Source organism: Phragmites australis, chromosome 17, assembly GCF_958298935.1.
Source record: "Phragmites australis chromosome 17, lpPhrAust1.1, whole genome shotgun sequence".
Taxonomy (NCBI): Eukaryota; Viridiplantae; Streptophyta; class Magnoliopsida; order Poales; family Poaceae; genus Phragmites; species Phragmites australis.
The window spans coordinates 21,497,313-21,567,184 of record NC_084937.1 but is presented as its reverse complement, the minus strand read 5'-3'; the positions used below and the strand labels follow the sequence as shown (position 1 = coordinate 21,567,184).

Below are 69,872 nucleotides of genomic sequence, written 5' to 3'. Positions count from 1 at the left end.
AGAAGAAAGTCAAAGAGATACTCATGTGAATGGACAGAAAATATAACACTCCCCCGCAGTTGAGATGGGATCTTGCCGAACGTTGAGACTGGAGCGGAACTCTTGGAAGACCGAAGTGGGCAGCTCTTTGGTGAAGATGTCAGCGTACTGAGAGGACGTCGCGACATGCATAACACGGACGTCATCGAGGCCGATGCATTCACGAACAAAGTGCATGTCAATATCTACATGCTTGGTACGCTGATGCTGGATCGGGTTGCTGGAGAGATAGACCGCGCTGATGTTGTCACAATAAACAACAGTGGCACGCTGAAGTGAACTGTGGAGCTCCATGAGCAACTGGCGCAGCCAACTAGCCTCCGCAATACCATTGGCGACAGCGTGGTACTTAGCCTTAGCGCTGGACCGGGATATTGTATTCTGCCATTTGGACGACCAAGAGATAAGATTGTCTTCGAGGGAGGGCTTGTAGAGACACTTAAGATCGCTTTGGGAGTAGATCTAAGTGGCCTCCGCACTGAGAGACGTATGTTCCAAACAGTCAAGGCTTAATTGGGATAGGTTGTCACGTGTACCCCTCATACAATTTGATCGGTTGCTTGAACCGCATGATATCATGTTGTGTGGGTAAAGAAGTACCCCTGTAGGGTGTAAAATCAATTTGAATTACCATGCTCTCAGTCATGAACACGTTTAATATCTATCTGCATCAATCGTAGAGTTTTGATGTTGGGTGATGTGTGGTATGTTGGGAAGTCAATCGTGTATGTTGGGGACTTTCATGGTTGCTAGCCTTAGAGAGAGGCATTGTGTAGCAGAGCCGATCGGCGGTGGTAGCAGGCGCAAGGTTGGGGTGGCGAGGCGACGAGGACGCCGTTGGTAGCGGGTGGTGGAGGACTGTTGTATGGACGGTGCCAGGGCAGGGGAGGCAAGTCGATGGTTCTGGTGGAGCCAGGTTAGCGCAATGGGGTGACGGGCACGTATCCAGCGGTGGGGACGCAGCTGGATGCAGCTGTAGGCAGGCAGGAGGCAAGAGAGAGGGGCTAGTGGTGGCGTGTTGATGCAAGGCAGTCTCTAGGAAGCCGATCGATTTATGAATACGGTGCGGACCAAATTATGTGGTTATGGACATAGACCGAAAAGTGTCATGTTTTAAGGCGTCTATAAAACAGCATCACTCTTTTTCTAAGGAATGTTGGCAACTTCATTTCCTTTGTGGAAGCTATACAGTTTCTCTCTCTGCAACTCTGCATGCCTAGACATCTAAAAAGAAAGAAGTAAAGAAAAAGGAACTCTGCGCCCCTAGCTGTGTGGCTCCGGTGCAAACACAACGCCTCTGACTTGTTTCATGGTCCATCTTCGATCGATTCCTTGGGTACAGGTTCCTGAAACGCTAGCTGCATGGGCCACAGGCAGAGTTTACAAATGCGTTTGATCTCCGAAAACCGGCTCCTGGCGATTACCACGAAAACCGCAGTAACTGTACAGTAATTCGATGGAATTTGATAGAAACCGATCGAATTTTATCAAATTTTTAATTTTTTTGAATTTTAAATTTGAACTTAACCGAAAGCCGGTCGATTTATGAATACGGTGCGAACCAAATCGACCGGTAACCGTGACAACCAAGCGGTATCGACGATTTTGTGAACCCTAGATGCAGGAAGCTAGATTCACAAAGGAATAACGGTCCTGGACCAAGCTCGTCATCTGTATACACACGTGCTACGTAAAACGTAAAGGCAGTAAGAATCAACGGAGATCGAATACGTGCATCTACCTTTTTTTCTGTAACATTTGAATCGTAATACCTATCTCCGTCCTGCTGCAAACACGCCGGCCGGGAAGAGCAAGTACTCCAAGTCCAAGGAGCTGGTGCGCGTTTCACCGCTCCACGACGATCCAGACCAGACCGGTTCAAGTGGCACCCGTCCTCCAGTAAAGAAAAACAGTCAGCAACGCCTTAGAAGTTAGAACCACTTTTATTTACAAGATAATGGAATTAAAATTCCGGTCGCCGCGCACAAGGATACACACCAGCATATGCTTGTTTAGCACAAAGCTGAAGGAAATATAATTAACAAGCCTCAAACGCACAGGACAGCAGTGAGTGAAAGCTGCAATCTTACAAGACCTAGCATTTCCTTCGTCACAACAACAATTTCCATTTTCGTTTACAAAAAACAACAATTTCCATGAGTAGGATATGCTTTTACAAATCGCAACTGCCTGTAGTCTGATCGTATCACTAAAAGTCCTTTTTAACAACTGCATCTAAAGGATACAATGAAAGGTAATTCCATTCAGTCATGAAGACATATAACCTAGACGCCCCAAGCATACTCCTGTTGTTTCTAAATCACACAACGCCTTCAAAAACTATTGAAACCTATCGGCTAGCTTCAGCATGCTGTTGGAAAATTATATGCTGAATCTGTGAGACCCTACATGAACGATCAAAACCTTCTTGTGCTGAAAGCCTGTCGTGTAAATCAATAGGAAGCGCCTTAATTTGGCACATCTGCACCATTTGCGGCAACTGATGTAGATAAAGGTTGGCCTTGAATGCTTGGCGTGAGACATTTGGTGGAAGCACAGCATTCAGATATGTCGATGCCAGAAACCTCCATTGCGTTACAGACCCACTTTGGAACATCGCCCTTTGGGAACTGTCATATGATTGAAGTGTAGACCAGTAAGACAGTATCAAGAAATAGCATAATGGAACAGAGTTATGGTTTTATTCAGAAACATAAAAGTAGGCAGCAGCAGCTTGTAAGCTGAGCTGTTTTGATTTCACCTATAAGAGCAGGATTTATGTGTACTTCTCTGAGAATACGACTGACATAATGTGCACGAGAGGAGAGAAAAGAACAGAGAATGAGACAAACCTGCACTCTCAAGAATCCCCGAACGAATCTATAATACAACAGATATCTCATTATTTACTAATGCAAGTTTTCACTAACAAACAATAAATTTGGGTTTGATGAGATAGAGTACTCTGGAAATCGTCCTTCAAGAATTGACATGTGGAGGTCTCTACTTAACTGCGATAGATAGATAAATAATCAAGTGATAGTGCTTAGAAGTTAAAATAAAGAAGAGATTGGCAAAAGGATCCAATAAAGAAGAGATTGGTAAAAAGATCCATTATCATACCCGCATCATATATGATAAATTGTGATATGACAATAGTTGAGAGCCCATAGCATCTTTCGTGACCAGACAATGCAAGTAAGCACGTGTATACTTTTTGCAGACCTGGCAAGATGGTCATGTTATAGAACACCAACAAAAATTATTGTCAGATTATTTTATCACTTTGTTCCTGGTGCTGTTAAAGCCTTACCATACATGAACATGTAGGATCAATTGGTCGTTCATCAGTTGCCATTGCATTTTGTTTCAACTTCAGGACACCCTAAGGAGAAAAAAGGAGATACATAAGAAAAGTTAACATTGCATTGAAGCCAAAGGGGGAGAAAAACAAGAGAGCCTGCTCAGAAAAGAGGTCATATTTTGAAGCTACCTCAAAATAATAAAAAAAGGATAAAAATGTGGAAATCAACAAGGTTCCTATATCTCATTTGATATATCTATGCAATTCAACCTAGAGTGTGTTCCTGCTCATAATTTGTCTACCTCAGGCACAAGTGCAGTCCCAAAACGAGCAGTCCGTGTTGGATAAACACAGTCATACATGTCGGCACCCAAAGCACTGCATACTACAATATCAAGTGGATAGCCAACACCCTGCATATTAGCATAACAGTGAAGTTAACCAAACTAAAGCATCTGTAAGTGCTACATGCTTGAAACTAGATCAAATCATATGCGGACAGCAGTATATTTGGCTTAACACAACCACTTCGAGAAATTCAAACTACTACCATGACATATCGTGGTTTATTTTCAGGCAATCCAGCAGTGCATTGGGCAACAACACGCCAAAACGAGTCCTTATCTTCACCACCAGCAAGGCCACCAATTGCATATCTAGCAACAAAAGGATAAAAAAAAGTCAGCCACTGGGCAGCCGACTTAATAGCACGGAGCGATAGACGCAAGTAAAACAAATAACACATCTAAAACAGGGACCATTTTTAATAAGATAGATGCTGACAATAGTAGAAAAACCAAAATCAAAAAAAGTTGGCTGTGTGCAATAGAATTCTAAACAAATATGTTCCTAAGTGCAAATATCATAGAAAGAAATGTGTGCCCGTCAAACTCATCAATTCTGTGAAATTTTAGTTCATGACATACCCAGGAAGATTCCGTGCAACCAAGCCCCTCACACAGAGATCTCTGGAATTAGGGGAAAATATTGCACAGTAAGTTATCAATTTAATTGATGATCTGAAAAAAAAAAGACATGTACTACATATAATAAGCTAAATGAACTCACCTAAGAACTGGATCCAATCCTCCTTGCACAATCCCAAATAAGTTCTGGACATCCGGTTTCTTGTGAGCTACATTTGAACGTTGAACAAAACCCACACACCCTTAATAAACCATTCTTAGCACTGATGATACATTATTATCAGCTTCAAATGTTCTTTTGGTAAGATAACTAAATTGTATAGGATATATAAAGCCAGTAAGTGAAATGAAGTTAAATTCTAAATTGACTGTCACTAAATGTCATATAACTCCATTGTTTGGTCAGCTGGATTAATAATCATACCAGCTATGCACCTGTCAATCCAACGAAGGGTACGGTACATAGCTTCTTCTATCCTTGGGCCAGTAATTGTGGTCTTCACGACATCATCAAGAGCCATAATTATATCAGCTCCAATATTGTTCTGCATTCATGTTCCATAAGTATGAAGGGGGCACCGGCACACACATGTTAAGGTACATAACTGGGATTTTGTAATAGAAATAACTAACTCTATGATGAGTTGAAAGCTGCCTAGAAAAGGCCACACCTGAATATGGATAGATTCCTCAGGTGTCAAGAGCATGGGCTTCCCATCAACAGGTGACTACAGATTGACCATGAAAGAAAAACAAAATCAGACAAGGTACAAAAAGGAAAGTGGTTTGCAGCACTAATAAAATTTATCCAGAGACAGAATCAAATTGACAAATGCAACATGGTATGCAAGAGTAATTCCCTTCCACAAATGAGGCAAAAGATAACATCAAAAATGGTAAATGATGATATGATACTGAAGAAGGATGATATTTGACATATATGCTACATAATGAAACAGATAAATAAACATTTGTCGAAATACAATATCAGCTAATTTTAGTGTTCCATCAATCTCGAGGACAACGTAGGAGCTTTGTAATCATCGTATTCTTCATAGAATTGAAGTTTACACAGTGGAAAAGAGGAACACAAAGGAAAACAAAATACCTGTATTCTCAGAAATAAATCTTTATATCTTAAGCTGCTTTCAACTAACCACACATCTTAACAACCATGCAACAAGCTGAACCTATCTCCTGATGTTTCATGTTTGTGATGATAAATATGGATAATGTTTCTCGACAAATAAAAAGCATAGTGCTAGGCTAAAAACTGCAGTATGTCCTCATACAGAGTAATTAAATTCGCCTACAAGATACACAAGACTGATCAATGTTGCACAAATCACGCCAAAAAACTAAGAACATAATTTAGTGCGACCTTAATAGAGAACAAGAGCATCACATAATAAGTGGCTACAAGAATCTACCTGAAATGTAACTCCTTCCTCGGTAATATCAGCCAAATGCAGTAAAGAAACCTAGAAAAATGTTTTTCAAACACTTAGCAACACAGTAGCAAATCCTACATTATAAAATGGACCAAACAATTGAAATAAAAAAATAGGAGTTCATATTCCATATGAAAAATGAATGTTAATGTTTTTGAGACAGGCTTCAACAAGTGTCATATATATGTGATGCAAATATCAAGCTAAGAAGTCCACAGCTTAGTTCTACATGTTCAAATGGTCCATAACGATATTTGATGTGTTAAGAAAACAAAGATTTGGAGCAACCATTTGGAAACCACCAGAGTCAGTCAGCAATGCCCTTTTCCAATTCATAAATTTGTGAAGGCCGCCCAATTCATCAATAAGTTGAGAACCTGGACGAAGTTCAAGGTGGTAGGTATTTCCAAGTATAATCTGGCAACCTATCTCCTCTAACTGGTCAGTAGTCAGGGCTTTTATTGTACCTGAATAAAAAAAGTACAACAAACCAAACACAGATGGTGAGATACCAGAAATGTGCGCATAATTCTACAAAGTTCAAGGCTTCAAGGACATCCAAAATCTCTTAACCACAATAAACAATCTGAATGAAAAGGAAGATACTTTGGGAGCTATGCTGATTCAGAGATTGGAAGAGAAGAAGAAAAGAAAAGGCATAATATTGTTCCTGGAAAAGAATTGATGTACAGGCAATATTCATTAACTGTCAAGTCATTATTCCCTTTTGTGATGATTCAGAGATTGCAAAAGAAGGAAGATACTTCAGTAACTCATGGTCAAATTCAGTATTCTCTTAGGTCAAAAGCATACATAAGAGGTACTTCAATGCAAAAGACAAGGTTGTTAAGATATCCATTAGCAAGGGACATGGATATATCCCAAGGTTATCTAGACACCAGGTCCAACATGTAGAAGTCATAAATACATAAAGTTTGACTAATTATTTCAGATCATCCATAGCATAAATCCACATAACCATGCATTACAAGGAAAAACTAATGGCACACCAGACTTGCATATAAAAAATGGTAAAAATAACAAAAAAATGTTGTACCTTGAGTTCCAACAGGCATAAAAAGTGGTGTTTGACAAGTAAAGTGGGGAAGAGTTAACCGAGCTGCACGGGCACGGTTGAATCTTCCTAATACCTTCAAGCACAAACAAGAAATATTATCACCTCAGATTCCAATCATTATGTTTAATGCTCTATTTGAGCTCAACTATTTAAGATTTTATAATTTGAGTTCCACAATTGTGAGATCGCAGTTCAAGCAGGTTCAATCAGCCATCATTTTACCCAACGGAGATGATGAGTTGGACAGGAGCAGCAAAATGAGCTCACAGTGACGCCAGCTAATCAGGGCCATGCCACTCTGACAGCATCTGCCATGTGGCGCTCGCATGTGGCCCACTTCTCTGACTTTCCAATTATATCCTTCCTATTACATGGCCACTATAACTTCACCTTTGTGAAGAATAACACAGAAATTAAGAACTACACAAAGAATACTGAAAGATTCTACCTTTAAATTATTCCCATGACACAGTATATGCATCAACCATATAAACAGGAAAAAAAACAATTTGTGTCTCAAAAAAGAAAAGGTAAAGAAGTTTTGTAGCTAAGAAAAACACGTGCCTAGCATAAGAGGCTAAGACAGCACTGGTCAACTCCCACTATTTGGACTACTCAAGGTCCCGTGCAATCTTACAGGCAAACATTATTAGCTTAACTGCGAATCTGTAGTTGCAGAAGCTAGTGCTCCAAATGAACATTTATTAGGATCAGATATTCGACCCAACTGCTTGTCAACAGAGGTTAAAACAAAGGTTATCCGCTTCCACACCACGAACTTCGACAAGCAGTTTAGGGGCAAGCCCGCAACAATGGAAACAGCCATGTTTGCTTCTCATCTCAGCGAATCGAACACCAAAAAAAAAAAAAAAAAAAAAAAAAATAGCACCTTTAGTAAAGAATCGACTCACCTCGAACCGAAGCGCCATGGAGAAACACAGCTTCAACCACCAAATCGAAACCTGGATTGATACCCCCGTCACCCCCCAAAGCAAATCGCCAATTCCAGAAACAAAAGAATGGATTTGAGGTCTCACAGAAAAGCTGAACAAAACGGAAAAAGGCGTAAGAGAAGCTTGGCATCCTTACCAGCAAAAAAGAAGAAATCAATCCTAGTACCCGCTCCGAGCCAGTCAAGGGATTGGCGAGGACGGCAGCGGCGGCGAGGAGAGGCTGGCGTTCGGCGCGGACGGCAGTGGAGGTGATGGGTCGGCCGAGGGTTTAGGGTTCAGGCACTCGGTTGGATTGAATCAAGTTGTACGAGGGCGGCCCGAGGGCATTTTGGGGATACAGTTCAAAATACGGCATACGTACCTCGATCTCATCCAAAGTAAAGATGTCCAAATAATCTCACGACACTGTAGTCACGGCTTAGGCACAGCACGATCCAAGTTGAGACGGGTCGGGTCGACACGGCACGAGGTTATGGGTCATGCCTAGGCCGAGCGCGCGACACAGCGTGCCGGCACGGCACGACCCGACTGAGTCGGGCCAGCACGAGCACGACCTTGCTAGGCACGATCCGACCCGGTACGTATGGATTCGGCTATTTTCTATTTTTTATATTTTTTATTTGTAGCTATTTTTTAATCTGTAGCTATTTTTTATCATATTTTTACCTATTTTCTATATATTTTTTAATTTTGTAACTATTTTTTATTTTATCGGCCCGATAGGGCATCCGTGTGCCGTTGGGCTGCCTGTGCCTATTGTACCGTCGGGTCGGCCGGGCCGCAATCGTGCCTGGGCCAGCCTGGTACTGCACGGTGACCGACGGGCTGTGTCGTGGGCCGAGGAAGAGGCACGCGGGCCGACACGGAACGACCCGTTACAGTAGTCGGGCTGTTCGGGTCGTGCCGAGCCGGGCCTATACCGGTCCAACTCGAGTGGCTCATTTGGTCATCTCTATTCTGAAGCTTCTCTTCCCTTCCTGTGCAGAAAGATAACACAGAGGCAGAGCCGTAGCGAGGCAGCAGGCCTGTCGAGTTCTGATACGCCGTGCGTGGCCCTTTGTCGCTGCCTGCCCACCCCAACGCGCTCACGACCACCGCTGGAGACGGCAGCTCCGTTGTAGCGCCGTGGAGGAGGAGGATCATATTTTAGCAGCGATGGGTAGGGTTTCAAAGGGAGAGGAATCTGGAGGAGACGATAGCGGTGAAAAGATCGATTTGGGCGTACAAGCTCGATCTGGTGCGCAAACAAACTCGATTTTGTTGCAAGGAGGTCAGCAATGGATGTCGTGGATAAAATAAGTTGGTATAATTTAATCAACTAACTAATTATTTTAATCTAATTAGTTAGTTAATTAAGCTAAGGTAAAATAGATCTACATATTAATCCATATCAATCCTAATCGATTTGGACGGAATACATATCTTCATAAAAAAATAATTTTGTACTTCCTCCGTTAAAGAATGTAAAGCATTTTTTATTTTGAAAAAGCCAAACTGTATAAATTTTAACCGATAATTAATCAAATTATATACATGTTTAGTATATGAGTTTGTTTCAATAGATTTATATTTCAAATTATTTTAAATATGATATTGATTTTATAGCAATTTACGTCATATTATAAAGAAAATTAATGGTGAAAGTTTATTTTTGATGATTTTTTTTAAAAACAAAATAGTCTTACATTTTTAGAACAGTTGGAGTATTGTTTATCATGCAAATTTTACAAAGCTACAACTATTTACACTTAACTATCATAAAACTATAATTTTTAGAACGAAATGTAGTTTTGTATTATTAGGGCCATAAATACGTATAGTTTTATAAAACTCGTTCTAAAAATTATAGTTTCGTGATAGTTGGGCGTAAATAATTGTAGTTTTGTGAAATTTACCCTGTTTTATATGAGAGTTTAGTGTGTGTTTGATAGTTCAGAATTGGAATATTGGAAATAGTCTTTGGGTCCGTTCAAAAAAGAAATAGTCTTACTCTTTCGATTTCAGTTTTTGCACGCAAGATCATCTAAATTTGCTAGGTCTTTCAATTAAAAAAAAAAAACGCATTTCTTACTGTGCAGTCAATTGAAATCGAGGTCGATTTCAGTTGACCCTTAGTTCGCATGAGTTTTAGGGACGGGGGCTTTGAAGTTCGGGACTTCGGGGGCATTCATCTTTGTCGGTCATAGAAAGGGTCATGCGAGGTAGGCTAGATCTGCGGTGGTGGCGGACACAAGGGCGGAGCAGTGAGACGGTGGGACATCATCGGCTGGAGGCTACGAAAGACGATTGGTGCCAGCGCTGAGACGGGGTGTCACATTCATCTCGATTAGCATGGCGGGAGCAGCAGAGACAAACTCGGCGACGGAGAAGCCGCTGTGGATGTGAAGAAGTGGGTGGTAGGATGGGGCATCACAATCAACTTGTGCACTGGAGAATAGAGAAGCAGACGGGTTGGAGGAAGAAGAAACACGTGTGACCGTCGGATGCATATCGTAAGATGCTCAATTAGTGCAACCCTTAAAAAATTCTATGTTGCTTTAAGAAGTTTTATTTATCCGACTTAGGGCTTTCATGATAATCGGCATCTCTTATCAATTCTGTTATGATATATGGTGTGGGGTTTTAAGATAATTAGGGTTTGTTTGTTTTTGCTTTAGATTGTGAAATGATTTTTTTTTATTAATTATGGATTGTAGGATTTCGTAGTACAACGTGGATTATGAATTGTGAAAATCAGCTTTTTAGGTTATGATGTTTGGTTTTTTTCGCTTTTGGGCAACCTATGGACCTTGAAACGTGATTATGATTCATTTGATTGCTTTGATTCACTGCTATTATTGGTTGGTGTCGTAAATCTAACAAGTGGCAGATGGAGGCAACGATGCAGAAGTAGGCAGTGGTAAATTGGCATTGATTCAAGAGCTGTGTTTGGAAAACGATTCAAAGACAGTGGTAGCCAAATAATTCTGCTAATATTTCATGGAATTATGGGTTTACATTTTAAGAAAACAACTAAAGAAAGTATTAAGTTGTATGTACCGATCAATTCATCTAAAAGGCTAAGTTGATAGGAAAAGATGGGCAATTCACTTACACTTTAACACTCCTCTCACGTGGATGCTCACTCAGGCTTCGTACGTGGAAATATGAGTCAGCTGTAATTTTTGGTTTAATTACGTCTGGCAGAACTTGAAATCAAGATTTCTAGCCCTGATACCATATTGAACCACATGTACCGATTAATCCATCTAAAAATCTAAGCTAATAAAGAAAAATGAACAATTCACTTTTACTTATACTTCGACAGAAAGTATTTTACACATCTACCTTTGTTGGGCTTGTTTTTTGTCATTGCGTCTTCATCGACACGAGTGCATGTTTTTAGTCTAGGTAACCGTTGGTTGTTGCAGACATGATCAACTTCAGAATGTCTGCCTTTGTGGCTACAGGAGACTGAGGCATTGTGCATGTGTATTGAGCTATATGCATCAACCAGTTCAACTAAAAGTCTAAGTTGATAGGAAAAAATTAACAATTCACTTATACTTCAACACTCCCCTTCACGTAGAGGCTCTCTCAAGCCTTACACATAGAAATAGGAGTCGGTTATAATTTTTTATTTAATTGCACTCGTCAAGACTCAAACTTGAGACATTCGATTCTGATATCATATTAAGCTACATAAAAATCAATCAATTCACCAAAAATCTAAACTGATAAAGAAAAATAGACAATTTACTTATATTTTAACAATGTGCTGCACTTGATTGATCGGCAAGATGAACAGCATAGGTGTCAAGTGATCACCTAGTCTTAATCCCGTCCCTTCCATGGAGAGACTTGTGGAGCACTCGGGACACTAAGTAAAGACAAACCATTTTGTTTCCAAAAAATGAGGGAAGTTTCTCATCGCCCCCAACCTCTAAAAAGGCCGAAAGCAAGAAGTATGTTCATCGAAGCTAAGACGAATCATCGAATCCTTTTTTTTTTTCACAAAAGGGGCTCACACCCCTAGTCATAAAGGGACTGAGAGGCACCTCCGGCGGGAAGCACTGGGGATCGAACTCAGATCGCTCCTCCGAGAGCTGACCTCAGGAGTCTAAGGGCCTGTTTGGCAGAGCTTCTCCTGATTCAAATTCTCTAAAAAAATTGATTCTCTGAGGAAGTGATTCTGTGGCTGAAAGTGATTCTTAATGATTCTCTAGGATAAACTCTATGAATCAGGAGAATCAGCGTGGTCAGCTCCTCAGGAGAAGCTACTTTTTTCAGCTCCTCAGCTTCTAGTTCATTTCAGTGAATCAGGAGAAGTGATTCACTCAGAGAGCTAAAGCCAAATTTTGCCGTTTGACAGAGCTCCTCCAGATTCAGCTCAGAAGCTGAATCTGGAGCTCTGCCAAACGGGCCCTAAATAGGCTTACCAGCTCCCGTGCAGACTCCAGGGATCGAACCCTGATAGTGGCCAAGGCACCACCGTGTCTTCCCATCGAATCCTTAAGGCGGCAAAATCCAACCATAACAAGTAGCATCGACTGACAAAGCGACGATGCTCTCGAACAACACCTCCGTGCGCAAAATGCGCCAATTCCAACGAAACATCCATCCAGAGCACACGCCTCGCCGTAGATAGTAATCGGCTGCTGCCGGCAGAACTCCGGCTAGCTGGATCCCGGCAAAGCCGCCGACCGTCCACCGCCCGGCAGCCAACCGAGACCTGTCGTCGTCCGCCCAGAACGAGTGGCTGGCACACGGGCAGCGGCGAGCTGCCACGGCCCCACGGTGGCATGTAAAGCGCTCCTGCTCCGGACCGAGCCAGTGACACTGACAGTGAAGCAGTGACCCAGTGACCATTCCATTTCCAGCCACATGTTCTTCACTGCCAGTGTCGAGCCATCTGAGAGCGAGCACACTGACGCTGTGGTCGCTCTGCACTGGCACGACAGAATTGTGCCGGCACACGTGCAGAGCAAGGACGTCCTCAGCGTGCAGCCGCGTACTTGAGCTGAGTCTCGTTAGTAGGCTACTGTCTACGCAGTAGTAAGCCGCGTGCTTGAGCTGAGTCTCCGACGAGTGGCTGCGAATCTTCAGAACTCGAGTGCTGAGACAAGGTTGCAGAAAGCCAGCCTACTAACTGACAGGATTGCTCAGGACCAAGGACCATCCATGTGAACCAATGCAATTACAGATAAAAACACACTGCAATTTAGGAGGTGTTTGTGGATATATATGTGGTTGCTCTTTTTTCTTTTATCAGGAATGAAACAAATGAAATAATCTCTTGCTCGCTCGCTCAGTCGCTCGCTCTACCTCAGGTTACCAAGGTGAAAAAGAAATTACAATCTTAATTCTTCAGTTCTCGCTACCACTGTGAATCTCTGAACATACTAGGCACTGTCTCTCTGTTCTACTGCCTCTTCTTGTTTGTTTCTCACCATTTCTTTCTTCTGCTTTGGTGATCTGATTGTCCTAATTGCAAAACCCAGCTGAATTAAAGAGATCAATTAACGGCCTAATGGCGTGTGAGCTACAGGTCCAGCTCGAAGTGGAACGCCGGCGACGCGTAAGCGGCCAGGTCGCCGAAGAACAGGCTGTCCACGTCGGCGTACACGACGCCGGCGACGTCTTCGCACCCGAAGAAGGTCTGTATATCCTCGGGGAAGCTGCACTGCGGCGAGGCGCCGCCGCCGTCCTTGGCCGCCTCCTGCGCCTGCGGCGGCGGCGGCGGGGACGGCGTCAGCGGCGACGAGGACGACGTGGTGGTGGTGCTCTCGGCTGCCGACGTCCGCTCGATCATCTCCTTGAACTTGGGCGATTGCAGCAGCAGGCTGAGCGCCGACGTCGTCGGGGTGTGGCCCAGCGACGTTCTTGGCGGCAGCAGGAAATGCGCCTCCGCGCCCTGGAGGTGGTCCACCGGCAGCAGCTCCTGCGCCAGGCCGCCCAGCATTGGGTGCGGGTTCTGCGCGGCGGCGGCGGCCGTCCCGTCGGCGCCGGGGCGGAGCCACTTGATGTACCGGCTGAGGTCGAAGTTGGTGACGGCGTTCAGACCCCGGTACTCGATGGCCGCCATGTCATACGCCATCGCCGCTTCCTCCTGCGTCGCTGCCGTGCAAAACGTTCAGGCAACAACCGATCAGCCCAAAAGACGCGATTTTTCGGAGAATCTTTTTATTTTTGCAGTAATTAGTGCGATTCTTCTTGATTCTCTCATTTGTTCCAGACAAGGCTTTAATGAGTGAACAGTAGAAGCCCAGCTATCTTGTAGTATTCTTGGTTAGTTTGAACTTCATATGAATATTGCAAAATTCATCTATGATCCACACCGACGCCCTTTTGTAATACCGGGAATTTTCATAATCGGACCAAAATTGAATTATTTATGTAAAATTTCAGTAAAATCCACATGAAATTCCTGTGTTGCAAACGACTTGCCCGCATGGGATTTTGCACACATGGACCGTATACGCAGATTGAGCAAAGTTATATTTGATGAAAAAGAAATGTGTTTAGCTGATTGTATCTATCTAGACATGTTAAATATAGTTTATGCTTGGTTGATCGAATCTAAAATTGTGTGAAGGGTTGGATGTGATAAGATTATGATTAGTTATATACGTGAGGTATGATTGGTGGACGAATCTGTCAACTTATGGGCTCTCGTATACATGTGGATACGATGCAATGCTTATCCGTCGGCTTAGCCTAAGAGTGAAGCTTGATCTCTCTATCACTCCGAAGTCAAGATAAAAGACTTATATTTGCACTCACTAAACCATATCAAAATAGTGAAAGCATACAACCAAACGAGCTTCCCACCATAAATATATATGTTTGGCATCCACTTAGGATGGGACACGTCCAGACAACCGATCACTCTCTCGGTAGAGGATTAGGTGCACCCACATTTGTGTGTTGTGGTAGCGACGGGACAAGCACACATCCATCGTGTCTTTATCTTTGCTACACCGGAGCAGAGCTCTGCAGCTCCTCTCTGGGACTGTATTTAATTGTGCTAATCTCAGTGTTAATGGACGTGGGCACCAGCAGGGGCACCGTTGGGAGCTGGTGCTGTGCTGCCGTCTACACCTCTGAGGTCACTGCATCTAATCCCCAACCAACTGGAATTTAAGTAGCTGGAAATGACCCAAATGGCTTCGCCTCCTGCCATCGCTTGCCCCAACTGCTTCGATCTAGATCACTCCCAAACTTCATGGCCATGGACTAGTTCGTTATGTGTTTAAATTGTGGGGTCGAAGTCCTAGATCTATTTTCTAAAAAAAGGGAAGGAAAGGGCAGGAGCTGTGCCGAGTCCAAGTTTCGTCCGAAAGAGTATTGCTATGCTTACGGGCAAAAATCTCGTAAACATTTGTTCAGAGTAAATCAGCTGTAGCCAAAGCGCGGCTGGATTTTTAACTTATTGTAAGATTTGTCTATCGCCATTGTTTCTTTTTTCTCCGTGCCATTTGGGACACGGGGATTTGAATTATCCACTGTTTGGCTATGAGCTCGTTGATAAGCTCGAGAGGAGCGAACCAAAGAGTCGGGGGTTTAATCTCTAGCTCTCGCACCATTGCCGACTATGCTTTAAAATGGAGTCAGTTTTCATATAGTCTTCAATAAAGATCAAGATAGCGATAAAAATTAAAGCTCTTTTTTAAAACAATAAAAAAAAATCGTGAGAGAATTCCGCTTTCCAAACAGAGCTTTAGCGCTCCGAACACGTGTCTGGCACTCGCCATTGGTTAGAGTCTAATCCAGGCATTACAATCACAGGGTGCAGGAATTAGTTGGGACTTGGGAATTTATATGTCAAGCAATTTTGCTCCCAATTTAAGTGCAGATTCGTCATTAGGACCACACATACCGCTAGCAGTGTAGGCTGCACTGCATTACACTTGCCCCAACGACTTGCACTTGAAACGACTCAGATTTGGCTTTCAGGCATACTCCATGTACGGAAGAATAATTTATGGCTCAAAAAATAATGCCTTTTACAAGCCCTTATGACCTTCTGCCAATGAATTTCTTATATACTAGTTGTATGATTTCAGCAAAAGTGATTTTCTGCAAGGAATTGAATTTACCGTAGGTGCCGAGGTAGAGATACTTGTTGCCGAAAACACGTCCGATCCTCGCCTCCCATCTCCCATTGTGGTGATGCCTGTAATTTTGTAAATATTTGCGGTAGATGCAAATCGATAAAATGCGTCTATTAATCAGGTTCCGCGATATCTAAAGCTAAAGGTCTCGTTTGGAACTGAGAAATTTCAAAGTCGTGGGGATTACCTCGCGACACCCCGGTATTTCGAGACGCCTCTTGAGAACCCACTGCTTCTCCTGTGGATAGATTTCATGGACCTGATTATTTGGTTAAACATGGATGTGATTTGGTACTGCTAATCCATGTTCATAGGATTAGTATGTTTGGAAATCAATCTGATCGCTGGGTTGGTTCTCAAATTGAAGAGCTGCGTCATCTGAGAGTTACCTCCTCAAGGATCCAATATACTCCTCCCTGGATTGCCCCTCCATTTCTTTCAACCCTTCTTCGTACGCAGACGCCTGCAAGTTATTTACAGATACAGTAAGGCCAAAAAGAGAAGAAGAAGAAAAAAAACTCCCTCCTACAGTGATGCAGTGCTGTCATATGCTTCAAGTGAAAGAAAGGGAAGAAAAAACTATTTCTAAAACTGCAAAAAGTTTCTGCAATTCTGAATCTCTAAAACTGCATGCATGGCCATGACTGAATTCAGCTCAGCTCAAAGGTCACGAGATGCCAAAGAATTAAGCTGAGGAAGCTGTGTGGAATAAGGATAATGCTATGCTACTGTTGCTGCGTGCGACCAATGAATTTTGGCGGTACCGGGAAGTTGAGTATGGTGTCGCGGCCCCAGTACTTCAATGCCGCCAAGTCATACGCCCGCGCCGCTGCCTCCTCGTCGTCGTACGCCCCTGCATGAATTCATTGGAGATAACCACGGTAATTAGCGCACGCTTAAGCCGAGATTAGTTATAATTCTCTTCTTCTTCTTCTTGTTTTTGTTTTGAGAGAGAGAGAGAGGGGGGAGTAGAGAGCTCCTCCTCTCATGCCAAGGCCGTGACTCGAGAGCCTCACCGAGGTAAACTGCATGCACCAACAAAAAGGAGCAGCAAGAACAAGATGGTCAGAAATTCAGAATATATAATCCTCTCTGAATCACTTAACAAATCGATCGAATAAACAAGCAAACGGTTGACTAATTAAGCTTGTCACGGTAAAAAGATTTTAAATCTTAACAAAGCCACGGTAAAAAGATTGAGCGGAGGAGGATTAACTGACTGACCTTGCTTGCCCTTCTTGTTCTGGGACTCGTTCCAGCTGTTCTTGTCCCACAGGTGCGCCTCGAACCGCCCCGTCCACCGGTGCCTGCGAGCGATTCACGGCGTGATCAGTGGGCCGGGGGGGGGGGGGTTGATCGGTTAATCGGCTGGCTGCTCGCCGTGCTTACCGAGTGACGCCACGGTAGACGGAGCTGCGCTGCGAGGGGGACTCCCGTGGCACGCTCTTCCGCGTGCGCTTCGGCTTCGCGAGCGCCGCGACGTCGCCGGCCATGGCGGCTGCGCTGTTGCTGTTGCTGTTGGCGGCGGTGCTGTTCTTGCGGGGCTTCGCCATTGCGCGTCTGAGAGAGAGAGAGAGAGAGAGGTGGGTGGCCAACTACGGTGGCCTAGCAAGGTGGCCGTTTTAAAGATGTGTTGTGATGGGTGATGGGGGCGGCAAAATTAGTTGGTGTTTGGAGAGCAGCGCAGATGTCAAATGAGCAGAGGAGAGGAGGCAGAAAGGAAGGAGAGAGAGAGAGAGGCCGGCGCTCCTTCTCTCTCTTGAATTTTTTGCTCTATCTGATTGGCCGTCTAAGAGCGGCCTCTTGCTGTCCGTAGCGAGACGTGAGCGCCTGAGCGGAGCCGGTTGGCACTGTTCAGCAAAGCTCCACGCCGCACGCAGCGCGTCCCGGTCCGATTTTTTTAATAATATTATTTTATTAAAAAATTGTAAAAATAATAGATAAATTTAAAAATTGTAAAAATAGGTAACTATCGGTACGCGAAATACCGACACAGGACCTATCGGTATTCCGCATACCGACAATCTACGTGGCATTGAGTTTGGGGGGCTTGTCAGCACACGAAATTCCGACAGGTTATGGACCTAGATAAATGGGTGAGCCACGTAAGATGTTCATGCAGCGTATCGTCCTGTCGGTATTACGCGTGTTGACAGGTAATGTGTCATGACCTATTGGCATGCGGAATGCCGATAGGTGCCATGTTAGTTATGTCGGTATTTCATATGCTGACAGACCTTTAATATCTGTCTAGTTGTTGGTTCCTCTTCTGTTCCTCGTCTTTCACGCGCGTGGTCGAGTAGAGAGTGTCGACGACTACACGCGAGAGCGAGACAATGACGGGTAGGAGTGGACCAACGAGCGATGGCTAGGCTTCAATGGCCAGTGACGCGTGGCGGCCTCGACCGGCGGGGAGCAACCCGACGGCGGCGGTGAGGATCATGCATTTTTTTTAAAGAAATAATAGTGAATAGTTACAATGGAATAGGAAAAAATAGTATACAATATTTAGAATAGAGTAGGAAAAATCTAGAATAAAGTAGAAAAATTAGAAAAGTTAGGACAGGAAATTTAGAATAGAGTAGATCTAGTTCAAAAATTTGCAATAGTTAGAAAAAATTAGTATAGTTAGGTAGAAAATTTAGTATAGTTTGAAAAATTAGGTTATAATAGTTTAAGGTAGTTCGACAATGTAGAATATTTAGAAAAGTTTGAATATTTAGATAATTTAGTATTAGAAATGTTTAGGAAAATAGTTAGAGAAATGTCGAGTAGAGTAGATAGTTTATGAGAATAAGGATACGAAATTTAGAGTAGATTAGATATGGTTCAGAATTAGCTGTATATAGAAAATATAGTATAGTTAGTTAAGAAATGTAGAGTAGTTAGAAAAGTTTAAATATTTCGGTAATGTAGAGTTAAAATATGTTATTTAATATGATTTAAAAAAATTATATTATTAGACATACATATTTTTTGTCGATGTAGAAATTGTATATTTGAATTGTTGTGGATTTCTGTAGTATTATATTTAGAATGGAAGAAGAAAAATATGACTCATTTATAATTTAGAATAGAAAAATCTAGATTTGTATAGAATAGATAATTTAACATAGAGCATACATAGTTTGTAATTTTTCAATCATTAGTAGTTTGGAGTCGAATTGTTATGAATACGTGGTACAAATATTTCATAGCTGTAGGATATTTAGAGTAGAAATAGAGTAATTGTTTTTGGTAGCAATATATTTAGAATGATATAGTGTCAATAGAAAGAGTACGTTAGTGATGATATTTGATGGTTATGTAGGATACAAGTGATGAGGTTGATAGAATTTGTGGTCGTAACTATTGTATGTTGATTACAATTATTTAACCTGACGGAGTGTAGTATGGTTGTTGAATCAGGATTATATCAACCGTAGCTGAGTTCAGAGTTTTTTTTATGGCCCTGGATATGTCATGCATTGTGATAGTAGGGTGGATCTGAATACCTTCCAGTATGTGGACACATAATTGTATAGTTCGGGAGAGATTTGGCGGTCCCAAGTGTTAGGTTGGCTGTATAATTTACTGCAACTCAGTCCAATACATCAGCGATTGACGGTGAAGGTTCTGATTCCTAGACGTCGCGAAACCAACTAGCAGTGGGAGCTCTTGGAGGTTACATGTTCAAAGCAATGACAATAATTTATATCATTGAGATTAAGACTGGGTTTTCCCATTGTACCCTTGTAGAAGTGAGCGATGTTGGGTCCACAGAAGCTGGATGTAGCATCATAGAAGTTGTTAGTGAAAATATTGTCCATGAGGAGGTGCAGGAGAGTGTAGTTCCAGAGGTACCCCTGCATACTAGTGCACCAGTTGAGATACAGACTGCAAGAGAAGAACATAACGACGGAGAAGAAAATCAGGCCATGATGCGTGCCGATCAGGGAGAGTAGGACGAGGCATTAGTGGACTAGATGGAGGCAGATAACGACGAGTTTCGCACATTTGTGGACTCGGATGCAGGAATCTAGGAAGAATGGTCGAATTTTACTTTGGAGAAGTTAACGGTGAATGATGGACACGAGTCGGCATAGGAGTATGATTCTATCATGGTGATAAATGGCTAGATGTTTCATGACAAGGTCCATCTGCAGCATGCAGTGAAGAGATGGTGTTTCTCGGAGGTGAGAGAGTTTAAGGTGGTAATTCTAATCCTCCAACATACGACGCCAAATATTTAGCTCAAGGTTGCACTTGGCAAGTTCATGGATTTTTGTCAAGGTGTGACACAGTATGGTTAGCGTCTATTGTTGAGCCACATGCTTGCAACTTGAGCCGACCTCTGTGCATGCACAAGAACATGAGCGCTGATTATGTTGTAAATATGATGTACCTAAATATTATGAAGAAGACTAGTATGTCTCCTTTTGAAGTTATGCATGCTATCAACACCATATTTGGGTAAGAGATTTCATATGACATGGCATGGAGAGCGAAACAAAAGGTGTTAGAGAAGAGTTTTGTCACTTATAAGGACTCATACCATAACTTACATTCACTGCTAGAGGTTATTCAGGGCAGGAACTCGAACACCTACATTGCTATTCATGATTTTGTCAATCAGGATGGAGATCGAGTCCTTCAACGGGCGTTCTGGTCGTTCAATTGTATGATCGAGGCATTCTGACATTGCTAGCTGGTGATATGCATGAACGGGGCATTCCTACTACCCGGACAACCCAGACAGAGTGTTCAGGCAACTCGAGTATCACCAGCACTTTCCCCTGCCATGACGACCGACGAACATCACTCACTTGTAAGTATTTGTTGTTACAGGTTCTACAATATTCACATTTGAAGTTCCGTAATCATAATTTTGTCTTATAGAATGACGCATAAGGGTGAGGGCATCACCTACGATGCAACTTGGAGGGGTAAGTTGCAGGCGTGGGTGGATGAGCGGGTGGACGCGGCTGCACATGTCCATGTCCCCAACGGTCCTTATGACCCTAGGACGAAGGACATGTACTTGCGCTAGTTCCATGAGGTGACGCGGGTTAGGTGCTTCCTATTGCCTCCGGAGTCACCACAGCACAAGCCAAAGGTCACTGACATGTTCGCTACAGAGCTGGCAGTAGCGTACCACGTAATGGTACACGAAGATGTTTCATTGTATTGACTTTCATTCTTATTATTAAATGTGTTCTCCCGGGCATTGCAGGCGAACACGTGTAGGGACGTTGGCATGGAGCTACTAGACTTCATGGACTATTGGGAGTCAGTCCCATCGTGGGTTGACCTGAGCGAGCTAGTGGCTGATCTGCGTCGGTTGGCACGGCGTTGCCTCGATGGGTTTTGATGTGCTTCGTGCCAGAGGGTACCATATGTCGTCGAGCCTACCACACAGACAAGGTCGCCGTCACACACTCGGGATATGCCACCACGCTTCCACATGAATCCAGCCTCATCGTCTTGGCCACCACGGCTGTGGTACAAGCCGACTCCTGGTTTCCGCTCGGGTGCTTCCGTTCTAGGTTCATCACTATCAATGGTATCACTCGAGATTGTATCTTTCAAGTCAACTATTCTGTGATGCACGACATTTGACATAGTTGTATAATGCAACAGTTCCACCCTCTTTCGATGCAGCGCCTGGCTCGTCGCACTTCGTGATGGACGACTAGTTGATGGAGCCGACCGACGAGGAGCGCTCGTCACAGACAGCTGTGGCACCTCCACCGACGCAGCTATCGAGAGCCGATCCTACCACCCCTGCTAACGCTGCACGGCCTCGGCACCCTCCGTGTGACCCCTTTACGTTCTCCATCGACTAAGTGCATCATAGAGCAACTGGTAGATGGAGGGCGGCGGCCGTGTGCATCAAGCGCGCCGGTGGCCATGGCGATGCCCCTTGACTGCGCTATTAGACAATACTTGTACATGTTTATGTTATTTCTATTATGTGATTGGCATGTCATGTAGAATGTTTATATTGGTACTATGTTATCAGCCATAGTTTTATTACCCGTGTTCTTGCTCCATCCTAAAATGTACCATCGTGTAATCTTATCAACTTTCGAACGTATTTGTGTGCTGCTCTACTGCAACTTTCAAAATCAAAACCATGCACATTACGAACCCTACTACTATTATGCGTGGAAACAAAATCCAACGTTACATGACCGGGTACAAAATCCAACGTTGAAATAGTGCAAAAGGCTAAGGCAATACATTGGTATACATTGTTTCTAGTCACACTGACTAAGAATGAGCTGCAGAGACTTTCCTGACTCCCATCATCCTTCTTAACAAAAGTTCCCCAGGGGTTGTGGAGGAGGAGGATGAGCAAACTTTTGGACTACAGCATCATCTCCATGTCGACATGGTGGCCAAAATGAGCAAGGAAGAGCGTTGTTGTTTCCGTAGAAATCTCTACCATAGACGTCTAAATGAGGGTGTGGGGGTGGTGGATCGATAGGGCTATCAAGAGGATGAGGATACACCATCGTCTCGATTCAATACGAGGTCAAGACATGTGTGAGTAGACAATCGATTGGGTTTTTTATATACAAGAAGTGTTGCCAATACTAGATAGATGCGGCAGCACTGAAAAGCCTATTGGCTAAACTGCACCGGCCTATTAGGGATAGCACTGAAAAGTCTATTCGCTTGAATGCACCGGCACATTAGGGGTAACACTAAAAATTGTATTGTTTCTGAAAACATACTCTATAAAAAGGTAACCCCAAGGATGAAAACCTACTCTGAAGACATTGAAGGTGCTTTTGAGTTGAAGAGACTGCCCACTCACATGCCACTGCAGTGCTACGTGATGATGAGCCTCCCAGAGTATCCGGTGCTCTTCATTAATATAAGGCACCATGATCTCGATCATCTACATAACTAACACTAAGCATGACGGATAGAGGTACATGGAGAAGGGCCACACAAGTATTTTAAGGTCCTCCACCAAATGATCCAAGCAGGGACACGTTCTCCAACTGCTTACTGCCAAAAGGTACTGTGATGAAAAGTCAGCACTCCGTATGTAGGATGTCTCCTCTATGCATATGAATCGATACGAAATCAATTATTGGCGATGAAACACAGGCACGTGACCTTATCCTTTCTTCTATAGTATTGCACATCTTTTCCCTCTCTGTTGCAACATCGTTCAAAACATCAAATGCAAACACACACTGCTGCAACCACACCCTGCTACCAGCACAACGCCTCTGTCGTAAGTCAGGCTTTAGGAATGAAGTGACCACACGACATAGCTTTAAGAATAAAATGAAAATGCCCTGCTGCCATCACAACACCTCTATCGTGACTCACACTTTAGACACGAAGTGACCACACGATTTAGCTTGAACCATGAAATAACAACACATCTACCGTGACTCAGCATCAAATACGAAGTGACCACACGACAGTCCTTTAATCATAAATTAAATAACAACACGATCCCCTCTATGGCAACCAGATGTATATAAGGGTAACCAATATATGGCTATTTCATCTCTAACACAATCCAACATACTTCCTTCTATGGCTTTCGGGTCCTGGTTCGGGTCCGAGTCCAACAAGGGTAAAGGCAAGATGGACGCTTACCAGCAATGGTGTGACATCCTTGATAGATTGAAGCATGAGGAAGAAGTGCGAAAGAGAAATGAAGATCCTGAGTAGAAGAAGAGGGATATCGAGCTGGAGATAGAAGCGCATGAGGCACGCAGGCCGCGATGCGATTGCAGTAAAATAGAATGCCAAAAACTGTTCCCACTTGCCACGGTTGCTTGGTACTGATGTGGGGTAAGTGTGCATGACATCCTACCGTGCTACGAATTTCATCTAATTCACCTGCTTACCTCGAACAGTGTAACAAGCCCAGGTACAAGTACGAATGGTATGCGAATGAAGAAGAGTACGCAAACATAAACTACGACTATGAAGGGGCTCAAGTAATGAGGCGTGCAGATGTTGAACAGTCGAAGATGAGGCTACAGAAACTCAATAAAAAGTGATGGGATAAGTACCTCACTACATACGGCAACATGCAGTTTTCTCTATAATGTGTATGCAGCCTACCGGCTGTGTCGGGGCCTATGGCACATGAATTGGCACAAAGGTACGTGTGTAACAAGTCATACCCTCATGGATGCAACTTCTAAGAGATCCGGTGGGAATATCTGGATGAGAAACTTTCATCTTCTTCACCAACCCAGTAGATATTTTTCTTGCACCCGACATTCTATCTTTCCATAAGGCATGATTCATTATGCGATGTAGTACTACATACCATTGTAACTTATTGTAGATTGTGTACGAGTAGGATATGAGTCGGTGCATATTACCTTATGTTCTGTAGTTACAGACATGCAATGAATGCTTACGATGACCCTTATATGTGATGTACTTCACTTTCATCAATGAAATGACCGGGATTTATCATTCTACCAATACTTTTTTTTCTATGCCCAATTCTTTCATAGGATTCCCTACCTTACATGCAGAGACAGTAATAACTCCTTGCTGAACTTTTGCAAAATTAAATGACCACACTAAGCAAAAACTTTTATAGAGAATCTCTGCCAAGCATCAATGCCACAACTTTTCTAGCTTTCACAGGGAATCCTATGCTCCAGCTCCCTATGACCTACTGCAACTCAGTCCATGCACCAGCCCTAGCCACTATAAATAACCCCACTCTCAACCACAGATAGACAACTTCGTACACAAGTATTATAGTTCAGAGTATAAAAGGTTACAACCCATACTGAATATTACAAACCTGGCCGAGAGACCAATAAAACACAATGGAAAACAAAAGCCCAAGCCATAAGCAGCTTAGGGGGCAAACATGACTTCTAAGACTACTATTTATCCCTGCCTTCACCTCCGGCAAAGTCAGTATCGGCTTCCCCATCTGAATGACAGCAATAGTGAGTATGGAAGGTACTCAGTAAACCATATACTACTTCAAGGTGTTTGATAGATGCATAAAGGGGTAAATCAAGGATAAGGCTTTATGGTTTAGTTTTAAGCGTAAAGTAGTTTATGCAGGTATCCAATTGCATAATCTATGATTAACATCAAAATAGTTTAAAGAGTTTAAAACCAGGTAACAAGCTACATTTGGAGTTTCTCGGTCCAAGGAGAGGCTACGTCTCACCCGCAGTCCCTATCATCTCATCTGGTGCACCTCTAGTTCCACACAGCTTCTGATGGATTGAACCAGAAACCTCATCACAAGGATATCTAGTCCACATACTCACTCATCAAAACGCACGCACCCGAAGTCTAGTAAAAAAGGTTATGCCTTCGCATGTCCATGACCGTGGACACAACTATTCGAATAGAATTACACTATACAGAGGTTTTACACTTTACCCACGTGATATGCTTAACCTCCAACCGTTGCAAGCGAAGGAATGAATCATACCAAGACACTTCAATCACCTTTTATACCGAGCTTTTCTACGAGATTTACCCCCAAGCACCAGAGTCCATGTACTGAAGGTCAGTCTCCTTTTTAAGCTTAGGCTAGTACTAGAAACCTCCAAACAGAGGGACAGATGACCACTTGACTGCTCGTTGCTCTCAGCCTCCTAGTATGATGCCCAACTCAGTCCAGTAAAAGCAAGTCAAGTCCTGCCCATTTAGGACGCATGGTTGCATGAGGGTTTCTAAGGCATAGCTGCGAAATGACTCGGTCCTTAAATGGCCAGGACAGGTATCTTCCAGCAATGAATACCACAAATGTAACTCAAGCCCCCAACAACATCCTCGTCCAGAGTACTACTCTACCTGCCCTTGCTAAAGCAGTTTTCACCCATTTTTACACATCTACCACTATATCCCACATGGCATCAAGGATATCTTTAGGCGTACCGTGCATGCCAATATTTGTTGTCGTCATTTCTTTATGGTTGTGGTCCACTCATGCAACGATGATAAAGCCCATGCCCTACGTAATGTTTACCAGCGTATGTAACTTCTGTGCCGGGTACTATGATAATTGTGCTTCACAACTACTATTGTTCAAAAATTTAGATTTTGTATCCTCACAACACTAATTCACTAAAAAAATTACTCACACAATTTTACATCAACTAAATAAAGAAATATCGTAAAAATTACATTGAATAAATATTAGGAAAAAAATGAACCACTCCATGATACTGTTTGGACAACTCTTTGAACAACAAACATTTTTGGTGATTCAACAATTGAGTGCATCATTGCCTCAACCTACGTGTAGCCTTTAGTTGCTATTTTCAAAAAAGTCTAACTTCTTTAATAGGATGCAAATTGAGTTCTGGTTGCACCTCATTAAATACATGATATTCTCTTTATTATTAATAAAAATATTTCATTAAATACATAATATTCTCCTAATTATTAATAAAAATCAATTAAAAGAGATAGATGTCGGCTTGTCGGCAAATAGAGTGTCAACAAGCCTGTCGGCATTCCATTTGCCGACAGGCCTATCGGCTGTCAGCTATCGCGACACCCTTATCGGTGTATACCCGGATGCCTATCGGCACGCGAAATGCTGACATGCTTTTGATCCGCATTCTACGTGCCGACATGCCCCTGGGCCAGGTTGTTGGCATGCGGAATACCAACAAGAGACATGTTGGTATTATTGAATTTTTTAATTTAGCTATTATTTTTTTAATTTTTTAATAAATAATATTATTAAAAAAAATCTTCCAGTCACTAACAGATGTCTCACTGGGGCATGGTGCTGCCAGCCTCATACTTGCCTTGTGCGGTTGTGCTACCTATTTGTTTGACATAGCTCTAGCTTCAAGATCCAAATATGATTTAAAGTTTATAGAATAAAATAAAATGGTTTAAATATATATTTTTAGTCTAAAATAATAAAAATGTGTATTAATTAAAGATCCTTAATCTCCTCATAGCTCTAGCTCTAAATTTTTTTTAGAGTTTGGGATGACCAGTTTCAAGAATTTTTGGAGTTGGAGCTCTGTTCACAACTTTATTTTTAAGAATTTTTAGAGCTTGGGATGACTAGCTTTAAGAATTCTGGTAACTAGAGCTCTATCTATAGCTCTATTTCTAAGAATTTCTAGAGCTTAGAATGGCCAGCTTCAATAATTCTTAGAGCTAAAGTTCTATCAAACAGAACCTAAGAACGAGCTTGCAGCTCAGTGGTTGGGGCACTAATGTATGCCCAGTCCCCCAGGTTCGATCCCTGGGATCGACCCGAGTGTCTCACCGAAAATTTATTCCCCAAAATAATCTCTAGTCTCTCACTGTGACGTGCTCATTTGCCTACGAAGCCTGTGTGCCTTCGTCGATCTCTTCAGGTTCGCATGTGTGCCTTCGTCGATCTCTTTAGGGACACATGATATGTGTATGTTATAGATCTAGTGTACGTCTTAGGGTGTGCGTGTGTAGGATATGATGTGCGTTTGGACGTACGTTCAGATACTACACCTTGTACTCCAGTAGTGAGGTTAAAAAACAAAACCTAACTTGCAGTCGAACTGGAATTGGGCTATGTTAGGAATGAGGAGGTGATTTCACTTAAGGGTGACAACGGGTCAGGCCAGGGTCGGGTGGAGCGAGAACGCACCTGACACAGAAAACCTGACCCAGCCCCAAAATACTTATCAGGTGCAAAATCAACCCTGGCCTTGGTGGGGACCCGAGACCCGACGGCGGTCGGTCGGGGCGCGACGACGATGGTTGGCCGAGGCACGACGACGACGGCCAACCAGGGCGCGACCGTGGGCTGGCACTTGGGTTAGTCGGCTGGCTTCCTTGTTTTGGGGCCTGCAGGGACAAATGCAGTCCCGACCCTAAACCCGATTCGAGTCGGGCCCCTACCCAATAGTTTCATGAGGTTGTTTTCCCATTCAAACCCGCCCTCGCCGAATACAAAACCCACAAGGACCGACTTGACCAGGCAAATTGGCATCCTAGTTTCACTCTCACCCGAGAGCAGCGACAAGGATGAAGCTCAACGATAGTTGTTAGCTTCTTACGTCCTCACCCGACGAGGATTGAGAGCAATCGAAACAATTTATCTGAGAGGAAGGAGATCCTTTTGAGCCGTAGGAACTTTGAGGAAAAATAAACATGAGATTCAACCTCATGCCTTTCTTTTGTGTCCTAATTCTTATGTTTAACATGCATACACCTTGAAACTCTCCGCATTCTTAGTTAATTCTTGTGGGAATTTAGTGCATATGGCATTTTTTTTTTAAAAAAGTTGTGCTCCAAAGGGGCCTTAGAGGACAAACTACATTCAGGATTCTTCCATTTGACCAAACGTTGCCTCAAGTGTCAATACCAGGTGAATGTTGCAGTTTCTAAATCTTAGCCTCATTTTTCATGAAGATAGCCCAATGCAAGCCCCATTCAGTGAAGCTGAGGCGTGATAATTCCAAGATCCATTAGTCGCTAACAACTTTCTCTCTGAAGCAGGAATTTTGGTAGAATCAGAAGAAAACGCGAAGCCACATTAATGGTTAAATTCTTCATAGAGGCAGCTGGAAAAAAAGACTTACAATTGACCTCGACACAAACTGGCGCTGAACCTTCTTGTCGGTCTTTTTATTTTTCCATGCGCTTCACTTCTTTGGAAAACTGCAAACGTTTCGTATATTTGAGGAAGAGAGTTTGACAATAAGCAGATAATGATGCCAGGAAGTGGTTAATCTATAGCCAACACTATAGGAAGAAAGAGTGAATCAGTGTCACATTTGATTGGCCTAGTTTATTCCGTGCTCATCACTGTTTCATCGTCGAATGTCTCCATTTGATGTTATGTGAATCATTCCTAGGCATTTTAGACATCACACTTTCTAATTTTTAGACGTCTAAAAATGACGGGTATCGCTCATGCAACGAAGAACAACGTGTCAGCGGGGGTTAGGGGAGGGGAGGCTTCCTTCTTGACTGGGCTTAGAATAGGAGCTGAGGGAGGGTGGCCGGCCCAACGGAAGCGGTGGGCACAGGGGCGGGGTGGTGGGACACCACCGGCCACGAGCAATAGAGGACAATTGGATGGGACGGTATCAGGGCGGAGGAGCTCCAAAACGGAGAGGTTTACGCGGTAGCGGGCTATGAGCGTGGATTTGGTGCCGAGGCGCCGCCGGAGACAGTGGAGGAGGGTGGGGCGGGGGTAAGCGATGAGACGATTCGCGAGCAAGCACAAACGTCTTGAGGTTGAAATCAATTTATCCACTGTTAAAATTGCATCCGACCATCGAGATCCATCACTGAAAAATCTTAGATTTTGAGATGCCTAAGTATAGCATGGCCCTTTATATATACTAATGTATAATTTGTCACGTCAAACAATTGCATCGCCTTCTCATGCTGTAACTGGTGTTGAGGCCCTTATTGGACCCCATCGCATTTCTTTTGAAGAATATGGGCGGAATTCATGACGGAATTGATCAACCCCCAACAAATTCCGGTCATGATCAACTCCTCCCTTAAAGCCGATACATTCCCAGTTATGGCACCGCAACGGCAACCCGTGATGTCCACAGTGGCACCGATGTGCACATCCATCAGAAACTTACGCCAAAAGGACCCCAGACTTTGAGCTGCTAGTCTGCTTCCTAAATTTGATTTGACAAGAATCTGATGCTGAGTTAAACACTCATCCAGGACCAATGCCACGACCATGACCGCAATGGGCGTGCCGTACTTAGGAAAAGCTGCAGCAGAAGATGATTCTGGGTCGATTCTGATCATTAGTAGAAGAGGAAAAAATGGATATATAAAAATTAAGGAAAAGTCTACTTTACTACTTCAAAGTAGGTTCGGAGTCCGCTTAACCTCTAATTTTTTTAAAAAAAATAAACTTTATTAACTCTTATCATTGTATCAAACTAATACAACCGCATAAGAGTTTATCCTCGATCTCTGAATTACTGAAATACACATAGTCACACGCTAAGGAACACAAAAAGAACTCATAACAACAGTTATTAGTAGGTTTAGATATGAAGTCTAGACTGTCATCCAAACCCGTTTTAGTCTTGTAGATGCTATAGTAAATATCACGCGATGTTCCTGCCGATGTAATATAGACCATGAACGAAACCAATGTGTACAAGTAAAAATAATATGCAAAGTAGACACATATCTCTTCTTGTTAAAGACAATATCGTTCCTGTACAGCGATAGCGCCCAATAAAATGTGGTCACCGCTGCTATTATATAGCTTTTCATAATTTTACTAAGATCCCGAAACCAGTTCCTAAATATGTTTTGGACACTTCACTATTGGTAAATATTTAATTCTACCTGGACGATTAGCCATACGAAACGTGCGAAACATCAATCAAAGAATATGTCTTTAATTATCTCTGATTTATGACAAAAATAACACTTCTAATTTTCAAGATATTGCCTTTTCCTTAGGTTATCCTTTGTTAAGAGAACTTGTTTGTGCAAATACCAAAAAAATATTTTAATTTTTAACGATAGCTTTAATTTCCACATTTTACTCATCTGGATAGGTTTATCACCCCTGTGAAAAGAACTAACTGTAAATTTTTCAATTTAAGTTAAGCTCCTTTTGAACTCATCTCAACCCCCGATAAAATGATGTTGGTTATATAAGCCGTCAATTCATTTCATGCTACTAATTCTGGACCATTGAGATCCTGTGTAAACAAAATATTTATAGAAAATAACTTCATCACCTTAGCTATCGAGTCTTATTTATTTCGCACAATGCTATATAAAGAGAAAAATTGACACCTCAGTGATGAATTATCTAGAAAGTGACCTCTCAAAATCTAATATCGAAACCGTCCTTCTCTGCTATTTAAAAAATCTTTAATGAGTCACACCTAAATCCCACCTGCACCTACCTAAATCCCACGCCCACCTAAATTCTTGCAATATCTGACGGCTCATATCTATTTCACGGTGCCACATCCCTTCCATCCGAAGGCCGCTGCCTCTCCTACCTCCACGACCTGCCATTTTGCCCTCCCACGCCACCTCCCCTCGGATTCGTATCGTCTGACTTTACCGAAGCAAAGTCAGGTGTGCTACAGTAACTTGCAGTTCGTATTTTCCCGTCCGTCGGATCGCGAATGGACGGTAGGATTTCAGTGATACAGTACTGCTACAGTCCCTATTTCAACAGTATTTTTGCTACAGTAACCTCTACAGTATTCCCGCTACAGTGATTAACTGCACTTTACTATTTATATACTCACGAATTACTGTTCCACCCCTGACTTTGCTTCAGCAACGTCAGAGGATTCATGTCCCCTCCCCTCTCCCCCCGCCCTCTGTGTTCTGCCCTTCGGCGCCCCCCTCCAAATCACGGCCATACAGACCACGTGCCACCGCCACCTTCGTCGCGTCTCACCACCGAGCCGTCGTGCGCGCCGCCAAATGGGTCGACCGTGGCCTCGTTTCCAGACGCCAGTGCAAGCTCTACGGGGCAGGTGGGATCCCGATCTCTCTCACGTCGCTCATCTTGTAGAACTCTCTCTCTCTCTCTCTCTCGGAGAACCCTCTCCTCGCAGATACGTGGGTTGCTTGGTTGTAGCAAGCCGGTGCGCTCATCCTCGCGGAACGCGACGCCGCCCGCCTCCCTCTCGCGATCCACTCCGGCGTCGGCGGCTGCTCCTGGTAGGTGCCTACATCCCCCCTGCTACACCCTCTCATCCTCTCAGATCCATCAACCCGCGCCCATGGCAGCGTCCAATAACTGCTCCACCGAAGGCTCTGAGACGTCGTCGGCTTCGCTGCTGACGGAGATGGGACAGTTGGACTTCAGCGATGCGGCATGGGGCAAGCCCGGGAGATGGACTTTAGCTTCATGTTTTCTATCCTTTCCTTTCATAATTTCATTTGTCTTGCCATGTTATCTCTCTATGTGAATGTAGGTATAGCTTTAACTGAATTCTGTAAAACCACATTCGGTGAATATGAACTTGTTTTTGTGTCTTTGAATCTAACATAAAGTTGAAAAATTCAATTTACCCTAGCATGCGTGCTGAATTCAGTCACCCTGATGTGTTGCGATCGTTTTCTCTGCTGGTTCAGATGAGCAAGGAGCGTCAAGAAGCTCCAGAACCAGATCCTTGAGCTGCAGCGCCAGATCGCTGACTGGCCTGGAAGAAGCAGGGCAGCGCATCGTGTTCTGAATCCTTCGCTGCCACTGAAAAACATGCAGTACCAGGTAGTAGCTGCTGCTCTGAATTAATTCTACCAGAATGGTTCAATTGGATGAAGGGCAATGTTTAGAGTTAGGACAATATTACCTGCTGCTCTAGAATCGATTGTTGTGCAACTCTGGAACTTAAAATTTAGACCAGAGGTTAAGCTCTGGAGCTTCTTACAACTAATTTGATACATCGATTACCTTTTCATCACCAATTTTAACCCAAAAGTTCAGCTGTAATATACCGGTGATTCCTCACAGACTCACTAATGTAAAAGACTCGCTATGTTTTACATTTTCTACTGGGTCATGTGGAGTTGGTTCATGATAAATGTGTGAGTCTTAGAATTTAGATAGATCTGTTCTCTTTTGCCTTTTGCAAGAAAAATTTCTTGTTCTATTTATATTTGTTCAAGAAAACTTTAAATGTTATAAATCAGATTTATTCATGGCTTACTATGAATGTTTTACTGAAATGGCAGGATCCTAGTTGTGAACGGCTGAGCGTGCCAGAAACAAGTGAAAGGAGCCTTCAGTTGTCAAGCCATGGTGGAGAGATCGCTAGTGGAGGCGCTGGCCATGGTAGCGTAGGGAGGCACCACAGGACGTTGTCTAGACATGCTCAAGAACGCTGGGCTGCCTATTGCCAAGGTGTTCACTGTCTTCTTCATGGGGTTCCTTATGGCCGTCAAGTACAAATCAACATCCTCTGTCAATAGCCTCCAAGTTAGGACGTGCTCACTGTCTGAATGTTGACTCTGTATGTCAGAATGTAAGCAAAAATTTTGGCCGTGTATCTGTAGAGAATAGAGAAAATAAGACCCATTTTTATTCATCATGTCAGATGGGTTTCAATGTTACACAAACGGGTTTTTGCCCATCTTCAGGCCAGCGGTTGCTTTTATCCTGGCGTTATCCAGTGCTACAGGAGCTTTGCCGACTGCCTCAGGCCGCAACACAGCTCCAGCAGCTATCGCATTTTGGCTTTTTCACTGCTACAGTGTTGCCGATTGGATACAGGAGGAAGCAAATTTGCGGATGGATAGGGTGTCCGTATCACTGTTGACTGCGTATGCACGTAGGTCCGAGGAGAGTAGAAGAGTAATGTAAGATAAGAAATAGGGTAGCTGTTGAAAATAAAAAAATAAGGGATACTGTAATAGTGGTAGGGGATGCTGTAATAGTATTATAGGGGACGAAATTTTAGAGTATCTATTAGGCCATCTCCAGCAGCTACCTTAAATTTTCATCCTCTAAAACACTATTACAGCATCTCTTATTTTTTTCATCTCCAACAGCTACTCTATTTTCTACCTTCTACTCCTCTTTTTCTCTCTCCGGACCCGCTGTCAGCCTTTGTAAACAGTACTGCTACAGTGTTGCTACAGTAACAGACATTGTTTTCTCCCTCCGGGCCCACTGGCAGTCTCTTTTAACACTGTCGCTACAGTACTGCTACAGTGTTACGGGTGCTACAGTAGTTCCGCAAAGTTGCGGGGTCGTTTCTCTCTCTGCAGTACTGTAGCGATAGAGACTCTGCTGGAGATGGCCTTAGAGATGGTCTCACATCATATACGTAATTTTACAGACATGACTACATGCCGTCTGTGATGTGCGTTAAGTACCCATCTATAATGACTTGTTCTGTGATAGTCTATGATATAGAAACAAATGATAATCAGAGGATTAGCAAAAAAAAAAAAAAATACCCTGCTTGTTTTTTTCTCTCTGAGAACTGAAAATGCTCAGGTTAGTTTGCTCACTGAAAGTTGCCAGTGCAGCAGCCATGCACTTGAAGACCTACTCTGTGAACTTTGTCACGGCAAACAAACTTTGTGAATTTGTTACATGCGGCAACTTTTTGCAGACCTAATAACCAACTGGGATAACAAGTTAGGATTGGATACTTATCCTAACCGACCTACTAACCAAACGGGCTAACAACTTTGGATTGGATACTTCTAGGCTAACAACTTTGGATTGGATCCGGCCAGCTTGTTGTGCTAAAAACGAGGTGCGGCACTCTACCAAGAAGTGCTTTCCACCACAAAACGTAGCTCGCCTGGTAAGTGCATTACTTCAGAAGTCCGGTTTGAGATTTAGGTGGATTGTAGCAGCATTTCACACGTCAGCTGCTAACGTGTTCATCCTGAGTGGTAACACCGATGAAACCAATGTCCAACCTAGCAAAACTAGGATTCAAAACCATCATAAGGTGAATAGCAACCCGGGTTAAGGAAGAGAAGAGATTAAGTAAACCAAAAGAATGTTTAGGGAGTTAAGTGAACTCTGGACATACTTTGAGGTAGTAAAGTGGATTTTTTCCAATTAATATTGATTACGAGTACTTCAGCTAGACTGTAGTTATGAGCCTCCTCCATCACCCTGTACTTAAGAGTTTGGATATTGTGAAATAGGGAATCAACTCCTCTGACTTACCGGAGGTAGGTCACTGGGTGAGTACGCATGACTTACCTTCATGAACAGTGACTGCAAACAGTGATTTTGTGAATAGTAATTGTATGAACAGTAATCTCATGACCAGTATTTTACGAACAATAATCCCATAGGAAGCTCTACGAACGGCAAATTGATGGGGGTTACTGTTCACTCATACTCATAACATTGTTCACGTCACTGTTCACCTCTGACTTAGCTCTGGTGCAAGAAAATTTTAGAGAACTTCCACATTTCAAGGTAATAGAAATGTCTAATATCAAATATGCCATAGAAGTCATGATAAATTCGTACAACTTCAATCAATTTTCTTTTGTTTTGCACTGCAACTTCTATCAATTGCAATGACTAACAAACAATAGCTTTGGCTACTTCCATTTGGAGGATTTGCATTGTTTGGATCAAAACAATTCAATCCTGGGTACATTTTTTTTGTCTTAACTTCTGACACCATCACTGCTGCATAGCCAAATGAGCCCAACAGGAAAGATACAAGAGGGATCAATGTATCATCCTTTTCCACAGAATCACTCACCTTTAGTTTTGCCTAAGGTAAGGTTCCCAAACATAAATTTGATGTCATGACACAACAATGCCAAAATAAATAGCCAATACAGAGAACCTCATACACTACCAAACAGTCCAAAATTGTAGTTACAAGTTAATCAGCATGAGCGTAAAGCTTCATTAGAACGAAACTAATTTGGAACAACAAACACACAAACAGTGTTGATTCATTAATGTTGTGAAATGTTGCAATATACCAAGGGCAATATGCACTATTCAACCATCAGAATAGACATTCAAATGACCATCTTGGGATTTACAACTCATTAAGCAAATTGACAAAGTAGGTAAACAAAACCGTCCCTTGGATAAAAGCCATAATTGCTGAGGACAAATAGCTGGCTTGTCCATAGCAATACAACAATATTGCAAGCTTGATGATTTATACCTCACAATTTATCCCTTCCGATCTTTTGGATAACTTCATTTAATTCGATAGAAAAAAAAAACAGTAAGCATAGGGTAGATAGAAACATCGTCTTTTGTGAACTTGGCTCTGATACATAGGTTAAGAGGAAGTGCCAAAGCCAACTAATAATTCTCAGCAAACAGCTATAGAACGGCTTGATTATTAATCAAGGCCGTAAGTCCATGAATGACCATATAAAATTCATATATTAGGAAATGCTGGTGGATCTCGATGTGGTGCCTGAAGGAATTTTGGTATCTCCAAACACAAAAGTACACCGCGTTCATTTAGGTGTACATTGAAAGGCTTTGTTCTCATCAAATTTCAGACTAAACCATTGAGGATTTTCTAAACTTGCAAGCCAGCTCCGTCCAAGGTTCCTAATGGACAAACCGCAGTGTCATATTTGGCTAAAATTTGTTCTGGACAAACAACAATCAAAGTCTACCCCTTCCATATGAGAAAGAAATTGTCAGACACAGCCATGTGCAAATATGGTGCCGGACAATTATCAGAAATGCCTACGAACACTGACATAGAAAAACATTTAGTCAAGTCATTTGTCCATAAGTTGTCAACAAGTACTTTGCAACATGAGTGAGTACAGGCTTGTTTGCTTGATCAACCAAAATTTGCCAATCCCTCTTCCAAATAAAATTTCCTATCATATTATAAATAAATACAATACACAATGATCAAACATGATAAATCTTGCACGCTCAAAAGAAGCTAGAAAGCATAAACCCTTATGGACAGTGTCGGCATACAAACCATTCTTCTTGGGCAGTGTTGGATTTGAGCCATGGAAGCGTTTGTGGTCTTGTGGAAGACTTGGGCTCCGTTGTGGTGTAAGTTTTTCTTGTGGTTTGCTGTGAAAAATTGCTGCTGGATAGCCAACCGATTAGCTCGTCGCGGGCTGCCACATCGTGTGTGCTACCCTCTTTGTGGCCAAGACAACGAAATGGTGCAACACCTACTCACATTTGTGAATCCTCTCGCCAAGTGTGGTTCAGCATTCTTAGCCATGTGCAGAGGTAAAACTAGGTCTCTAAAGACCCGAGTGCACAGTTCCTGCGCCAGCGGCCGCGCTAGGATCCGCAGACGGACCAGGGACGTCACCAATGCCAGCGTTTGTGCTCGCGCCAGTGCCTACACCAGCGGAAGGTGGCACGGAAAGCGGTGGCAGTCGTGGCACGAAGAGGACATCCAAAGTGTCATCCAAGAAGGAGTACGTCTGTCGTGTACCTGACGTTGCTTTGCGAAAGGAAAAGAGCCCTCATCGAAAACAACAAGTTGAGAGATAAAAACTTGGTTAGTTGATAGATCAAGGCATCAATATCCCTTGTGATTTGTCAGGTAGCCAAGGAAGACACAGGCCATGGAGTGAGGAGACAATTTTGGGGTGCGGGTTGAGGATAGATTAGGGTAGCATTTGCAGCCGAAAACACAAAGGTGGGAGTATGAAGGTGGAACACCGAAGAGGCAAAAGTGCAGTGTATGAAATTGAAGTGTGTTTGTGGGATGCAAATTGAGAAAATGTGTTGCGGTATGAAGAGCTTCAGCCCATTAATGAGGAGGCATTGAAGCTTGGAAGAGGAGGGACCGCATGATGTTGTTGAGAGTGTGGATGATGCGTTCGGCCTTCCCATTTTGTGGGGAGGTGTATGGGTAAGACATGCACAAGTGAACACCATGAGCTTGTAGAAAGGAGCGAGCGACATTTTGGTCAAATTCTCGACCATTGTCGCATTGGAGATTTTGAATAGTGACATGGAATTATGTGGCGACATAGGCAAAGAAATGCTTTAGAATAGAGAAAGTTTCTGATTTTTGTTGCAAAGGGAATGTCCATGTAAAATGTGTATAATCATCCAAACAAACCAAGTAATATTTGAAACCCGATACACTAGGGACGAGAGACGTCCTGATGTCACAGTGAACGAGTTCAAAGGCATGCGAGGTTTGTGAGGAGGAAGATACAAATGGAAGGCACGCATGGTGACCCAACTAGCATGCGTGACAAAGATAAATGTGTTGCATGCGTTTATTACACTGAATGCTAGATGAAGAAATTAATCTAGAAAGAGCTTAGCGACCAAGATGTCCAAGGCAACGATGCCACACATCTTCGGACGTAGTAGTGGAGAGGAGGGCGTGAGGCGATGGCAGCAGTGGAAGGTGCAGGGCGTAGAGCGGGCTGGAGCTATTGCACTTGAGAATTTCGATCCGAGTGCGGAGAACCTTGATAGACAAACCGAAAGGGTCAAATTCCATAGAAACATTATTATCTGTGGTGAATTGACGAACAGACATAAGATTTTTAATTAAGCCCGGCAAGACAAGAACGTTTTGCAATCTTAAAGGATTATGAGAAATGGGAAGAAAGGTTTGTCCAGTGGCGACGATGGGAAGGCAGGAACCATCGCCGACAATGACAGATCGAGAGTTGCGAATGGGGTGGGTAGAGGAGAGTATATCAGCATTGGAGGTGAGATGCGCTGAGGCTCCAAAGTCCGAACCACTCAGAACTGGCAGGCTGGTGAAGCTGCATGCTATTCATGGCGTGGATGAGTGACGACATGTCCCAACTTGGTGTCGAGGTGGCAGAACCGAAAGACGATGCTGAGGCAGGAGGTGGAGTACCAAAGAGCGTCGGATGTGACGTGGCCAGGTGCGCCTGTGGGAGACCTGTAGGGCGCGGGCCAAGTAGCCTAGGCAATGCGGTAGGTAGGGGTAGACGCGGCGCAAGCACCTGCCCATGCCACATCATGAACATGCCCGTGTATGGGTTGTACACGGACGCAGGGACGTTGGTGTTGCTCATGGAGCCACCAAATCCAGACGAGCGATTTTTGTTCTTGGACTTGCCGCGCGAACCCTGTGAGGAGGAGTTGGAGCGCGACGGCATGGAACTACTGGGTGGCGACGAGTTGGTGACCTTGTTTAAGGAAGAAGCCGAGGCGCCGGTGGGCTTGGTGGCGGAGCAGAGAGATGTCGAGAGCGCCGATGGCTTGGCATGCGTGGCCTCATCGATGGCTTGGCATGCATGGCCTCATCAAGGATGAGCTGAGATCGGACTGTATGAAAGAGGGTAGCGAATCCGTGGCGTTGATGATCTTGGTGATGATGGAGAAGTTGTCATTGATGCCGCGCAGAATTGTGAGGACGAGGGTGGGCTCGGTGATCTTGTGATCAAGGTCACCAAGGGAGTTGACGATGACTTTCATCCACTAATAATAAGCCATGATGGGTTCATCACCTTGTGGCGTGTTGTGGAACTCGTCCTCGAGGGAGAGGATGCGTGCCTGCTTGTTGTCCTGGTAGAGAGACGCCACATTGTCCCAGATGGTCTTGGCGCTGGCATCCCTAGTTAGGATCATGCCGAGGACCTCGTCAGAGACCGAACCATAGATCCACGAGACAATCATGGCGTCGTTTTGCTCCCAGTCGACCTCCTTGTCCGAAGTCAGCTTGCCATCGACGTGGTTTTGGAGGTTGAACTGCTGGAGGAGAACAGAGAAAAGTTTGCGCCACTTCGCATAGTTGGAAGGGTGGAACTCGAGGTTGAAGGGGACAATGGATTTGATGTTGGTAAGGTTGATGGGGGGAAGGAGCAGCGGAAGGCTTGCCGTCACCCATGGCGAGAGGAGGATGGCGCAACAGAGAAGATGAGCAGCGGCAACAGGTAACCTAGGTCACTGATACCCTAAAAACGTGTAAACACAGGATAGAGATGCACGCAATGATCTGATTGCATTCATGGGGTGTGGTTAAATACACACACATGTACAAGTTGTTACAACAGCTTAACAAGAATTAGTTGGATCTACAACTAATGTACAATAAAACAGGGCTTGGCCTGTTGCCGGATAAGCACCGGGAGGTGCGCTGTATCAGGGAGAGGAGTAGTGTTTAACACTAAGGTTAGACCACTTTCTGATTTGCTGACGCAACTTGCACTTCAGTTGCAGTTTATTTTTGCTATTTTAGACTTAATTTGACAATAAATTTTCCCATGGCATGGCCTGAGGAAATCTGTTTGAAACTTTAATGAATTTACACTATCAGAAAATAGTGAATAAACGATAAGTTCAGAGATAAATATTCTCAGATGTGATAAAGGTAGAATAGAGAATACTTTAAACAAAAAGAATATAACTGCTCCGATTGCACACTGTACTGTAGCATATGAAATTACGAATAAATTAAAACAAAAATGGTAAATATATCATTATGCCATAACAGAAAGATAATAATATTGCTCTGCACACTACCGTATGCACCTTCATCTATTTACGTACAGAAATAAGCAAGAGAAAGAGAAACTTATATCCTATTTTTCTGCATGTAGTGCATTGCTGATTGCACACGAGAGGCTGAATAATGCTGAAAATCTGCAGATGAGAGAGAAAAGGAGAGTAGCACTTCATACTCGCGTCCTTATAAAAAAGATATATTGAACAGTTAATGACATGTCACACTAAGCAAGGAGATGATGCAGTTACAAAAAAGATTCTAATACCAATATTTACATACAGACAGAAGTACATACAATTAACGAGTTTACTGTGGAATAGTAAATTTTACAGTATGGTTGACTTCCTTGGCTCATTTGTCAACAGAAGGCTCTTCAAGCCACCTGGCACGAAACCCAGTCCCTTTGCAATCAGCACAAGCCGCAAAGCCCTGAAATCAAAAGAATAGCTGATGTTAAAATTTAGAGTAAATTTAAAAACCACAAGTTCCATGGTATATGTATCAAATAACTACACATTTAAGTAAGTGTATTGAAAAAATACATATTTAGTGGCACATATTATCAGAGAACTACATATTTAAGCAAGTGTATAAAAAAACTACTACATTTAGCAGCACTCATTATAAATAAAAAATATAGGTTCTCTTTCCCATGTATCAAAAAGCTACATGTTTAAGCAGGTATCAAAAAACTAAATGTGTAGTTTTTTTATACACTCGCTTAAATGTGTAGTTTTTTATACATTATACATATGTCAAAAACACCTGTAGTTTTTTTAAAATTTACTCTAAAATTGAACACATTAATATGTACTATGTAGTCATGTCAAAAGAACTAGTTCATGGAACACTTAGTGCTGCAAGGTAAGAGTGTATTACTGATTTTACATGAAGTTTTATGGATTTAAAAGCAGGATTTAAAAGCATCAGCAGGATTTTGAAATATATGGCAAGGAATAACTTATACAACCTTTCCAGAGCATATCACACATTTTGTATTTTTTGAGGGTACTTCACACAACATGTTGTTGCCAAGGATAAAGAAGCCAGTGCCCGCACACCACTTGCACTCCACATGGCCAGCGGATTGACAAGATGAACAAGAAATTGGTCTTGGTTGCTGCATATCACCACATTGTGAAATTAAGACTGCAGCCAAACTTCAAAGAGCAATTCTGTAAATAACAAGAAATTAACTCTGTTCTCTCACCAACGCCAATATGAAATAACAAGAAACTGGGACCTTTCTGAGGCAGCCCTTTTAGCAAAGCATCCATTTACTTAACTTCTGAATCATGTTATTTTAAGCAATATTCAACATATATTTTGCATTATATCTCTTTTATTAGTTAGAGGTTCCAAGAATTAAAAGCAGACAAATGGAAGAAGTGGCGTTCTTATCTCCAAACTAGATTATTGTCATATACATGAACAAAGCCAACACCATGTTTTTGCCAAACTTTGGAACACTGCTCCTTATTTTGTACAGAATAGACACAAGTAGTTGAACTCAACAATCCACGACTCCACGTGCCCGAACCATGACTTAGGCTATCGATTTTCTTTTACTATTATTACTAATAACTTTTTAACTTTTATATCCTCGATGTTGGTGGTTCTTATCGGGTTTCATTTCTAACCTACCCCAACTTGCTTGGGATTAAATGGCTTTGTTTTTGTTGTTTGTACACACATGCAGTTGAACCAATAAAGTAATACAAAAGCGCTCCTGGCAAATCAAACATGCCATAAATTGAGAATATTTTCTTGTTGGATGCATTATTCAAGATGGACCCATTTGGAAAACAAGCTTATAACTACACCACACACTGAAAATTATATTATCAACACACTCCGCAAGACTATATTAGCTATACCATAATTAGTTGCAATATGGATAAACTAGCTGTACAGCTTTATTTAACTCCTAAAGAACCAAGCTATTGAATGCTCGCAAAAAGAACGTGCAAGCTCAGTAAAAGGGTGGAACAGCTAAAGCCCATTTTGGATGAGGTTCTACGTAGCTTGAAGTTAAATGAACCAGAAGCTCAGGCTCCCTCAAACAAGTTTTTCTTCTAGGGCTTCATAAGGAATCTTAAGCCCTATAAATTCAAAGAAATCGAAGTCCTTCTCCACTAACTAAACTAGCTAAGCTCTGCGAAACAGACCCGTTAAGGATCCATTCGGAACGAAGGAGTTTCAGAAGTCTTTCTAGAAGACATGCATTATAATATCTGATTCATTACCCAACAACCACAATTTCCATTATGTCTGAACACAGGCACTCAAAAAATTCCGTGGGAACTTTCGAACCATAAGTGCCTTCTTCATGTTGACAAAACTATCATAATATGACTCATTTCAATATGTGGAATTTGTCTATCCACTTCTTACACAATTTTTGCAAAGACGTCAACAATTCAACGAATGAAGTATTCGGATGGAGAATTCAACTCCACACATACTATTCCTGGCATCGTCTACCACCAGAACTAGATTGGATGTTTGAATCATCATAGCAACAACGTATTGCTTTCCTCCTATGGACACCTAACTAATTTCTCCCCGACAAGAGTCTCGAATTCAGTACATCAGCGAGAGAATCCACCACAACTTTTCACTTCGGTTACACGTCGATACCCTGACCATGTGTTGCAACCTACACCTAGCACAAAGGGGCCGAATCTAGCCACACCCACGACGGAGTTTTCCTAATACGACTACAACTTCGCACATCGCCTGCCGGACCAATCCGATGAAAAAACCATCACGGAACAGTGAGAGACTCGGGGTGTAGGGAACCTGGGAGATGAGCCAGGCGCGCTCGATGCGCTTGGTGAAGTCGGAGGAGCTCCCCGGCGAGTCGACGGTGGAAGCCATGGGGGCGACGAGCCGGAGCCCTTGTGCCCGCTTGGAAGGACCCGGAAGGGGCTTCCGGAAGCTTCCAGGAGGGGCGGCGCGGCGGTGGGACGAGGGGAAAGCGGCCGCGCGGGCGGCGCAGGCGGTCGTCGGCATCTGCGTGCACCGGACGGTGGGGCTCCGCTTCGGATCGGAGAGGGGGTGGAGAGGAGAGGAGCTGGTGCCGTGGGCCTCCTGTGCACCACGCGCGCGGGGAATGGGCTGAAATCCAGCGGCTGTCGGTCACTGACAGGTGGGCCAAGCATGCCAGTAGGCTACTAAGCAGGTGGTCGTTGCCATGTAAGACCATCTCTAACGGTTTATCTTCGTAAGCTAGAATCTCTTTATGACAGAATTTTCATTTTCTTCAGTATTTTAACGATTTTTCTTCATGTTTCCGTTATGAAGGGATTCTCAAGGTTATTCTTTTCAAAACGAATTCTCTCTCTTTTCCTTTTACGATTCCCTTCGAAGTGAAAATATTAGAGATGAGATAAAATAAAGAAAATAAGAACGAGAAATGAAATCAGAAAGAGAACGAAATGAAGAGAATATGTTCCAATCGATTGAATGGCCATCGGAACATTGAACTCATTTGTCACACGGTACAAACGTGTCTTGCATTAGATTTTTCTTGCTCGTCTCTCTTCTTCATGTGTGGCAGAGGCATGGCAAACTCCTACTGATGCGCACAACAAACATGTCCAACTCATAGAATCACTTTCCGTTGGCTGTACCACACCTCCACGGATTAACAGGAATTCATCTCTTTGCACGTACAGCTTGTAACGAACTTCATTTGGACATTACAACAGCTAGTTTTAGCAATCAACACTTGCACTATTATTGAGAGCGTTGTAGCAATATTTTGCTCCGAGAGACATTCATCTTGGCAGCAATCCCCAATGCTATTAAAAAGTGTCATCTATGAGCAGACAGCATACTACCATTTCTCCTCAAGTAATTTTGGCCTTGGCAGCACATTATTGTTTGCACAACAGAGAAGAATTGTATTTGGCTCGCCAATGAATTGTAGAATTACCATCCCCATGTCCAAAAACTGATAATAGTTTGTTGTATAAGCACCTATAAATTGAAGATAGCTACATTTGTTTTCAACCGCCTTAATAAGTGTCATCTCCAAACATTCACAAACACCACCACACTTCCGTTGCCTTGCCACTGGAATCAACATCAAGAAAGACCTTGGAAACTGATTGTATATCATCGCTCAAGTTCTTGTGAGCAGAGGTGGTGCCCAAGGGTTAAGCTCAGCTAACCTCACTGCTATTGTCACCATGTGTTTCTAGGCATCCACAATTTCAGAAAGCAAAAATAAAGAACCTCGTTGATCTAGAGGTGGCCATGGGAGCTTTCCGATACATCCAAAGCATAAAATTGTAGTGCACCCATCAGTTATGTTGAAGGATAACCATGGCGACGATTGAAACTCAGCACCATCTCCCATGGTCTCCAATGCCATTGGTGGTGGCCATGATTGCCACTCAATCCACTTCCTTGGCGTGGCCATAAAACCACTACATCATAAGGCACACTCTCTGGATTGAAGATGTTTAGGGCAGTACCTACAACACACGCATACGATGCCGAGCGCGAGTCGTGCAGCAAGTGCTCACCGGGAAGCATGACGATGCTAAGCACTATAATGATCATGGATGAAATCGGGACTGCTGTGAAGATGTTGTCGGATGCAGACATGCCAATGTTGCAGTTGGGGAAGGCTCCATGACTCTGGGGCATTTCATCAAACATCTGGTGTGTGCCCAGGTTGACTTGCACTAGAGACGTCAGGTTCAAGGCCGCGGGGCTCCAAATGTTGGCAACGAGTTGTGTAGAGGCTGGCAATGGCATCAGGACGGTGCCTAGAACATTTTATGTAGAACCTCCTCAGTGATGGGGTAGAGAGCTATGAACGGTGATGTTGAGGATGCGATTGGGTGACCTCCAACCGCTTGGGGACATTTCGTCGAAGACGTTATAGACATTGCCCTTGCAGTCACCACCTGTGCACCAATTCGGCCTCTAAGCACACCTGATACTCCTGTGTGTCCTCCGCACCATATCCATGCCTAAATTCCTTGGATCGAATGGCTCTAGTACCATTTTGAGCTACCACCTCCATTCGTTGATTCAGACAGCAACAGTGAGAGCGTGCAAGGCTTCCACCCAATATGAGGGCGGGAGAGAGGCTTGGACTAGCAAAGAGCGAATAATATTATTGGTAGTGCGAATGATGCGCTCGGCTCTATCATTTTGGGGCGAGGTGTAGGGACAGGACATGCGAAGGTGGACTCCGTGGGTGAGAAAGAGCGTGCGGGAGCTAGAGTTATCGAACTCACGACCATTGTCGCATTGAACGCTCTTAATGGAGGCACCAAACTGTGTGGTGACATAGGAGAAGAAATGTGATAGCGTGGTGAAGGTGTCAGATTTAAGACGTAGGGGAAACATCCATAAAAAGTGCGTGCAATCATCTAAAATAACAAGATAATACTTGTAACCTGAGACACTGGGAACAAGAGATGTCCAGAGATCACAATGTATTAAATCAAAGGGTTTAGATGCACGATATGATAAGGTAGCAAAAGGTAGGCGTGTATGGCGACCTAACTGGCATGCATGACATAAGGAATCTAGCTCAACTTTATTACAATGAATGTCACCGTTATTCGCAAGTTTGGAGAAAGCCTCATGGCCAAGGTGACCAAGACGACGGTGCCAAAGGACAGGGGCGGTGCCAGCAGCGAGGGCATGGGGAAGGAAAGCCTTCAGACACAAGGAGTAGAGCGGCCCAGAGCTAACGCACCTGGCGATCACGTTCTTGGAGAGAAGATCCTTCACAGAAACGTCAAAAGGGTCAAACTCGACTGAGCAACGATTGTCAGTAGTAAATTGGCGGACTGAAATTAAGTTCTTAATAAGATCAGGAGAAACTAGAACATCACGTAGGTGAAAAGAGCCGCTGCTAGTGGGAAAAAAAGTGGCACTGGTGGAAGTGACAGGAAGGAAGGAACCGTTGCCAATGATAATATTGGAGGGAGTAAAATAAGAGGGTGGGTGGGTTACGGACAGATTACCGGCGTCCGAAGTCATATGGGAGGTTGCGCCGGAGTCGAGGTACCATTCCGTGCTGGCGGGTGGATTTAGCGTCATCGTATTAAACGATTGAGCCAACATGTTCTGGTCCCAGCCGAGGAATGGAGTCCCGGGGACGCCGAGGGGCGACTGCGTGGCAGGCCAGGCACCGAAGTGCGGCGGAATGCCGCTGGCCTGCGGTTGCATGGTGTGCATGGCGTTGTAGCTTCCAGGCGCGAGCGGTTGCATGCCAGCAGGAGCGGCAGCAGGCTGCATGGCGCCGTGTCCCTCCGCGACAAGAGCCTGCTGTACGTGCCCGGGAGGCTGTGAAGCCGGTCGGGGGCCTAGCAGACCAGAGGCCGGGTGAGGAGCGGAAGGTCCGGACCACAGTTGAATGGATCCGGTCCACGGATTATACACCGTCGGCCAACCCGAGCGTACTGCCGGCCTGCCGGAGGAGTTGGCGCTGGTCGAGTTGCTGCCGACCGAGGGGTTGCTGCCGCCGCTGGAATCACCGCGACGGCGGTTTTTGTTGTTGTTGCCGTGTGAACCACCTGAGTACTGGTTGGGCGCAGAGCCACTTGAAGGCTGTCCGCCACGGCTGGACGAACTCGCAGGGGACGTGCCTGCTACGAAGGCAGATGGTGTAGAAGACTTGTTGGCCATGGTCAGCTCTTCCAACAACAAATCAGAACGAACCTCGATAAACAACGGGAAAGGCTTCTGTCGCTTGAGGAGGGCCGTCATGTAGGAGAATTTTTGGTTGAGGCCGCAAAGAACGTTGAGGACGAGGGTCCGGTCTGGCACGGGTTCACCAAGATCGCCGAGGGCGTCCGCCATGCCCTTCAGTTGGCGACAATAGTCCGTGATGGACAGAGCGCCTTGGACGAAGTTTCGGAACTTGGCGTCGAGGTAGAGAGCACGAGTTTCCTTGTTGCCAAGGAATTGTTGCTCAAGGCCGAGCCAGACGGAGCGCGCCGTGGCCTCGCGGTGCATGACGAGCTCCTGGAGGTCCGACGAAATCGTGCCGTAGAGCCACGACTTCACCGTACAGTCAAGTTGTGACCATGTGTCATCGTCGGGGTTGCTGTCGTCGGAGAGGACGTGGTCGTCGAGGGCGTACTTGCCGAGCGTGTTGAGGAGGAGGTTCGACCACTTGCTATAGTTTGCGGAGTCGACGGGCACCAAGGTCTTGATAGACTGCACAGCAACGGCCTGGGCATGGAGGCCAGTTTGCGCATTGGCGACGGCGAGAGCGCGCATGTCCGCGGCGCGTTGCGCGTCCAAGCGGGTGCGCTCGATCTCGGCCGCCGCGCGTGCGGCGCGTTCTTCCTCCTCGCGCTGCAGGCGGGCATCGTCACCAGGAGCCATGACGGGGGTAGAAGAGGGCCGGCGATCACGGGCGTCCGTGCGGGGAGAAGGCCAGCGACGGCAGCCGCGGTGGTCGGCGAACGGCTATGGTTTGCGGAAGCGGAGAGGCCGCAGAAGCGAACCGTCTCATGATACCATGAGAGCGTGGAAGAATAGGATACTCACACGATTGATTTTCATTAAGCCAAGGATTGGTACATAAATAGATTACATGAGAGATAGAGAAGGCAACAGACTAGGAGCAATCCATGTGATACGCATGCATGCAAGCTAAGTATAGAAAGGATAAATATGGGAATAATCCTAGGTTATTGCCATATCAATCCTGGCTCCTGGAGATGTGGGAGGCCGCTCCTGTGATCACGCGTATGTCCTGGGCATCGCCTGGAGAGCGCCATGTGCGGGAGGCAATCTTCACGTATACACGCTAACAAACAAAACGGGTAGTATTCAAGATACAAGAGAGAGGATTGAAAGTAGGTATAGAGTAAAAATGAGTACAGGAGAATCTCGAGAGGGTTATAGAAGAAGTAGAGAAAAGAAAGACCTAGAGGAAAGGAGTACAGTGGTAGAAGAAGAACCAGGAAGGAGACTTGCTGCCTCACAGATTCTCATAAATGGTTGTTAAATCTTATTATATTTGATTTTGTTTATGCAAAAATTATATGATATCGAGCTTATCTCAGATAGATAACACTCCGTCGGTAATATAGCTATAAATAAATAGTTTTTTTTTAATATTCGTTTATGTCTTATAACGCATTACAAACGATTTTTTTTAATGTTCGTCTATAATACTATTTTAAAAAAATAAAATTTTAAACATAAGAGAAATAAAAAATCTTTTTACACTCAAGCCAAGTCATTATTAGTCACGTGACCCATGGTATTCAATCACATAAGCCATATGATTTTTCGCACGAAATACAGGTATGGTTTGTGCGCATCAAACTACGACCTCCGGTCTCACACTTAGCTTATTTACCATATAACCTATACATCATTACTAATAGCAATATAATGTTTTATCTTTTGACCCTTTTTGTCCAAAGCTTTGAGAAATTATTTGGGCATCTAAATAATTTTAAATGAAAATATTATAAACTGCAAAGTTGTAGATCTTGTTGATAACTATAATTTTTATATAATAATTTTTTTATTTGATGCTATTTGGAAATCCATAAAATATTTATCCTACATACACAAATAATTTTTCTTAATATCCATTTGTGTTTGCACATCATTGACAAATTTTTTTAATACCTGTCTGTGTCTTCATATTACATACGTTTTTTCTTAATATTCGTCTGTATTTTATAACACATCACAAACTATTTTTCTTGATATCCGTATGTGTCTTATGGCATATCAGAGATGAATTTTTTTAATACCCGTTTGTGTCTTATGACACATAAAAACAATTTTTTAATATATATCTATGTCTTATGACACATTACAAACAATTTTTTTTAATATTTGTATGTGTCTTACTACAGACGGTTTCTATCAAAAATCATCTGTAACTTTTAGCACACCAAGATGGCTGATCATTTTACATACACATCTATTTTAGTAATCGTCTTTAGATACTTTGTTAGTAACGGATCATTAAAAAATCATATATAACACATCATGTACTTTTACTGTTTCAATAGTAGCATCGTTTCTGCGTATTATGTTCCCTCCTCCTTAAGCTACCAGCGGAGGAAGCCAAATCCGAAAGTACTTGGAACCACCATCTCCTCCGACCCTCTCTTTTTCCCATGTACATGTATATCACCATGGATTAAAAGAAGAATGACTAAAAGAAACTGCACGGGGAGTTAGCCCAATATTTTCTTTAGAATGCAAATGCTTATCAGGTAACAGATGTTCAAGCAACTAGGCGAGTAATCTAAGATTATCTTCAACTATATTTTCTTTATTTCGTTTTTTTATTCCTTTTCCTTTTTATTTCTTTTATTTTCTCTTATTTTTAATAACTTTCTTTTTAACAGAATTGCGAAATTATAAAAAAGAAGAAGAGAATCTCGTCACAGAGAGAATAACTTTAAAAATCCTTTCGTAACAGAAACCGTAAAAAAATTTATTAAAATACTAAAAAAATAAAAATCTTTTTACGATAAGAATTTAAACCGTGAAGAGAAACCCTGATCATGATGAAGCCACTAGAGCACGGAAAGTACTAGTTGCCAGTCAAACGGTTCTAGATGGTTCAATTAAGCAAACCAAACACGCTTTAGATATTCTCTCCATTTTTATTTACTTATCTCTATTTTACTGTAGCAATTTTATCATCTATTTTTTTTAAAATAGATCTATAAATACCTAAAAATATACGATACTAATAAAATTTGACTCATGATAAATCTAATAATATAAAAGTTTTAAGTACCTATAATATTTTTAGAAAAAACATTTGATCAATTTTGCTATAGTAAAAAACAATGACAAGTAAACGAAAATGGACAAATATCTTACTATTTACAACATTTTAGTGGTTGAACCACTGTGCAAGGCTATTAAAATGAGTCATCCATCGCACGCATATGGTGCAATTTTATACTTCATATTTGTCACATGATAAGAAAATAGCTCTAGGCAAGTAATCTAAATGACAGAGAGTCAAAGAGGATTAGGTTTAAGAGTGGAGATGTGTTCCGCCTTGGATGGAAAGGATGCTAAATCCTAGATAACATAATGACACCATTTTAGCGTTCGATTTGATTGAAGCGATATTAATGTGTCGGAATGCATCATCTCAAAATCTTGAATACTCTTCAAACCTATCATGGAAAATTTGCAATAGCAAATGTCAGAAGATTCTCTTATCCAACAGTTCAAAGTGAGACGAGAAAAGTGATAGACATTCTATGCACGTTCTCCACGAGAACTATCTCAGCCAATTAGTCACATGTAACGTGACTCTTATTTTGCTGGTTTCACATCGATTTTGTTGTTTTACACTTTAGGACCCGTCTTTTCAGTTCCCAGCTGTGTCAGAATCGGCTCGTCTGACAGGTAAGTCACGGGTCAATAGTACCGTGGCTTACCTCTATAAATAATATTTGCAAACAGTGAGTTTACGAATAATAATTGCATAAACAGTAATTCTATGTACAGTATTTTACCAATAGTAATTCCATAGATTACTGTTTAACCAGGCTCGTAGCACTATTTATGACACTGTTTACCTCTGAATTAACTTAGGAGGAACCGGTTCCTAAGCCCCACAGATTCTCTTAGGGACTAAAATTTCGTCGTGAAAATTTTTTCGTTCCCTTCAGCGTTTTAATGATTTTTATTCACGATGGGATTCCTAAGATCATTCTTTTTAGAACGGGATTCTCTCTTTTTTCTTCGCGATTACTCTCAAAAGAAAGTTGTTGGAGATAAAAATAAATAAAGAGAATAGGAACGAGGAAGAAAATCAAAAAGAGAATAAAATTAAAAAAATATAGTAAAGAATGGTCTAAATGCAGAAATTAAAAAGAAAGACCTGGTAGGTCATGAGTCGGAACACCGAGCACACCCATAGCAAATTCACACGGCTTGCCAACTCCAACGGCCACCGACCGGGTGGAACCGAGCCCACCCAACCCAACCCAACCTCGTGAGCAAAACCGAAGGAAGCGCCCCTCCCGTCGGGTGTGTGGCTCACCTTCCCCTCGGCACGCCCCCCCCCCCACCCACCCACCACCACCACCACCACCACCACCCCGCCGCTGCCGCGATGCCCGCGCCAACCGCCGAGCCTGCTCTCCCGGCCGCCTTCCTCTGCGTCCCCTCCCCGCTCCTCTCCCCGCCCCTCGCCACCGTCTCGGCCTCCCCCGGGCCCTCCTCCCACCATGCCTCCCTCCTCTCGCGCCCGCGCGGCGGGCCCCGCGCGCTCTCCGTCGCCATGTCCGTTCCGGGCCCTGCCTCCACCGCCGCCGGCCGGCTCCACCGGATGTGGGGCGAGTTCGCGCGGTTCGTGCGGCTGCACGGGAACCAAATCGCGCCGCTCGGGTTCGCGTCCCTCGGGCTGGGTTTGGGGGGCGGAGGCGGCGGGGGTAGCACCGGCGGGGGAGGCGGGGGAGGGGGCGGTGGGGATGTGGACGCAGTGGCCGAGGAGGAGGCCGCGGCGCGGGCCGAGGCGCCGAAGAAGGTGCTGATCCTGATGAGCGATACGGGCGGCGGGCACCGCGCGTCCGCCGAGGCCATCAAGGCGGCCTTCAGCCAGGAATTCGGCGAAGACTACCAGGTGTGTTTTTCCTCGCTTGTTTGCGCTCTGGATTGGATGATACACTTGTACCTACTGCTTCCTAGGCTCTGTGTAGCATTGTACTACAGTTTTTGCCATTATAAGCTGTAGGAACTTGGTAGGTGCAATTGATTAGTAATTCGATTTTACCGTTGTCTGCTAGTCATTGAATTAGGTTATCCTACCCTAGCCTAGATAGGTCGATATGTTCACAACTGCCAACGTTGAGTAAATCATTCCCAGGATATTGTGTGTGCTCACAACCGCTAACTTTTTCCGATGCTTTAGCATAATGCTGTATCGATGTAGTGCTTTTGGTGAAGAAGAACGCTGACGTGTCAGCTTATGGTAATCATAATGGTTTAGCTTAATTTTAGTGATGTCTTTGCTGTATATAGTAGAATGGGGAGATTTGGCAGTTGGCACCTCTCCACTTGTGGCAAGTGTCATCTTTATTGGTTTATTTAGATAGAATGAATGAGTGACTGCTTTGTGCTAACGATTGATTGCCAACATTAATATTTATTGTAACTAAGGAAATTTGTTACAGGTATTTGTCACAGATTTATGGACCGACCACACGCCATGGCCATTCAACCAACTTCCCAGGAGCTACAGCTTCTTGGTGAAACATGGACCCTTGTGGAAAATGACTTACTATGGTACCGCACCGCGTGTAGTCCATCAGCCACATTTTGCTGCAACATCCACATTCATAGCAAGGTTACTAGTTATATCACCAAAAGTTTTAATTTACATTATGGAACGGTCTTCTTACTTTTCTCTCAGCGTTCATGAATTACTAGGTTTGTACATTTGCACTGCAACTAGGTACACTGTTTGTCATATAATTTTTCTGAATACCTTAGGGGTTACACATCAAGATGCCTTCCTTGTACAGCTGGTGGCACTGAGTAACTGCTACGAGCTACGTAATGTAGATTAGGAAAATTTGTAATATACTATTTTTTGGTATTTCTTGCCCTTCTATGTTTTTTTATTCGAGTGAGTTTTCCACCACAAATGTCCTGGCACATTTTTAGAGTCAAAAGCAAAACTTCTGTTCATGCGCCTGCATTATTTGATCAGTAATTGCCTGATGTGAATGAAGGCTGTTTTTTCAATTAAAAATTTATAATTGAAGAACAATGATAACAACCCAGAACAGCGATAACCACCTTTAATGTTCAAGACTATATTTTTACTCTAGGGCCTAGTTCTGGTACTGCTTGCGATGACTAGTATCAGGTGCCTGTAGGATTCTCAATCCTCCTTGAGAATGCAGACCATGATTGCCTTTGTGTAAGATGTGTTGTACTGTACTTAGCTGTTGCTTATTTTTTATAAGGTAGCTAATCTAGAAATTCCCACTTTCTGCAGAGAGGTTGCAAAAGGTCTAATGAAGTACCAACCAGATGTAATTATCAGTGTACATCCTTTAATGCAACATGTGCCCCTTCGAATTCTAAGGTCCAAAGGCCTATTGGATAAGATCCCATTCACTACTGTTATCACAGATCTCAGCACTTGTCACCCAACATGGTATGCTGGCTTCAATGTCCACATAACTTCACATCATTTTTTAGTTTCTTACCAAAATGTAAGGCAGGCACTCTTACAATGAAATAGTTATTCTACCATTGTCCCATAGGTTCCACAAGCTGGTCACTAGATGTTACTGCCCATCAACTGAGGTGGAAAAGAGAGCACTCAAAGCTGGACTGAAGCCCTCGCAGATTAAAGTGTACGGCCTCCCTGTCCGGCCATCTTTTGTCAAACCTGTTCGACCAAAGGTACACAATCTCTTCAGCTAGTGGCAGTGTAGCATCCTACTATTTTATGGATCTTTTTCCATCTGTCACAAGTTACCGACTGTTGTATCTATTGTTATCTGCTGTAATAGGATGAACTGCGAAGAGAGTTAGGCATGGATGAAGATCTTCCTGCTGTTCTATTAATGGGTGGGGGTGAAGGGATGGGTCCTATTGAGGCCACTGCTAAAGCGCTTGGTGATACTCTGTATGATGAAAATCTAGGGGAACCCATTGGTCAGATACTTGTAATCTGTGGACGTAATAAGAAGCTGACTAATCGACTGCAGTCGGTAAATTGGAAAGTCCCAGTTCAGGTACTTCCCTGAAAGCTAATTTGTAACATCCAAGAATTATAACATTATAACTGCACTGCCTTACCAGTTTCTTGATGTTGCTATTTCCTCAGCAAAGGCATTTTTCTTCAACCTTTTGAAGTGCATAGATAACTTAAATGAACTTAAGCCAAGCTACATTATTTCTTGGCAAGTAGTATTTGTATATTATGGACATAGAAATATAGAATACATGAGCCAGGTCTGTAGACATACGTTGAACTGAAAAAATATCTTCAACTAAAAAATATCTCTTGTATTTCACACCTCCAGCAAGTTCTACACTATCCAAATTTCTTCTTTAATCCTTGTTTTGCATTTAAAATCTTAGGTGAAGGGTTTTGTTACAAAGATGGAAGAATGTATGGGTGCTTGTGATTGTATCATTACGAAGGTATGCTTTACATTAGCTTTTCATGTTCAATCAAGTGCTTTGTATGCGAATATGTGATACAATTTACATGACTGGAAGTGATGTGATAATATGATTTATGGTGATCTTCAGGCAGGGCCTGGTACAATCGCAGAGGCAATGATCCGTGGCTTGCCCATTATTCTGAATGGTTATATTGCTGGGCAGGTAATCTTCTTAGCTACTCATTTGTATGTTCAGCATCTTGGCTACTCATTTGTATGTTCAATATCTTGGACAAGTGATTAGTAAATCACATAAATAGCAGACTGCCATACTGTCATAGACTCGTATACCTCCAAGCTCAAGCTTAGGTCCAAACCATGGCCTATGTTTCTTTGGATGGATACTTATCCATAATTTGCTTGCGCATCTAAGATTATCATCTGGCTGTATCATCTGTTTTCTTCATCCTTGTGGTTCATGCAGTATGACCTATACAAGTTACAGGTATAAGTTAGGGCCTGTTTGGCAGAGCTTCTCCTGATTCAAATTCTCTAAAAGAATTGATTCTCTGAAGAAGTGATTCTGTGGCTGAAAGTGATTCTTAATGATTCTCTAGGATAAACTCTATGAATTACGAGAATCAGCGTGGTCAGCTCCTCAGGAGAAGCTACTTTTTTCAGCTCCTCAGCTTCTAGTTCATTTCAGTGAATCAGGAGAAGTGATTCACTCAGGGAGCTAAAGTTAAATTCTGCTGTTTGGCAGAGCTCCTCCAGATTCAGCTCAGAAGCTGAATCTGGAGCTCTGCCAAACGGGCCCTTACATAGTCACAAGCTCTTACCCTGTAGCTATTTAGGATGGCATTAATGGCAGGGTGCAAGAATCCACCGAAAACAGGCCACTGTTCTTTGGAGAACCAGTCAAATTGACTACATTGGTTTTCTTCAAAAGACTGAAATTTTATTACTTCATGGTCTAAATAATGCTGTTGGACCTTATTTTTAGGCAGAATAGATATATTATTTCTTCTTAGGTATGACCCAAGCTGCCAGGCATAAAATCTTATCTTAAAAACAACTGAAATTTAAAGTTCAACAAAGGGAAAACCTGCCTTTTCGCTAATTACTTGGGTAGGGTTCTTATTATTATTTTGCCCCCCAAAACAACTTGCTAAACCCTGCAATATGTCACTGTTTTTCCATATGCATCAAAGGTGTGTTTTTCTATTTATTTTTCCCATTTGATGAGGGTGTTTTATCATGCCAAGAGACAAATATACTAGCAACCCGGTGTATCACCTTCATTAAGCTAATGTCTTTTATATGAACATTAATATTATGTTAAGCATGATATGTATACCACTCTCTAAAGATGATCTATTCACTTAACAGGAAGCTGGCAATGTTCCCTACGTTGTTGAAAATGGATGTGGGAAATTCTCGAAATCTCCAAAACAGATAGCAAAGATAGTGGCTGACTGGTTTGGCCCAAGGTCAGACGAGCTGAAAGTTATGTCCCAGAATGCCCTCAAACTAGCACGACCAGATGCTGTGTTTAAAATTGTTCACGATCTGCACGAGTTGGTCAGGCAAAAATGTTTTGTACCCCAATATGCATGTGCAACATAAAGGCCGTATCCTTCATTTTGAGTTTACTTAGTTTTTTTCTTTTCATGCGGCACTAGTTGTAGTTAATTGTGAGGATTGAAAGTATCAATTGATTTCAAATGTCTCCATGTGAGCAATGAAAATGTATCAGCGCTAGGGTGTAATACGATTTCAAATGTTTCCTGAATATTGTTACTATCTTGGCACTGTTGAGCAGTGCTGCTAGGGTGTAATACGATTCTAAATCAGCGTTAACTCAGCTGGACACATATCTTCGGATCAGCACTTCCGTGAATGAAAGGTCTAGCCTGGTTTGGAAATTGTGGATTAGACGGGAAAGAGAACACCAGCTCTCAGTAGTTCTAGGGTCTCAAACTCCATCCCTGTGAAATTTCTAAGGGCTATTTGAAAGGCATGGTTTCTCTTCAAATCATTAGGGAAATTAGTTAATTTGCTCTCATAAATAATTTGAAGCGACTGGATCTAATCATCGAGAGGTGGTGATAGGATAATCTGGTCAAGTCAGATATGACACTATTCCTGCATGTGGCAAATCCCCTAACCTTCTGATTTGCAGTGTCATGTGCATAGCTTAACCCCTCTAAATTTTTTTTACCAGTAACATTTTGCAATCCCCAACATCCGAGTAAAACCTCCATTGACTAACCATTAGCTCAAAAGAAAAACCCTGTTTTGGCTCAATTTCTTAGCAACAGTCGAGTGCCATGTTCTGCTGAAGAATCCTGAGCTGGAGGATATACATTGTTTTGGCATGTTTCAGCGCATGCGGATGCAGGGCTCTGGCTCACAGCCTATTCTTTGGTCGCTTGCGCTGTCCACACCCACCGGAAGGGTTAGGGGGGACGACACTGTCAGGTCAGTCAGTTGAGCTCGTCATGCTTAGCGACTGTGGCGCACTGGTTCCATGGATTGAGTCCGTGATTGTACTATACCTCCATATCTAGTGTTTTTCTTTTTCTAGCTTCTCGTTTCAAAGTATTGATTTCATGGGTTTTATAACTGTATGGTTTACGAACTGATCTGCTCAATGGTACAGCAAAAGGAAGGGTTTAGAAAGATACACAGCGTATTTTAGAAGAAAAAAAAAGCTTCTCTAGTGCCCAGTACAGCCATGTAATATTCTTATGCGAGAATTCATATTGATATTGCTACTGGAGTTGGTGTTCCCGAATCCCATTAGAAGGGGTAGTTTGAGATTCACCATGGTGGCACTAGGATTTCTCTTCTTCTTTTGTGATACCCATAAAATTATCATGGGACATGATATGATATGTATTGTGTAGCAACGCATTCCTGCACAGTGTGTGTATATTCTGTGTGTACTATTTCTTGCAGGTGTCTTCGAATGGAAAGGCAGTGACACCCTTCATGTCTGATTGCTAAAGGGCCGGCATGACCTGATCCCCTTTTCAGTTGCACAAAATTCTATAATACTGCATCCCTCATGTGCTTGTCGAGATGTCTTGTACAGTTGTCACTTAGGGCTTCTTATTCTATAATACTACTCCAGGTTTTGTCTGACAATTTACCCAATCATGCAATAGGCTATGACGCTATGTAACAAGCAAGCACAAAATTCCACTGGTTTCTTGCAATGAATACGATTCTGGATGAAGCACAAGAAATGGCGGAAAGACAGATAAAAGCAATTATGAATGCTTGTACATTTGCCAATAACTAATATTGTATTACCACTTGCCAATCACCAGAGGTAATCACAAAACAAATTTGCAGGTATAGGATATTCACATATACAGCTCATGGCTCCCTCCCCATATACCCCAGTCATGTCAGATATAATCACAAGTCTCTTGTGCAAATCCAATCTGAGACCCTGAGGTGTCAAATGTGACCCTCAAGTTCTTCTGCTGGTAATTGCCAATGATTGAGGTATCATACTCAGATTTCAGGGAGGCCATGGCCAAGCACACCTGAGAAGAGTCACTGCTCACAGAGTAGAGCACACCAGCGGAGTCCACCTCCATCTCCACAGTGCCATCAAACACAAGCTTCAGGCTGGGGACCTGAACTTCTCTGAACCCTGTCATGTTGAAGCAAGTGTCAAGGATGGAGAACCCTGGCGCCTGCGGGTACTCGGCGAATTGATCCAAGAACTCGGCCTTGACTGCATTGTAGATCGATGGCACGAGGCTCGTGATGACGGTCCCGGAGTCGATGATGACCTTACTGCCGGTTGAGAAGCCTGAGGATTCTACCTCCTGACCGCCGATGGTGATCCCGGTCAGGTTGAGGAAGTAGAAGGGCCCTTGGAGTGGGTCAGAAACCATTGAGGTGTACACAATTGGAGTCGAATTGCGGTACACCGACGAGTCGTCGCCGAGGACTAGAGAACCCGATGAATCGGACTCCTTGAGAGGCAGGCAGTATGAGAACACACCACCAAATTGGTCCATGGTTTGTGATATCAATGAGAGCTGGCTCCTGCCTAGCCCCAGGAGGCCAGACGTGCCACCAAATGGTGTCCCCTGGTTGCTGGTGCCGCAGCCGAACACGAAGTCGTCGATGACCTCCCCGGCCAAGCTCAGCTTGTCGTGCGCCAAGACGCCGCGGGAGTATGAGCCGTCACGGTAGCTGAGCGTGTAGCTGCACGCCGGCTGGTCGGCGCCGCACGGCGCCTCCGACATGCCCGTGGCCACCTGCAGCGCGTCGCAGGACGACGAGTTGCACGGCACCGCGGCGTAGGACGGCGACGACGACGGGTCGAAGAGGGGCTCCTGCTGGTCGTGGCATGACTGGCACGGCTTGCACTGCACCCAGGTGAGCTCGCTGGCCGTGTCCACGATCACCGTGGCCTCGCCGCCGCCCAGGCCGATGGTGGCGATGTAGTTCAGCGTCCGGAGCTTCGCGCCGGAGGTGACGGGCACCTGCGCCTTGGACGCCGCCGCCTCCGACGACGATCTGATCAGCCTGTAGTTCTCGATGCGCCATTGCAGCGACGAGACGCGCGCGGCGTCGGAGGACAAGAGGCCGTTGATCTTGTCCTCCCTGCTCTTGCTCGGTGAAGAACTGAAGCTGTGGTGCCTCAGCTCGAGCACTGTGGCGCCACTCACCGCTCCTGAAGATTGCAACCAACCAAATGAGAGGGAAGATCAGAGATGAGACGCCTCTCTCTCTTCTACACTCTACCAGCTGAAAAAAAAATCTGAGATGTTGTTGGTACCTACCACATGGAAATTCAGTAATTTACTATTCTCCTCATCGTTTATGTAATCCATCCATATAAAAAAGTACTTGGGACGTGCTACTTCTGGCAATGCCAGAGTCCTGACCCAAAAATGAAAAAAAAAAAACACCATGGAAATTACATTCCTCGTGCAGTCACATCTCTGTGAGCCATTCCATTTTCCAATCCAATGCATTTCCATAATGGAAGAGAATCCACAACACTACACCAAGAACAGAAATAATCCATGGACACACACAGGTTGCCATTGGCGGCAAAAGCATGTGCATTGGGGCTGGATATTCCTGGCGTCTCCCAAGCCATATTGATTTGTTCCTCCCCGATCCAAGAACTCCGGAGAAACCAAGAAACGGAGCAGAGAGAAGGAAGGGAATCATCAGGGAACTTACTTGACCTCAGGTGGTGCCTCCTCTGCAAGGCTCTCCTGCCCCTGCTCGCCTCCTCCAGGCAATGCACACCGTCACCTCCGCCTGCTGCAAGAAGAAGCAGGAGCAAAGCAGCAATGCAAGCTCCCCATGCCATCGCTCACCCACTCAGCTCCACCTCACTCGCTGGAGAGTGAGAAAGGGCGACGAGGAGAGAGAGAGAGAGAGAGAGAGAGAGAGAGAGAGAGAGAGAGAGAGAGAGAGAGAGAGAGAGAGGGCCAGGAGGAGGAGAGGGAAAGAGAGGGAGGAGGAAAGATTCTTGGTGGCGTGAGCAAGTGAGGCGAGGCGAGGTTTGCTTCTGGCGGCGCATGGGAACAAAGGCGCAGCAGCTGGCGGCTGGACGCCGTCCCGGGTGGGGTGGGGTGGGGTGGTGTACTCGTCCGCTGTGGATGAGGAATTATTGGGGGCTTCACATGCATGTCCTCTTGCTCGGCTGCAGCACCAGACAGTGCTCTCTCTCTCTCTACATTACCTCACACACTCTCCTCTCCCCTCTCCCTGAACCTGTGGACCCCAGATCCTCGCTGACACGTTTCTTTATTACCAGCAGCACCAAGGCAAGGCCGGTTTGGTTCGGCTTATTTCCAGCTTCTCACTCTAGAAGTCGAAAGCTCAACCAAATAATCCGGTTCTGCATTCAGCTTCTGAAAAGAAAAGCTAGAGGCCTGGTAAGCTCAAAAAAGACCGTCGGCGGAGAAGCAAGCCCAGGCGTGCTTCCTCATCTTCTGCGGAGCACATTTCAAGAGTACGCCTCAAGTTTGGGTAAAATTACCTGCAAATGCCATCGAATATTACTGCGCTCACTCACCCTTGGGACCCGTCTGGCTCGGCTCTCCTCTTGACTCCTCTCTGGCAACGTTTCCCCACTGGCCCACCGCTACCCCCGCCCGTCCACGCCGCCCGTGGCCGTCCACGCTGCCGCCCCCGCCCGTCCACGCCCATTGGACCGCCACCCCTGGTCGCTGCCCCTTCCATCGACGCCACGTCTAGGATTTTTTTTTTTATCGAAGAAGAGACTTCTACTTCTATTGAAAGCCATTAACAGAATACAACTATTAGTTCAGACAGTAAATAAAAGAAAACTAGCAGCACAGTACAACGATCAAACCAGGGTTACTAGCACCATTGAAAAGCATACAGACACCAAAAACAAAGTACAAGCTCTCATATTATAGCTCCTAGACGTCCGACTGGACTACAACGTTTGGATGAAAATTGTTGCACCAAAGCATCAACTGCTCAAGAGCCGGTTCAATCGTCTCCTTGTCACCCTCCTTGAGCAATATTTTCCAGCTCTGTAAGAATGAAAGACCTTTAAGAAGAGAATTAATTGGCATTTTGAGGAAGTTCTTTTCAATCGCCATCTTGTTTCGAACATTCCACATCGCCCAGTAAAGTCCTGCAAAAAAGAAGAGACCCAAATTTGTAGGTAGGGTAAGTTTCTGAGATAACCAGTCAAGGGTCCAAGGTTGTTCAGACCAGCCAAAGCATTCCCTAATCACACTCCATGTGAAATTAGCGAGAACACATTGGAAGAAAATGTGATCAATATTTTCTTTTCTACCGCAAAGGCAGCAGACTTCGCTGCCCTTTCAACATCGCCTTTTTAATGTGGATGTCATTTGGAGGCGATCATTAAACATCTGCCAAAGGAAAATTTTAATCTTTTGTTGTACCTTGCATTTCCAAATTCCCCTATTAATTTTGCTTTTAACCCTTCCATCCAGTATGAAGCGGTATAAGGATTTAGTGGTAAAGTTTCTAGACTTCTCTAGAGCCTAGTGTAATTCATCATCAAGGTCATCCAAAACGATGAAGTTCATCAAAGACTTCAACTCCTCATATCTCTCAAGCTCCGGGGGAGTTAGCTCTCTTCTGAAGTCAATGCTGAAGGTGCCGCCCTCAAAGCAATCCGCCACCTTGGCAGTAGCTTCCAAGGTTATATTGTACAGCTTAGGGAAATGGATCTTGAGGAGGGTATCATGAAACCAGGTGTCAGTCCAAAACATGACCCTTTCCCCATTATGTACCTTATAGATAGCCCCCCATCGGAAGAGGTGTTTGACTTTGTGCAACCCTTGCTTGAATCGAGAGGATCCTTTCCTCTTAGAGGAAAAGAAATTCCCATGACTCATGTATTTTGCTCTAAGCAGTCCGCACCAAAGCCCATCTCCCCCCTTTAAAATCCTCCAAATCTATTTCACCATTAGGCATTGGTTCATAATCTGAGTATTGATGATACACAAACCTCCTTGGTCTTTGGATCTGCAGGCGACCTCCCACTTTATCATATGAATCTGAAATTATCCTAGACCCCTCTCCAGAAGAAATTAGCTCTGATAGAGTCCATCCTCTCATGAGTATCAGTGTGAAGAAGGTAGAAACCCATGGTGTACATAGGGAGACTGCTCAAGCAGGTGTTGATAAGGACGAGCCTTCCCCCTGAAGACATGTTCTTACCTTTCCAGGGATCCAATCTTTTCATAAGCTTCTGCACCACAGCCAGACTAATTTGCTGATCATTAATGGGGATCCCCAGATATTTGATTGGCAATGTCCATAACTTGCAATTGAGCATGTTGGCACATTTCTCTTTTGTAGCTTGGTCGACCCCAAAGACATAAGCCTCACTTTTGTGGAAATTGATTTTGAGACCCGACATCCATTCAAAGCAATATAAGATAATCTTCAGGTTCAAATTACTAGTATTTGAACAATCGGACATAATTACAGTGTCATCGGCATATTGCACGTGTGTGATCCCCCCTGGGAGTAGATGCCCCATCAGATCTGAGATGAGGCCTCTATCCCTAACTTTGTTCATCATGCCACCCAAAACCTCTGCCACCAGATTCAAGAGAATTGGAGATAGGGGATACCCCTATCTTAGACCTTGATAAGTTTTGAAGTATGAGCCCCTTTGTCTATTTACATTTATACAGACTTGTCCACCTTGAACAATTTGCATGATCCAATTTATCCACTTATCAGGAAATCCTTTAGCAACCATAGCCTCCTTGAGGAAGCCCCATATAACCTTATCATAGGCTTTCTCAAAGTCAATCTTCAGGAGGAGCCCCTGCTGCTTGGCTTGTCTAAACTCGTGGATAGTTTTATGAACGATAACAACACCTTCTAAATCATTTCTCCATTTGATAAAGGCTGATTAACATTCATCAATTACTCTATCAGCCACCGGGCTCACCCTGTATATCATCATTTTTGTAAAGGCCTTGTAATCCACATTAAGGAGACAAATGGGTCTATATTGCTTAATATGTTCACCTCCTTTATTTTTGGAATCAAAGTAATAACCCCATAATTGAGTCTTTTAGCATGGAATGTATTTCACCCTTGATAGTATTCCAAAACTTTTGAAAGAAGGCGACACTAAAGCTGTTAGGCCTAGGAGCAGAGTCAGTTTTCATGGATTGAACTACTCTCTCTAGGTCTTTACTCCCGAAAGGGTGCTCCAGGGACTCCTTGTCCTGGGGCGAAACTTGTTCATACTGTTGCCAGAAGTTCTGCTTCAAGTGCACACCTTTGTCAGGTTGGGAGCCAAACAACTGTTTATAGAAAGTAATTATATGCTCCATGATGTCATTCTGCCCCTTCACCAGACCTGTTCCAGTCTCCAGCTGTCTTATTTGATTCTTCCTCTTCCTCCCGTTGGCACAAAGATGGAAGAATCTGGTATTGGAGTTACTGTACAGAATCCAATCTTGTCCATCTCTCCTTTGCCAGTACAACTCCTCCATGAGAATAAGTTTCTCCAATTTCTGTTCTATTTGGTATCTGTTTTTCCATTCCTTCGGGTCTAGGCCTTGGGTATCAGCTTTGGCGTCCAAACCCTCCAGGTCCTGGGTGAGGAGCTTCTTTTGTGCTCTATTCTCACCATGGGTTTGCCTGTCCCAGCCACTGAAGAATTTTCTACTTCTAACTAGGCACCCATGCCAGCAATCTAAGGAATATATCATCTTTGGCATTATTTCTTTAAAGAAAACTCATTTCCCTTCAAAGAGCTCCTTAATTTCAGGCTAGAGCACCCATTGCTTCTCAAAGAAGAAATATTTTGGGACCCTCTCCTTGAGTTCCCCTGAGTCAAAAAAGATGGGACGGTGGTCATACCCAATTCTAGGGCTGCTCCATGCATTACTTAGGGGGAACCTTTCCTCCCAGTCAGTAGATACCAGGATTCTGTCCAGGTTAGCCATCGTTGGGTTGGTTTGCTTGTTGGTCCAAGTAAATTGATGAAAGTGCATCTAGACCCCCTAAGTGGGTTTTGGCTTATTGATGACAAAATGATTAATAGACTAATGTGTTTATTGAAGCTATGAACAGGTTTTAGTCTCATTGGTGAAGATACACGGCATTGATGTCCCTCAAAAAGAAAAGAGAAGCGGTTTGTAGTACTCAATATGATTTAATTTGTTTTATCTTTGAAATTGAGTCTAGAAAAGCTGTATTATCAAAAGGGATGCAATTGTTAGCTTTGATAGTATCTCAATGCTTAAAGTAACCTATTGAGAGACACATTCACTCACGGATACCGGGAAATAGGCAGAATGTCCTGAGTCTCCGAGTGAGACTCCTCTAGAGAGTCTCGGTTTCAAATTATTTTTTAATTGTCCGGAGTCTCCAGTGTTCACCGGATACTCTGGTACTTGGTGAATTTTGGCCGGAGTCTCTGAGAAAGTATCCGGAATTAATTTTAAAAAGATCAGAGTCTCCGGTGTTCACCGGATACTCCGGGTAGATGTAGTTTTTGGCCGAAGTCTCCGAGTGAGACTCCGCTAGAGAGTCTCGGTTAGCATTTAAATTAAATGATCGGAGTCTCCGGTGTTCACCAGATACTCCAGTACCTGTAGAGGCCGGAGAGTCCAGCAAGTCTCCGGACTTTTTCTTTGAGATGAGTAAGTACCACCCGGAGTCTCTGGTGTTTACCGGATACTCCAAGCAGTTCAACAGAACCGTAACGGCTAGTTCTGACATTGTTCTGAGCCCATTTTGGATTTCAGGCTGAAGACTCTGGTGTTCACCGGATACTCCGGGTTAGGTGAATTATAATAGTAACGGCTAGTTTTTTAGGGTCAGCTATATATACCCCCACTCCTCCTAGCATTGAATGTTTGCTGTTGCTGCTAAGCTCCACTTTGAAAAAGCTTCCCAAATGCATTCAAGAGCCCTCTAAACCACTCTAGTGCTTCAGTTGCTCTAAAATTGAGAGATTAGGTTTGGAAGAGTGATTTGAATTGTTGAGCATTGAGTTCATCATCAAGCATACTCTTGTGATTTTTCTCTTGGAGCCTTGTGCTCCTAGACGGCAAGACATCGCCTGTAGAACACCTAAAATTGTGGAGTGCCACGGGAAGTTTGTAATCGTCATCAATTTGAGTAAGAAAACCTAGCTTGATCTTTGTGGTCGCTAGGAGAGGATAGGGTTGAAAAAGAACCGGCTCTTTGTGAGCTCCTCAACGGAGACATATGCACTTCTTTTGTGAGGTGGCCGAACTTCGGGTTAAATTTTTGTCTCCTTATTTTTGTGCAAGCTTTACTAATTGTTATAGTTTTGGGATTTTTCTCAAATATCATTATTTGTAAGAATCTTACTGCAGGCTATTGTTGCTTAAGTATCTTACTCTTAGTAGAACCTGTGGTATCTCTTAGATTCTAGTAAACTTGCTTAGTTTCATTTCAATTTCAAAATCATGTATAACCTGGATAATCCGGACTAGACCAGATACTTCACTGGAGCATCCGGACTAGACTGGAGTATCCGACTTCACTGGAGCATCCAGGCTTTGAATAATCCGCTGCTGAGTTTTAATTTTCAGAAATACCTATTCACCCCCCTCTAGACGACTTTAAGTACATTCAATTGGCCCCCAACTATGTGGATCTCTCTTAGTTGGCAGTTACCAATAAAGGTGTTAAACATATCCATCAATTGGTAGTTCACATTATCATTTTTTTTGTCCGCAGCACATCTTATCAAGTTGTAGTCACCCCCCACACCGATGGGCAAGGGCTCATCTTCGCAGCAGGAACTTAGTTCCTGCAGGAAATAGGCATACCAGTTATGGTCCACCGGCCCATAGATAGTGACAAGGTTCCATCTGAAGTTAGAATCTCTATTTCTCACCACTAGTTTAATTGAATAGTTCCCAATGTGATAGTCTTTCATCTCAGTGGTGTCGTCCCTCACGTCCATGAGGATACCCCCTGAGTGTCCCTTTGCAGGCAACCATTGCCAAAGAAAAGAACAACGTCCAGAGAGTTCAGCTAGTTCCTTATAGAGAAGTCACTTTTGATAGTTTCTTGTATTCCCACCACATCCAGATTTTCCTAGATAATGTAATCCCTATCTTGTTTTCTTCTTGAAGGTTTGCCTAGCTCTCTAGCATTCCAGAATAATGTCCTCATTTTTCTATTTGTCTTTAACAGGCTTAGGGGCTTGTTTACCCCCTTTGAACTATTTTATCTCTTACTGCCTTGAAATCTCTGACAGTGTTATCAATTATCTCCATAGATTCATCTGGGATGTCTCTCTCACCATGCGAGGAGACCTTCCCAGCTAGCTTGGCTAAATACTCCTTGTGGTTAGCCTCCGATATGGCTGCTCTTGCTATTTCTTCTGATTTAAAAGTTGAAATTAAATTATGTGGATTGTCTACTTCTAAGTCAAGTTTGTTAATGATCTCAACAACATAAATATCAGGAGAGTTATTCAGGATAGTAAAGGGATTAGTAGATGGGTTACCTTTCTTTTCCAAGTTCTTAGCCCTTAGTATGTTGACAGCCTTCTCTTCAATGGGTACTCCATCCCCTAGGGACTAGCTTGCTGAATCTGGTGGCCACACTAGAACGTCGGCCACCCATGGCTCTTCTTTTTGCCTGCCCCCTAGGAATGGACCACCTTGATTCTTCTTCTTCATCTGAACCCGAAGATATCACTTGGTCCATACCCTTGTCACATTTGTCCATAAGTGCCCCCTCCATGGAGGCATCTTTAGTGGGCACCACCTTGGTGCAGAGTGTTAGGTCTTGATCAATATTTCTAGCAAGGATCTTCTCTCTAGAGCTATTAGTAGGACTGGTTACTTCTCCCTAGGTAATAAGAGCTGGCCATTTGTTGGCCTCCATACAGTAATCACCCTTAACACTATGAACTAGCATATGTCCCCGAGGGATCTCCAACTCCCCCTCCTCCTTCTCCCTTCCCTAGTGGGTTTCCATTTCACTCTGTTTCAGTTCAGACAGAATTATAGCGCCCTCAAGCTTCTCTTTATCAGAGTATGAGCTATTAGGATGTTGCTCAGGAACATGACCTATGTTGTTATGGACCATGAGATCATAACAAAGATCTGCATACTGCTCTTCGTGCCCCTTAATGCAAAGCAACTGTTGAGTAATAGTTTGATTACTAGTTTCTTCTAGGAGAGAGTTCAAACTGTTCTTTTTGCCCCACATCTGTGCAGCTTGGGGCTCTTTGATAGCCGCACCTATTCTCTGCTCATCCCCCACTGGAGCATATTCTGCCCACGAGACAACACACCCCACCATGGGGTCAAACCTGGCCAGTGGCATGGCTAGCATAGCCTCTTGCTTTTCATTTTTCTCCTTTGGTTTATGCTCTTTTTGTTTGTCAGATTTTTTGGGTGTTTTGTTCAGCCCAGCTTCATTACCCTCCCAAAAGGACTCATCAAATTCACTTTTGTTGTCCTCGGATTCATCATCTTTGTGTTCGTCTAGTTTAGATCTCTCCTTGGGTCCCTTACCGAATCGCCCTTTAGTCACAAATCTAATATCATGGCCTTCCCTTTCAAAGTAATTCTGACAAAATGTCGGATCTTATAAGGGTCTAGGAAATTAACTTTGACTCTGACCGGGTCGTCCCTAATTAGACTTAATTCATCAACAACCAATGGTTTAGCCACTATGGATGTGATCTCCTTGATCACGTCTTCTTCCTTTGCATAGGAGAGAATTCCATATATCTTTATCCACATTGTTTGCAACAAGTTCACAACAACAGGGTCCCTATCATACTTTGAGAATTTAATCTTTAGAGATCTCAGCTCAACCGAGTTCATCGTTGGCATTGTGTCTAAAGCCTCTTTACTAGGGAAGACAACCACATAATCATTTGTATCCAGTTTCTTAACATTCCACTCCCACTTGGAGTCAATCACAAATTTCAGTTCCTCTTCCAATTTGTTCGTCGAGGCTTCACCTTGAAGCACCATGATCAAACAAGAATTGTGGATAATGCGTTTCTTATCATTTCCCATTTTTATAGCGTAGAAACCCTGATCAACCCTGAAGCCATATATTTTAATTTTCCTACTGTTAACCATACAGTCGACAGCCATATGTCCAGGTTTTTTGCATTTATAATAGACTGGTTCATTAGTGTAATGAATTTGATGGTGCCCAACAGATTAACAATGAAAGCATACAATCTCTTCTTCAGGGGTGATGGGTTTGGTTTATTTACCTTTGGAATCTGGTCGAGAGGATTCAGTCTTGGGGTTGTCATGCATCTAGGAGCTCCAGCCTTCCCTTGGAGCCCCAGGACCCTCCTGACAGCGAGCATATGGTCCTCGATTTTGTTGGCCGGCTCCCTGACCACCTGTTCCAGGCGGACCCTCAGCACGACCACCTTGGCTTGGGATTCCGCTCCCGTGGCCGGATTGTCCTCCACCACAGGCCCCTTGAGTGTTAGGGCCGCCTCCACGGCCTCCTTGGCCTGCACGATCCCAACCTTGGGATGGGTTCTGGTAGCGACCCCCTCGGCCACCAGTTTTGAGAGATGTCGGGTGTGGGAAGCGATCTCTAAGGGGATTCAAACCTCGTTGAAGCTTGTTCCATAGATCTTGCTCAAGCTTGAAATCTGGCTCTAGTAGGTCATCCTCCTACATCCAATCATCCTCTTTCCTCCACTTCTCTCCATGGAGATCCTGCTACCCAAAGCTTGGCTTCTGATTCATGGCGCCTTACCGCATTGCTTGCACAAAGGACTTCTCAAGAGGTGGTGGCTCACTAATCCTCCTCACTCGCCTAGCACGCGAATCGAATCTTCAAATCTCCATCGCTGACGCCGGGAATCCTAACCCAAGCACCGCACTTTGTTTTGAGACCCATAGCCATGGTTCCAGCATCGAGCGGGATGAGTGGTTAAAGATCTCCCTGAGTGAGAGGCCCGAGCCCCTTGGATCCTTTCTATTGGGCTTGGATACAGTCCCTTCATTTGGGAGGTTAGGATCACGTCCAGGGCTAGCCCAGTCCATGTCCAGTGAACTGGACGACTGAGCCAAATTCGAATCTATGAATTCGGTTTGGTTAAGGTTCCAGCCCTATGCATCTTTCAGATAAGTTCATCCATTGTGAAGGTTGAGTGAGCTCCTTCGACTTGGTTTGCAGTTCTATTAATTTGGGTGTTCTTATCTCCTATGCTCTCGCTGGATTTTCTTTTTAATTCCTGGGACTAAACCTTGGGTCACCTCACTTGTTGTCAAGTAGTTATTACCTTGGGCTCGATTTTGATTGTTCCAACCCCAATCAGGAATCATCAGATGTTCAAATCATGTTAATCTCCACGTTTTGCAAGTGACTTTATTGTGCTGAATTTCAATCTGCTCTGTTAAATTACATTATATCATTCATGGTGTGCTTGTCTTTGGAAGCTGTGGTAGATTATGCGATTTGCCTCTTAGAGTTTGAGTTCGTTTCTTTTTTTTTTGAAAGAACACCTAAATAGGGTTACATTTTGAGAAGTTCCCTATTAGAATCTAAACTTTTGATGCTAAATATTTGAAAACGGTGCCTGTGTGAACTGCCTTGTATCTTCAAATGAGTAGCATGACGTGGTATCCCTTGCCGCAAAGTGGGAGAACATTGTCAACCGGTGATGAATTCTTTGAGAATCAAAGCACCGGCTGATCGCTATGGAGTTTCAGCATATCTGATGATCGGAACATAGCCTACGTGTGTTCAGACAAGCATGGAAATGGCGCCACGCAGTGTAGCACAGGGCGGTCAGAAGAACAATCTGAGGGTCAAGCGCCATTGGAGCTGCAGTTCACACCACGAACAGAAGACATTTTCTTGTATGCTTATTTCGATACTATGAAGTGAAGTGTGTGATTGTTGTTGTGATCTATACATGACTGTGAATGATTCATGTTGCCATGAATACTTTGCAGAAATAAATACATTGACTTCATATAGCCATGAGTATTACAATCATAGTACATTTCACTTCATACAACCATGAGTATTAAAACAGTTTATAGAAATAAATACATTCATTTCATACAATCATGAGTATTACAGTCATTATACATTTCATTCTACTAAAAAACTATTAACAAAACAGGATAACTAAATGTCAATTCAGCTTCTCTAAAACAATTAGGCAGAAGCAGCTTTCCACGACCATCTGCCAGATTTTTCAAGACTCTAAATAGGAATAGTAAGAGTATCTTCTGATGAGGAAAAGAGGTGAGAGTTTGGACATCATATTGCGTGGGTGGTCGCATTGAAAACCGGGCGCAAGTGACATTAATGTCAGCAGCAGCAGGCGAGCCAAGCAGGGTCAGCGACTCAGCGCAGCGTTGCTTGCGCGCTGTAGCACGTAGATGCGTTGAGCCCACGAGAAGACTGGACTCTGGATGCTGGAGGAAGACGAAGACCATAGGCAAGTTTTACTGAGTAACGATTTGTGTAATCAACCAACAAAAATCTTAGGTTAAAAGTCTTGAAAATTTTGAATAAAAATATGATAGCTTAGAGCATGCT

At 43.6% G+C, this 69,872-nt stretch overlaps 6 protein-coding genes and 1 long non-coding RNA gene across 9 annotated transcripts; 2 read left to right on the top strand and 5 right to left on the bottom strand.

Annotated features, from left to right (window-relative positions):
• Positions 1-2,140: 2,140 nt before the first annotated feature.
• LOC133897252 (uncharacterized) lies at positions 2,141-8,056 on the bottom strand. 3 transcript variants are annotated; one of them, XM_062337903.1, is made up of 16 exons: positions 7,888-8,053; positions 7,710-7,760; positions 6,778-6,871; positions 6,009-6,187; positions 5,700-5,750; positions 4,941-4,997; positions 4,694-4,814; positions 4,412-4,478; positions 4,270-4,311; positions 3,894-3,999; positions 3,646-3,756; positions 3,353-3,424; positions 3,163-3,264; positions 3,004-3,050; positions 2,892-2,919; positions 2,141-2,669 (listed from the first exon to the last, which is right to left on the bottom strand). In XM_062337903.1, the coding sequence occupies exons 2-16, from the start codon at positions 7,725-7,727 to the stop codon at positions 2,508-2,510; spliced, it is 1,257 nt and encodes a 418-aa protein (XP_062193887.1). In that variant the 5' UTR covers positions 7,728-7,760; positions 7,888-8,053; the 3' UTR covers positions 2,141-2,507. The 3 variants fall into 3 exon arrangements, 2 of the variants coding, with proteins under 2 accessions (XP_062193887.1, XP_062193888.1); XR_009905877.1 differs by having other exon boundaries at positions 2,595-2,669; positions 3,358-3,424; positions 7,888-8,056; XM_062337904.1 differs by lacking the exon at positions 2,141-2,669 and having other exon boundaries at positions 2,914-3,050; positions 3,358-3,424; positions 7,888-8,056.
• Positions 8,057-12,899: 4,843 nt separating this feature from the next.
• LOC133897253 (AP2-like ethylene-responsive transcription factor At1g16060) lies at positions 12,900-17,584 on the bottom strand. Its single transcript, XM_062337905.1, has 8 exons — positions 17,234-17,584; positions 17,069-17,151; positions 16,861-16,869; positions 16,609-16,697; positions 16,234-16,307; positions 16,032-16,082; positions 15,830-15,906; positions 12,900-13,847 (listed from the first exon to the last, which is right to left on the bottom strand). Exons 1-8 carry the CDS (start codon positions 17,395-17,397, stop codon positions 13,273-13,275), a joined length of 1,122 nt encoding a protein of 373 aa, XP_062193889.1. The 5' UTR covers positions 17,398-17,584; the 3' UTR covers positions 12,900-13,272.
• Positions 17,585-31,148: 13,564 nt separating this feature from the next.
• LOC133897526 (uncharacterized) lies at positions 31,149-32,885 on the top strand. Its single transcript, XR_009905920.1, has 3 exons — positions 31,149-31,480; positions 31,898-32,033; positions 32,498-32,885. It is a non-coding gene; the product is annotated as an uncharacterized LOC133897526 (long non-coding RNA).
• Positions 32,886-39,884: 6,999 nt separating this feature from the next.
• LOC133897631 (uncharacterized) lies at positions 39,885-42,822 on the bottom strand. Its single transcript, XM_062338426.1, has 3 exons — positions 42,508-42,822; positions 40,676-40,825; positions 39,885-40,134 (listed from the first exon to the last, which is right to left on the bottom strand). The coding sequence occupies exons 1-3, from the start codon at positions 42,718-42,720 to the stop codon at positions 40,057-40,059; spliced, it is 441 nt and encodes a 146-aa protein (XP_062194410.1). The 5' UTR covers positions 42,721-42,822; the 3' UTR covers positions 39,885-40,056.
• Positions 42,823-44,368: 1,546 nt separating this feature from the next.
• LOC133896962 (uncharacterized) lies at positions 44,369-47,070 on the bottom strand. The gene is made up of 3 exons (XM_062337580.1): positions 45,702-47,070; positions 45,431-45,524; positions 44,369-44,486 (listed from the first exon to the last, which is right to left on the bottom strand). Exons 1-3 carry the CDS (start codon positions 47,068-47,070, stop codon positions 44,369-44,371), a joined length of 1,581 nt encoding a protein of 526 aa, XP_062193564.1.
• Positions 47,071-50,768: 3,698 nt separating this feature from the next.
• On the top strand, positions 50,769-55,690 carry LOC133897349 (probable monogalactosyldiacylglycerol synthase 1, chloroplastic). Its single transcript, XM_062338053.1, has 8 exons — positions 50,769-51,313; positions 51,864-52,036; positions 52,694-52,855; positions 52,965-53,106; positions 53,217-53,441; positions 53,791-53,853; positions 53,965-54,039; positions 55,206-55,690. Exons 1-8 carry the CDS (start codon positions 50,804-50,806, stop codon positions 55,440-55,442), a joined length of 1,587 nt encoding a protein of 528 aa, XP_062194037.1. The 5' UTR covers positions 50,769-50,803; the 3' UTR covers positions 55,443-55,690.
• Positions 55,691-57,044: 1,354 nt separating this feature from the next.
• Positions 57,045-59,565, bottom strand: LOC133896616 (aspartyl protease family protein At5g10770-like). Its single transcript, XM_062337215.1, has 2 exons — positions 59,037-59,565; positions 57,045-58,518 (listed from the first exon to the last, which is right to left on the bottom strand). Exons 1-2 carry the CDS (start codon positions 59,167-59,169, stop codon positions 57,233-57,235), a joined length of 1,419 nt encoding a protein of 472 aa, XP_062193199.1. The 5' UTR covers positions 59,170-59,565; the 3' UTR covers positions 57,045-57,232.
• Positions 59,566-69,872: the final 10,307 nt, after the last annotated feature.

Excerpts from the sequence above, each read along its gene's own strand:
- LOC133897252 (XM_062337903.1), bottom strand. Across the intron at positions 6,188-6,777 it reads TATGCCTGTTGGAACTCAAG|GTACAATAAAAGCCCTGACT; the intron begins GTACAACATTTT and ends TTTTTTATTCAG. Across the intron at positions 2,920-3,003 it reads CTTGAAGGACGATTTCCAGA|ATTCGTTCGGGGATTCTTGA; the intron begins GTACTCTATCTC and ends GTTGTATTATAG.
- LOC133897253 (XM_062337905.1), bottom strand. The coding sequence starts at position 17,397 with ATGGCGAAGCCCCGCAAGAACAGCACCGCCGCCAACAGCAACAGCAAC. Across the intron at positions 16,308-16,608 it reads ACACCATACTCAACTTCCCG|GCGTCTGCGTACGAAGAAGG; the intron begins GTACCGCCAAAA and ends AATAACTTGCAG. Across the intron at positions 16,083-16,233 it reads TATATTGGATCCTTGAGGAG|GAGAAGCAGTGGGTTCTCAA; the intron begins GTAACTCTCAGA and ends ATCTATCCACAG.
- LOC133897631 (XM_062338426.1), bottom strand. The coding sequence starts at position 42,720 with ATGCCGACGACCGCCTGCGCCGCCCGCGCGGCCGCTTTCCCCTCGTCC. Across the intron at positions 40,826-42,507 it reads GCGCCTGGCTCATCTCCCAG|CAACCAAGACCAATTTCTTG; the intron begins GTTCCCTACACC and ends GGTGATATGCAG. Across the intron at positions 40,135-40,675 it reads GTGTGATATGCTCTGGAAAG|GGCTTTGCGGCTTGTGCTGA; the intron begins GTTGTATAAGTT and ends TTTTGATTTCAG.
- LOC133896962 (XM_062337580.1), bottom strand. The coding sequence starts at position 47,070 with ATGGCTCCTGGTGACGATGCCCGCCTGCAGCGCGAGGAGGAAGAACGC. Across the intron at positions 45,525-45,701 it reads CCATATGACTTCGGACGCCG|TCCGCCAATTTACTACTGAC; the intron begins GTAATCTGTCCG and ends ACTTAATTTCAG. Across the intron at positions 44,487-45,430 it reads TCCAAGAACGTGATCGCCAG|GCACCGTCCTGATGCCATTG; the intron begins GTGCGTTAGCTC and ends AAAATGTTCTAG.
- LOC133897349 (XM_062338053.1), top strand. The coding sequence starts at position 50,804 with ATGCCCGCGCCAACCGCCGAGCCTGCTCTCCCGGCCGCCTTCCTCTGC. Across the intron at positions 52,856-52,964 it reads AGCACTTGTCACCCAACATG|GTTCCACAAGCTGGTCACTA; the intron begins GTATGCTGGCTT and ends ATTGTCCCATAG. Across the intron at positions 53,854-53,964 it reads GTGATTGTATCATTACGAAG|GCAGGGCCTGGTACAATCGC; the intron begins GTATGCTTTACA and ends GGTGATCTTCAG.
- LOC133896616 (XM_062337215.1), bottom strand. The coding sequence starts at position 59,169 with ATGGCATGGGGAGCTTGCATTGCTGCTTTGCTCCTGCTTCTTCTTGCA. Across the intron at positions 58,519-59,036 it reads GAGGCACCACCTGAGGTCAA|GAGCGGTGAGTGGCGCCACA; the intron begins GTAAGTTCCCTG and ends TGCAATCTTCAG.